A 60,948-nucleotide genomic window follows, 5' to 3' on the forward strand; every position below is an offset into this window, starting at 1 on the left:
CTTTAGAAAATGTTAGGATAATTTTTCAGCTGTTTTTCACACTATGCAATTGTGATTCGACAGAATCTTAACATATCTACAACTGTAACCAGCTCAGTTTGGAAACACGTAGAGGCGAGTAGGACAGAAGAGAAAGGGCCATCATACAGTGACTATAGAGTTGCAGAAGGGAGACAGATCGTGTATGTGGGCGTATAGACCAACGGGAAAAAACACATGGACAAGATAGTGATGTCCTCAAGCATGTCGATAATTGTCGATGTGTCTATTGAATGTAGCTTCGTGAAAAACTTACAAACCCATTCAATTTTGACAAAGAATTGATCGATTCTAACCAGATTTACAAACAGTTCGAGTTTATCTTCACTCCATGGATTGCTTTACCATCGACTGCATGCATATACGTATACTAGATAATAAACAGCGTACCTGTGGTTTAAGGGTGGAAGTGAGAATTCGCTTTCAACATGTGAGTCTTTGGAGAAAAACATCTCTCCAGAAATATAACTGATACCCGTCTCCATGGTTACCGCTAATAAATCCCTACATTAGTCATCGTTGCGTTCACATGACTTCAGTCGTACAAATTCAAAACGTTTACGTCTTTCTCTCTTCTATTTCATATCCATTCAATGCAGCTGGTGAGATAAGCCGCGAATTCCGCGAGGCACAGTGGAAGGGATTACCCTACCCGATAATATGGATTGCCGAGTATTTCGTGTTAGATGGAGAAAACATTCGTTGGGGGCGCTCCTACAGGACTGCTGGATTTTTTACCCACCTGTGCTTGTGGTATACTGTTACTTCTTGTATTTTCCAGAATTTTCCTTTTAACATATAAAAAAGGCACTTTGTTTTATCTTTTTCTTATCTCCATCAGCTGTACCCTTATTTTAAACTAGTTTCTTGTCCCACCCCTCCTATCTTGTAGAAATACGTGATGTTGTGTAATGTCCAAAGATAGTGTAGGTAAAGTGAATTTTGGTCCGGACTAGAATTCAATAGTGAACAATATCATTGTGTTAACACTACGGAAGGACCTTGTCATATTAAAATAATCTCAACGTGCAGTAAGATACTATACTTCTTGACTTATATTCGTTCTTGGCCGTACAATACATACTCCAATGTTGGCAACCGGATACTGACACCTTGTGTTAACCTTACGGAAGGGCGATGACATGTTAAAAATAATCTCAACGTGTAATAAGACACTAGATTTCTGGAATTTTCCGGAGCTTGGTAATAGATAGAAGTACTCTCAATTTTGCTGTACTGCATCTCTACTCGAAGGCAGGTGGACACATTTCGAATAGGCCATCTTATACTACAGGTAATTGCGTGTTCACGTCAAATGGTGGAAATTGTGTTTTAACTTACTCTAATGTCCACGCCCACGATAAAGTGCTTGTGTGTCTTGTCAGGATTGTATGAGACAAAAAACAACGACAATTTGGTTTTGATTCCACTTCCACTTGTGTTGCTTCTTTTCAACCAGGTTTGCCTTTCCATTATGGCTTCTCACAATTGTGCTCTTTGGAATCATCGTCAGATACGGCGCCTACTTCCTCTTCATCAATGGAACCGTGTTGTTGCTTGCCAATTTACTTTTCGCGACGCTTCGCTGGGGACCGGAGCTGACGATACCGTTCAAAGATGCCGTTATACAGTTCCAATACGGATGGTGTTTCTGGGTGACCTTGATTACAGGTAGGGCAATCTTAGAGAAGCCAAATTTCGAATTACCTGTCTTTAAGAGGCATCGATGTCGTTGACTTTTTAATTATATATTTTGTCATTCCTTGATTTTATTTTGCTTTCGAAGAGGTATGTTGGAAAAGTTGCAGTTTATGCTCGCGAATACTTGAGATAGAATCCTTCCATTTGGAAACGTTGCCGCGCCGTTCTGCCTCGTAAATGTAGGTCCATAGTATGGCCGGCTATGAAACTATCATAGACAGATACAAATAGATCACATACCGGCTGTATACTACCATGTCTTGCCTCAACTAATATCCATTCTTACCAATTTTTCGGATAAACTTTGTACGAAATCGGAAATCGTATATTACATGTAGTTGTCGCTGTTGCATATCGTTCACATACTTATGATCAGTGTGTGAACGATATGTCTGTCTGTCGTACTGCGACGCACTGTCCTATTTAGCACAAGTCCGAAACGTGAACTTATGTGTCCACAACTTTCTCCGATGCCCCAACTTTTCCCACCACTTAAAATCACCGGGGAAAGTTGTTAGCTGTGGAACTGCCGCAACGTCAGTGTAAACTTCGAGGTTGCACCGTTCGCTGTTTTCTGCTATTAAACGACTTTGCCTGCAGCCCTTAAAAACTTTCTACCGTCTCTGTATCCTATAGGCTTCCTATGCATCGTGCTCGGTGGACTGATATTGCTTTTAGATTATTACCTCCCGGCCGAAGTCGCCACATTCTTCGGTCATGACGTCATCGAGAACTATGAAGAGTGTTTTGTCGAAGAGTACAGACAGGTGAAGCCGCAAGAAGGTAAACCCCCCTCACCGTCAGAACAGAACATACCTTCAAACGAAGGCAAAGTCCGGTTCGGCATTGACCGTGGTGCACCGCCACCTGTGCCAGCACACCGAGGTCGAGGACTGAGTCACGAAACATAGAGTTAAGTGTACCAAAGAAGGCCACAAAGGGTGCCCCCAACAGGGTGCCCCCACCGCTTCCAATGCTGCCGCCACCGGGACCTGATGATGACGATATTTATGGCGATATAGAGGTGAGGAACTATTATATAGTTTAGATACAGTAGGCCCTAATGTGTCCCAAATATATTCCTCTGGAGAACTTCAAAAAACGTCGGGGTAGGGGGAGGGGGAGGGGCGACATTACCATGATGATTTGTCGAGCAATCTTCGATATTGTTCATTCTAGAAGGTTTATTATCTAAATCTGCTGTGCTTTCCTACACGATCTTCACGATCTTTATAACAGAGCTCCATAATAGTAAGTGTCCTCGTTATGTGAGCTGTTCGGTTACAAATAACCCGTTTGTACTGAGGATGAACGGAAAGCTTTGCCTTCAATTTTTATTTCATATTTTTGAGCATCCATCAAGTATACCTATAGAAATATTTGTCGCCCGTTGATAGCGCTTGAGAAATAAAAATTGACTTTTTGTAAGGAATCTCAGAACACGTCCCAAAATTATTAGTCGTTTAAAGATGTGACACACTCAATGTGCGTCTTACTATAATTCTATCATCTCACATTTGACAGTACGTACCGGCTCTACGACCCAAAGCCGGCCATCGCAATGTCCGTAAACCGAGATCAGCGCTCAAATCTTCCAAGCCTGCGAAGGCCTCCACGGGAAGGCGGGGAGTTCGCTTTCAACCATCGGTACCAGAAGATGAAGAAAACGAACAAGATGACCAGGATTTCTACGCAAACGTTCCGCTTCGAAACCCTCGTCCCCCTCCTATCCCTAAAAAGGAAAGGTGAGACAATCAACTGGCAAACCCTCCTCTGAAGTGTTATTTTACACCAACAGCAAGTATTCATATTACAATTCATGAAGCACTACCTGACTACACCTCAAAATGAAAAGACAGGGTTTAACCAGGATATATAAATTAAGTCCAAAAAGAAAACTTCATACCGGGGTTTTACATTACACAAGGTTGGCAAATAGTGAGAACACGATTGGAACTAATTTGGGAGAATCGGATCTTCATATTTTTCAAATTTCTCAAAAGTGTTGGTTGCCGTAGAGCTGAATGTTGCAATATTACAAATTACTAATAAAAACAAATTATCTCAAATTAGTTTCAATCATGTTTGAGTAAAATTGGCAGCTTTCTAGTCATCTGGCATGCTTTACGCAATGAAAGAATGGCGACATGGGTATCCACAAGTATAAATCAGTGACTTCAGAAGGGCAGATCCCTCTCGATAATTTCTACCACAGACGACTTAAAGCTTCAAAAGTCATACCGACGACTTTTAGCCCTTCTTGATAAATGATTTTTTAGTAATCGCTTGATTACAGAGACAACTGAAGTATCTCATCCGTCTTTGATGCTATGATACTGGTTACAACGGGTTGTTTGGTATATGACCCGATATCTATTCAAGGTGTTGTCTGGCATCGCATACACCAGGAATTTTCAACCAAAGCATAACTCTTCCATTTCTTGCTATGTGTCATTTGAACTGATGACATTATTTCTGCGATGTCTATAAAATCCAATTAATCCAAAATTATTGATGTTTCCACAGTGTAGTCCACCCAGTCGGAATGATCATCCGATTATATGATGTATGTACAATCTTTCAAAATCAAACAAACTTCACTAGCATTTCTTGCTGTCAAATGGGAGGACCAAACCCCAACACATTTTAATCTCTGGGCCGGTGTAGGGAGGGTCACTTTTAACTAACTGCTACTCAGTTTACTTTTTTCTTATTAATTAAGTTCTGCATTTTATACCTGGGGGTTGGGTACTGGCAATATCTTCATATGGGGTGTGGCACCCGAGTTGACAATATTTAACACAAATTTTCTAAAGATGTGACCGATTGTTGGGAATTTCTTGACAAATGAGGGGGGGGGGTTAAGGTTATTCTACTGCATGTGAAGGTTTTCCTGAAGTATAGCGGCATTTCCTTTGTTACTGACCCTCTATTCATAATTTGAGTTCTAAAAACGAATTAATTCCGAAATTTGATTCAAACTCCAATCTTTAACGTCCACATTCACACTGTATTCCAGAAGTGAGTGCTTTACTCTAATTCATAATGGATGAAAAGAGTTTACATTTTTTGGTGTGAAAAGGTAACCCATTCGGGCGGCACATACCCATGCACCTTGCTATGGGAGTACCCCCAGCTAGGGAAGGGTTACACGTACATTTGGAAAGCACAACACCTGGACTATACATTTAAATCGGCACCGGTATCTCTACGTCACAAAATATCGACCCACAAGAAAACACTGTAGGAACTTTTGATTTGTTTGGAATGTTACAGGGTACCTTATCACTCTCGGAACATAATTCACATGAATCAATATAATCTGTGTAAGCTTATGTGAGCGTTTTTGGTGAAACAACGTTGAATAATTTCCCTTTTATTCTTCCATGTCAACAGAGGGCGCTATCGAGGCGTGGACAACAAAGGTATGATGTGATGCGACTCCGTTGCCTGGATCACCGGTTCACCATCGTTCACACGATCTTTTGACTTATGCAAATCTGAACCAAACCCTCGTTGATAAAACCCAAGACAAGTTTGTTGTGTGTAATATGTCAGCAATATTTTGTCTACTGAGGATATTTTCTTCCTTGTCTTTCATTTTACCCGGAAACAAACACTGCATGAAAACACAATAATACAGATAAATCCACACTAATGAGTTGACTGTATTATAGAATAATATACGTGAATTCACATGCATCCACATGAATACAGGCTTGCTGAATACAAGCGATGGATTATTGACTGTATTCATCTGTATATGCACTCTCCAGCTAAGGGACTGGTCAGTTTCTTCGGCCTGGGGGGGGGGGGGGGGGGCGGTGGATTATTTTTTGCCGACGTCAAAAAGTGGCTGACCCCCCCTATTCCAAATTTTGAAAACAGGGTGAACCCCCTATTCCAAATTTCTAAAACAGGGTGACCCCCCCCCCCGGCGCGACAAAGGTAAAACAAAAGATGGACATAAATTATATATATATATATATATATATATATATATATATATATATATATATATATATATATTATATTTTACATTTTACATGTATTTATATTTTAAATAGTCATTCTATGTTTTAGTGAAATTGTTGACATGTCAGTTGTAAGATAGGAATTTCAAAGTGTCAATCTTAAAGTTTAAATATAGTACATTTTGAATGAGCTGTATTTTGAATGAGCTGTGAATGTATTTCACACTTTCTCTGCTTAACCAGATGTCCTGAACTGTTTGTACAGAAATGGATGTCAATCATTAATATCAAAGAGGAAAAAGCAGTGAATCAAAAACTTTGATGGGTGTTAAGACTTGCCAAGCATCCAATTAAATCTACTGAGGAGCCATAGAGAGCTTTTTTAGCCAAATCTGATGTGTACAGTGTCTGAGAGGACCTTTTCTTGTGTAACATTGAAACCATAAAAGCACAGCTAATAATGACAAAAACTGCCTTTTTTAACTGTTATTTTGTTCATAAAAAAGCATCTTTCTACAGAAAACCTATGAAACAAAGGAAAATCATTGCATCAATGAGAAGGAAAGATATCTTGTCATTTTTCTATCTCTAAAATAAGTCACTGTATCAAATATATATTGTGAAATATTTGTGCATGTTGCTTTCTCATACTGAATTCTCACAGAGAGAACAGAAAAGTATCAGGAATTTGTCATCCTTTCATATGAAATGCAGATTTCATAATGGTACACTTTCACTTAGCAAACATCAAGATATCTCTGAAAGTATGGCGCCCGAAGGGCGCGCCAAAAAATATGAAACATCCTGATATCTCTGATATATATGCCTTGTATATTAAAGTCATGCACCTGAAGGGCATGCTGAAAGATGTATGATATATTAAAGTAATGAGCTTGAAGAGCACGCTGAAAAATATTTAACATACAGATATCTCTGATGTATGTATGCTTGATATGTTAAAGTTGGGCGTGCTGAAAAATATGACTGATTATTAAAGTTACGCGCCCAAAGGGCGCGCCGAAAATACAACTGAATGATGAATTTTGTGGCTGACACTAGCATTTTAGGCAATGATGAGCCTGTGTCAAAATTCAAAAACACACTGACCCCCCCCCCTATTGGGCATTTCAAAAACATGGTGACCCCCCCATCACCAAAGTCAAAAACAGGGTGACCCCCCCCCATGAATCCACCGGCCCCCCCCCCCCAGGCTGAAGAAACTGACCAGTCCCTAAAATACAGGAAATAATCCATGCAAATACAGTAAGTATTATTGGGTTTTCATGCAGTGAAACATTTCTCCACTCGTCCTTTTAATTGTCCTTTAATTGAAGGTTTTATCTACCCTTACAGCATTAATCATGACGTTTTGCCACAGTCGTAGTTTTAAAGGTACCTAAGTTAGCTATGTTTAACCACTCCAAGTACTGAAGTATAAGCTACCTGGTGTGCCCTGGACAGGAATCACAGGAATAGATTGCTGAGTACAGTAGCAAATCCAGCTATCCAACACACAACCCTAGGCAACCTCAATTGAACTACATGTACTACACTGGAGCAAAGGAAGAGATGACAGTTACAAATGCTTGAAGATATGACCGAGTATACCAGTAGCAGAAATACGTCTGTAGATGAACTGATGTCAGGGTACAAAACCTTACAACAATGTCTACTTTATAAATGCATTCATTCATGTCCCTATGCAGATGAACATCACCAAGTTGCCATACTGTAGATTTCAGCTTGGACACGATGACCACAGTCACCTGTGTTCTTGTTACGTGCAGAGAAAACGAACAAAAGGGTGAACTCAGCAGTTAACGTTTAAACAAAATTTATTACGAAAATAAAACTAATTGCTAAGTCAGGGATAGAGTACAAGCTTTAAAAGTGTACAGACTACTTATCTCAGCTGGGACGGCAGAGCTCCAGTCTCAGAGTTGTAACAGTCAGTCGGATGAATGAACAGTCCTTTGGCTTGCAGGCTTGAAACTGCACAAAGTCCACAGTATAATCCAGCGTTGGCAGTGAAGGTCTTGAAAAGTCTTGAGAATGACTACTGCTGGAGTTTAGTAACACACAAGAGACACGATCCCAAAAGTCTGACTGGAAGCTGTGCACGTCCCTTTTATAAAGGCATATAAGAACAATCTAGAACTTTTATTGACATGCTAATTACTGTTCTAAAATTATCTCCCTTACACAACTAATCAACCTTTCCAGAACATTCCAAACATGACTAATTGAATTCAAGGTTGTTAGGTCATCAAGGGCAGTGACCTTGAGAATGTTCTAGACTAATTGAACTCAGGTCATGATGAGTGTGGGGGTAAATGACCTACATAACACACCCCCTCTTCAAAAAAAGAAAATTTTTCAAAGAAAAATCTTTCTTTTACAAATGTAATCTTGAAAAAATTTAAGTACTCAAAATTTTTTTTACTCTAAAGTAAAATTTCTTGAAAGTGAACAACAATAACTCTAAATACGAGAGAGACAGTCTGCAATTAAATTGTCTCTGCCTTTGATATGTCTAATATCAAGATTAAACTCCTGTAACATTAGACTCCATCTTAGCAATCTCTGATTTTTGCCTTTAAATTTCTGCAGAAAAACAAGAGGGTTGTGATCAATATAAACCACTATTGGCTGATTTGAAGAAGTAACATAAACTTCAAAATGCTGTAAAGCTAATATCAAAGATAAACACTCTTTTTCAATTGTAGAGTAGTTTCTCTGGGATTTGTTAAATTTGCGTGAAAAATAGCAAACAGGATGATCTACACCATGACTATCCTCTTGCAATAAAACAGCACCAGCAGCAGCCGTATCACTAGCGTCCACAGCTAATTTGAATGGCAAAGTGAAATCTGGTGCAGACAACACTGGAGCACTTTGCAGTATGGCTTTAAGTGTATCAAATGCCTGTTGGCATTGCTCTGACCAAACGAACTTTACTTTCTTTTTAAGTAAGTTAGTCAAAGGCTCAGTAATTGTGGAGAAATTTGGACAGAATTTTCTGTAGTAACCAGCCATACCGAGAAAGCGCATCAGTTGTCGTTTGCAGTTTGGTATGGAAAACTTGAAATGGCACTGATTTTGGCATCAACAGGTTTTACCTCACCCTGTCCTACAGTATGTCCGAGGTAAATCACCCTCGCCCAACCAAACTCAGATTTGGCAAGGTTGACAGTCAACATTGCTTTACTCAGTCTCTCAAAGAACTTCCGCATGAGCTTGATGTGTTCCTCCCAGGTGTCACTATACAGGACGACGTCGTCAACATAAGCTGCACACCCGTCTAGCCCGGATATGACGTCGTTGATCATCCGTTGGAACGTTGCCGGAGAGTTCTTCATTCCGAATGGCATCACCTTGTACTGGAACAATCCGTCTGGTGTAACAAAGGCGGATATTTCACGAGCACGATCCGTCAGAGGGACTTGCCAAAATCCCTTCAGTAGGTCAAATTTCGTCACATACTTGGCTTTTCCCACTCGGTCGATGCAGTCATCAATCCTTGGGATTGGGAAAGTGTCTGTCTTTGTTAAAGTGTTGACCTTCCTAAAGTCCGTGCACATACGATAACTGTGATCTGATTTGGGAACAAGTATGCACGGCGAACTCCAGTTACTTTTACTGGGTTCAATAAAGTCATTGTCCAGCAGGTATTTGACTTCTTCCTGGAGATATTTCGCTTTTGTTGGATTCAGTCTGTATGGATGTTGTTTTACAGGCTTACTGTCCCCAACATCAACGTCGTGATAGATGACGTTCGTCCTTGTTGGAACATCTTTAAACAGGTGTTTATATTCATGGAGCAGTTCTTTCACCTGTTGTTGTTGTTCTGGCTGGAGGTGTGCCAACTTTGTAGACTCCAGCTTCTCCAGGATTTCTGAGTTCTGAAGCTTGACCGAGCCCAGCTTTGAGTTTAGAGTATTTTCACTCAAGTCAGTTTCAGTATCACTATCTTCATAATGGTTTGAACTGACTGCACTGACAGGCTGAGTTATAGTAGGATTATCCCTATCCAAATATGGCTTAAGCATATTTATGTGACATAGCTGTTTTTGTTTTCGCCTGTCAGGTGTTGTTATGATGTAATTTAAATCACTCAATTTCTTATCAATTAGATATGGCCCAAAGTAACGAGCATGGAGTGGTTTGCCAGGAACCGGAAGCAGAACAAGAACTTTTTGACCTGGTTCAAACTTCCGTTTTGAGGTGTTTTTATCGTATTTGGTTTTCATTGACTGCTGAGATGACTCAAGATTTTCTCTGGCTAATTCACATGCTTTAGAGAGTTTTGTACGAAAATCTGACACATATTGCAAAATATTCAGACAATCATCATCGTCTGATAGGAATTTCTCTTTAACGAGCTTAAGTGGGCCACGGACTGTATGTCCAAATACAAGCTCAAATGGGCTAAAACCAAGAGACTCCTGAATTGACTCTCTAACAGCAAAGAGCAGAAAATGAATTCCTTCATCCCACTGCTTCTCAGTGTCAAAACAGTAGGTCCTAATCATGTTTTTCAAAGTTTGATGAAATAGCTCAAGAGCACCCTGACTTTCTGGATGATAGGCGGATGACCTATACTGTTTAATGCCTAGCTGATCCATTACTTATTGAAAAATACCAGACATAAAGTTGGAGCCTTGATCGGACTGGACACATTTAGGGAGGCCGAATAAAGTGAAAAATTTGACTAAAGCTCTCACTATAGTCTTTGTCTTTATGTTTCTCAGTGGTATGGCTTCTGGGAACCGAGTTGATGTACACATAATTGTCAACATGTACTCATTTCCTGATCTTGTTTTTGGTAGGGGCCCAACACAGTCTATTAGTATCCTACTAAATGGTTCTTGAAATGCAGGAATTGGCTGTAAAGGGGCCTTTGGAATGGTCTGATTTGGCTTTCCTACCATTTGACATGTGTGACAAGTTTTACAGAAATGTGCTACATCCTGCCTGAGATTAGGCCAATAAAAGTGACTGAGAATTTTATGATAAGTTTTCCTGACTCCTAAGTGACCAGCCCAGGGGTTTCATGGGCCAGGCGCAATATTTCAGCCTGGTAGGGCTTTGGAACCACAATTTGATGTTTTATAGCCCAATCGTCATCAACCAAAACGTCTGGAGGTCTCCATTTACGCATGAGAATACCAGATTTTGTATAATAGGAAACAGAGCTATCTGAAGTTTTACCTTCATCATCTACCCTGTCAAACAAAGACAAAACATCTGGGTCTTTGTGTTGTTCTGCAATGAGATTTGATCTAGAAAATGTCTGACTTTGGTCAGCAGAAGTTTTACTGGAAGTTTCAAATCCACGAGGGATAACGGAATGATCCGTGTCAAACACCTGACTGAGAAAGGTGTCATTTAAGTCAACATCTGTGACATTATTTTTGAGAGTATTTTGATTCTCGGAAGTTTTCTTTGACATGGCTCGAGTAATGGCACATGAAGGAAATAAATCGGGTATTTCTTGTTCAATTGGCTCTGGATCCTGATCTAAAGTAGGATTATCAGTCACAAGTGGATTAGTAATGACCTTGTCCCCAGCAAGGTCGTTTCCAAGAAGAAGGTGAATCCCTTCAAAGGCAAAAAAGGCCTAATACCTAAAGTCACAGGTCCAGAAACAAAGTCCGAAGACAAATAGACATTATGGAGAGGAACAGGAATGTAGTCATTGCAATCTACCCCCTTAATAAGAACTTTAGAACCTGAAAATGACTTTTCAGAAAACGGCAGGGTATCTGCCAACAAAAGAGACTGGGACGCCCCGGTATCTCTTAGAATTTTGACAGGGGTAGCGGAAGAAAAATCACTAGAAAGTGATATAAAACCATCATGAATAAATGGTTCGAAAATACCCATAATGCTATCTTGAGAAGAATTGACCTTGACCTCATTAATTGGAGATGAGAGGGGTTTAACCTCAGAAAATGTGTTGCACACATTATTAGACTCTAATTGAGTTGATGAAGAAATAAAGCCGGTTGGCTTAGATCCACTTTGACCACTTTGACCTTCACGTTTTCTTTTCAATTTGAAACAATCTGACATTAAATGGCCGTCTTTCTTACAATAATTACAAGAAAGTGTACCAAACTGTTTGTCAGAAGGAGATTGAGACTTGGGATCTGATGATGTGGGAGTGTTACTTGAACTGTGTGAACTGCTGTCATTTGATTTCCTACTCTCCTTTGAGAAATTCTTGGATGAAAAGGAGGAGTTAAATTTACCTGCATTGTTTCTGTATGAAAAGGACTGGGATGGTTTGCTGAGAAATGAAGATTTGTGGGTCAATGAATAATCATCGGCCAAACGTGCAGCAACCTCCAATGTATCTGCCTTTTGTTCATTGATAAATGTTTTGATGTCACTCCGGATGCACCTTTTAAATTCCTCAATCAAAACAAGCTGTCGTAATTTGTCATAATTCTGACTGACCTTTTCAGAAGAGCACCAACGGTCAAACAGTTGTTCTTTTGTTCGAGCAAATTCAACATAAGTTTGATCCTTCACCTTCTCACAATCCCTAAATTTCTGACGGTAAGCTTCAGGCACCAACTCATAGCCCTTGAGAATTAATTCCTTCACAGAATCATAATCTGAAGCCTGCTCTACTGACAACTGAATGTAAATTTCTCTGGCTTTACCCACCAAAGCACTCTGCAAAAGCATAGACCAGGACTCCTTAGGCCAATCCAGACTCTGAGCAATTTTCTCAAAATGAAGGAAATATTTATCAACATCCTTTTCTTGGAAAGGGGGAACTAACCTGAAATGCTTAGTGATGTCAAAACTGTCTGAAGGGAAGAATTTTCCTGACTTTCTAAGCTCTAAACGTCTCATTTCTAACTGCAGTCGGTGTTCTGCTAATTCTCTTTCCTTTTCTTTTTCCTCTCTTTCTTTCTCCCTTTGTCTTTCTTCCATTTGTAATTCTTTTTCTTTCATTTCCAATTCCCTCTCTTTCTGTCTTTCTCCATTTCTAATCTTTCCTGCCTATCTTTCTCTCTCTGTCTTTCTTCCATTTGTAATTGCATTTGTATTTTTTCTTTTTCTAATGCCTGTCTCTCTTTTTTCCATTTGTAATTCTAGTTTCTTGATCTCCAAATTTGTCTGCATTTCTAATTCTAATTTTCTTAGTTCAAAGGTAGACTCGGGCTCATAATCTTTCAAGGTGGATTCCTCAAATTGGCCTAAATTAACTAAATGTTTTGCAATGTGGTACTGTATTTCCCGCTTGCGCATAGATCTTTTGACATCTACTTTAAGGAAATTGGCCAGTGCAATGAGGTTGTCTTTTTTGAGGGAATCAAATGTGTCCTGATCAAGGTCATCCATAATTCGTCTGGCTTGAATTCCGCCATGATTGAATTTTGCTGAGTTCACAGTATACAGTAGTTTTGAAAAGGCAGACAAAATGTTGTCAAACGGCTCAAAATATTCGTAATCCCGGACAAGCCCCCAATTTTGTTACGTGCAGAGAAAACGAACAAAAGGGTGAACTCAGCAGTTAACGTTTAAACAAAATTTATTACGAAAATAAAACTAATTGCTAAGTCAGGGATAGAGTACAAGCTTTAAAAGTGTACAGACTACTTATCTCAGCTGGGACGGCAGAGCTCCAGTCTCAGAGTTGTAACAGTCAGTCGGATGAATGAACAGTCCTTTGGCTTGCAGGCTTGAAACTGCACAAAGTCCACAGTATAAATCCAGCGTTGGCAGTGAAGGTCTTGAAAAGTCTTGAGAATGACTACTGCTGGAGTTTAGTAACACACAAGAGACACGATCCCAAAAGTCTGACTGGAAGCTGTGCACGTCCCTTTTATAAAGGCATATAAGAACAATCTAAAACTTTTATTGACATGCTAATTACTGTTCTAAAATTATCTCCCTTACACAACTAATCAACTTTCCAGAACATTCCAAACATGACTAATTGAATTCAAGGTTGTTAGGTCATCAATGGCAGTGACCTTGAGAATGTTCTAGACTAATTGAACTCAGGTCATGATGAGTGTGGGGTAAATGACCTACATAACATTCTATTCTATTCTTCTCAGGCATATGTATGCACGTCTATGAGGCACACAGGCGCAGAGTGGAATAGACCATGGGTGACTGTGCGGATTGACCATACCGTGAGGATATGTAGTGTGTTCCACATACATGTAATCAATAATGACAGAGTAACCTCAAATATATATAATATATGCACACACATACAATCATACATGTAAAAAATATACAAACGCAGACAGACAGACAGACAGACACACACACACACACACACACAGACTTCCCTTTCACAAGCTAGCAAAATCTCACTACAATTGCAAGATTGAACCTTACTGTTATAATTGAGTACTGTGAAAGTAACTAACATCTGCATGATCAATAAACAATGGAATTGAACAACACACATTGTAGTATCGACTGTCAAGTCTTTATTGTTTATATAGTCATATACTTGTATATTATCTACAGACCCTCACTGATACATAACAAAACAAGTACAGGAAAAATCAGGACACAATAGAACCAAGACAAAACAAGCTGCAAAAAGATGAGAGTTAATTACAAGTGGAATCTGGTCCTAGCAAAAAACATGTTTAAATAAGTAAGTTTTGTTGGAATAGAGCTGGACTGAGAAATGAAATCACTTGAGGGAATGAAAGCAGAGTGGAGTATCTTGTTTATATTGTGAAAATTATTGTCATGGCAACAATATGCAAATACTGCAATATCATATTTGGGCATTGTCATATGCCTGTATGCTTGCAGCCTTCAAAGATACTACACAACTCATCTTGGCTTTTGTATGAAGCAAGACAGACATGCATCACTGCCTATGTTAGTTAAATGGCAGCTTCCTATTTTACATTCTGAGCCTGGCATGAAGGATCCTTCAACTGTTACAATGTAGATGTACTGTGAATCAATTAAACCTGGAATTTAAAAGGATCACGGTACAAAAAATAACACATGCAGAAATGTTGACAGAACTATAGTTCTATCACAGATTCTGTTGATACATATACATCATGTGTATTCCTTTACACACATATAGACACATGTGTTTGTTTGTACCGCTTACAACATAGTGTCGTCAGCATCCACTTTCCACAGAGCACCTTAGTTGTCAGAGTGCAACATTTTGTTCAGGAGTAGGCCCCCTGTGTCAGTGTTACTGTTCTGTGACACGTATGAAAGCGTTGGCCAGTAATGTTGTTTGCAAATGTAAAGTGGAGCCAAGCGTGTCACAATTTGACTTCTCAAAAGTGTTAAACAACGCAGAACAGAATTGTATGTGATTAATTTCTGCTACCACACACAGTTCATCAGGCAAAAAGAATCTCTTCAAATATTGCTTGCATAGAATTTAACTTCCAACTCAAAATTAATCATATTAATCACACTGAACACAAACATGCAGCATATGTTATGATTTGTCTGCAATTGTCTGTCTAAACCCCTGTTAAGTAGATTACAACTATGGGAAAGCGATCCATGATAAATTAAATACAGGACATACAACATTAACTGGAAAATTAATTTCACAAAATTAAAAAACAACCTCACATCACTTTTCTGTAAAAAGTATACAATAATACATTTAAATTGTCATCATTTACAAACATGCAAATATCCATATTGCTTTGGACAGACTGAAAAGGTCTTGATGTACTAACACAAAGTATTGCTGGTAAGGGCTGGCACATTGGAATGACTGGACGAGGGCAACTTCGGGCACTGTCATAATTACAATGAGGGCTTGTAAATGGTGCCCCCTAGAGTTTGTCATGAGAGAGGCTACAAAATGTACCGACTCTCAGAATTGACAGAAGCTTGCTGAACATACACTGACATCCTTGGAACAAGTGCTTACAAGCACTAATTCCTTTTCTGCTTTTATAATTACAGTAAGATACAGAGATCACAAACTAACCAACTGCAGTTACTGCAAAACAATGCACATCCAGGCATAGTCACAGAAGTTGATGTATTTCTGTATCATGCACTGCAAGTTGTTCCTACGGTTCAACACAAAATACTGACAACCTTGCATGTGACCTACAGTTTACACATGGGACTATCAATTACAAAAAAATATTTCCAAACTCTGCACCATTTTGAAAGCATAATTTTGCCAACAACTGCAGACCTGCTTCAAATCTGCTGAACACAGATACATATTTATTATAATCACAGCTGATGGATTTGCTCAAACGGTACAAAAACTATCTCTCCTTACAAAATATGAACTCTATATCCACTGATCCACAAAACAAGGAAACAATCTCTATTGTCACACTATGTTTACTCAGATGCCAAGACTGTTCTTGTTTATTTTCTTTAATAAACATTAACGTCCGCAGACTTAACTGTTCGCATATTAAAATTTCTTTCACTAGACTGACCAGCATCAACTACAATTAGAATATTGCCTATTTTTTTATCATTGCAATTTTTCTCACTGTTTCCAGATGCTAAGAAAAGACAAACTCATTGACTGCAGTGTGCCGTAGCTTACCTATCATCATCCAATGCATAAATAAGGCTTAGAATATGCACTCAATTTAAACTGTTCAGATAAACAGAGTGTACACGTTCTTTGCACATGAGCAGGATTTGTGATTGGCTTTCTTTTTGCAAGTTTTTTTTCAGATTTCAACGGATAAATACACTCGATTGCTGCATGATAATGATTATTTATTGCACACATAGTGATAATTCAACAGCGGTGATTCAATGATTGACTTCAGAATTGTAGGACATTTTTATAAAGAAAAATCAGGTTAATGTTAAAGAAAATCAACAAATTCAAGGACTCTTCTCACAACTGTAAATCTTTTGGTTCAATTGGTTTCTCTACTGTCTATGATTGGATCACATATTTTACACTTTCTATCCATCATCTGAATTCAAGTTTAATTTAGACTGAATTACATTGTACACGCTCCTTTACAGCTTAATACAAGCAAAGCGAAACTTGTTTAGACCAATGCTTTCCAAAGAGAGAGCAAAAACAGATACAAAGGCTGAATGACTTGTTCTTTGATGATAACAGGGTGATCTCAGTGATCCAAGCATTCATAGAGGATATACAGCAGTGCTCTTTTCAAGAGACAAGTACAACTCAGCAGCAGAGACCTGTCTCTATCCAAAGTTCACAGATCTAGGATATTCTACAAAAATTCCAGTTAGTATGTCACATAAATCAACCAGATCACAATGTGACTGCTGTCACAAGATGTCAAACAGCATGCAAGAACACTTTATGGAGCTTTGATTTCTAAAAACTCAGACTTTAACTGATGAATGCACATGTATTTCCATTCAGCTTTGTCTTTGATTTGTTCTGTATATTCTCACAACTGTTAGACGACCTGCCTTTCAGGTCAGTATCTGTAATAGTTCTTGCCATAGCTTACAAAATGGTATGGATTTGCCCCCCTTTTTAAGAAGTCATCACAGATAATGCAGATTACACCATACGGTTCTTAGGTGTTTGATACATGCAGACTATTTCACTGCTTTTATAGAGTTGGAGTTCATAGTCACCAGAAAATACCAGAAAGAAGTTCATTTATTGACATTATTGGACTTTCTGTAAATGAAAAAACTGAATAAATAAAATGGTTTGGTTGCACTAGTAAGTAATCAACGAATCAGTAAATTTTGATTGCGGGGACACTTGAATTGCATGATTCCTAGGATTTGCTGCGTCAAATTTTCTTCAGTTACCCCTGTAAATTAATTTCATTGATTCATTATCCTACGGAATTTCATAAAGAAATCAAACCCATTGGATATTGGACAAAAAGTGTCACATAAAAATCACAAAAACATCATGGGTAAGTTCATGCAACGCAGAGAAACGGTCACTTTCGTTATTTGTACACCAGCTCCTGATTTGTCAATGGACAGATGTTGCCATTTTTTCCAGTCCAATCACGACCATTCTGTACACAAGATTTTTTTATCCATGGGCAGGCTATCACACTACATGGCTGCTGCCTTACCTTTGATCAACACATGTACAACAAGAGACACTAACATGTCAGAGAAACACTATGAATCTACAAGCGACCTAGCGGCCGATATAGCTCCGCTGTGTTTATGTAGAGAATAACTATTTTTTACACATGTTGATTAGGAAGGTGGAAATCTTTGATAGCTCAATGCAGAGGCCAGAAAAAGTGGCTAAAATAAGCTGCAAAAATACACAATTGAAGATTTCATCATACTTTGAATATATCACATCGGATCATCCCTAAGAACATGTCAACCAAAGCTATCTGATGAGTAGTTTTTTGAGAATAAAATTTTCTGACCAAAGATGGCAACAATTGCCCCAAAAAATGAAATTGCAGATTTCATCATAATTTCAAGAGATCAAATTTAGTTCATAACTTCATCTATAGAAACCTGTATACCAAATTTCAAAGCTGTTAGACCAGTACTTTTTTTGAGAAACACATTTTTTGACCAAAAATGGGAAAAATTGCCCCAAAAATTCAAAATTACAGATTTCATCAGAAATTCATTATATATTACTGAACTCATCTGTAGAAACCTGTATACCAAATTTCAAAGCTATCAGACCACTAATTTTGAGAAAACATTTTTGACCAAAAATGGCAAAAATTGCCCCAAAAATACAAAATTGTAGATTTCATCACAATTTCAATAAATATCATGTAGTTTATCTGTAGGAACCTGTATACCAAATTTCAAAGCTATCAGATAAATAGTTTTGGAAATACACATTTTTTGACCAAAAATGACGAAAATAGCCCCAAAAATACAAAATTTCAGATTCATCAGAAATTCAATATATATTACTCAGTTCATCTATAGAAACCTGTATACCAAATTTCAAAACTATTAGACCAGTACTTTTTGAGAAATACATTTTTTGACCAAAGTGGCAAAAATTGCCTTAAAAATGCAAATTTGCATATTTCTGCACAATTTGAACAAATCTGAAATAGATCATCCCTAGGGACATATGTACCAAATATCAAAGCTATCTGACTGGTAGTTTTGAAGAAGAAGATTTTTAAAGATTTTTTTTACCAAAATGACAAAAATTGCCTTAAAAATACAAATATGCAAATTTCACCACGATTTGAACAAATCTGACTGAAGTCACCCTAAGTAAACTGCATATCAAATTTCAAAGCAATCGGACAAGCGGTTTCAGAGAAGAAGATTTTTTTACCAAAAACACCAAAAATTGCCCCAAAAATACAAATATGCAAATTTCACCACGACTTGAACAAACTTAAGTGTAGTCACCACAAGTGAACTGCATATAAAATTTCAAAGCAATTGGACTTGCAGTTTCAGAGGAGAAGGCAATTGTTGACGGACGACGACGACGACGACGGACGACGGACGACGGACGACGACGGACGACGACGGAAAATCAACCTATTTGATAAGCTCCGCGTCGCTGACAGCGGAGCTAAAAATACTACAAACAAGGCATGTCATTCTGTATGCCTTCCCATGTGTGTTATTACTGTGGCAGAAAAAAAAAATGAAAAAAATACCTGAGCTTTTATTGGTTTGGAACACAAAAAGAGCAGGACTAGCATTAACCTGTTTGCCCCGATACCCTGTAAACAGGTCCACAATCAGTATTGATAACAATGGGTTTGGGCCAAACCATTGTGGTGAAAGGGTTAACACTACCCGACATATGGCAAGATCTGTGAGGTAGGTATACATCTGACAACAGGAAAACAAAAGGAATGTTACACAATAATTCAAGAGTGTGGCATTGCTGATACAACATACAAGACATATCAGGGACTTTTTATATCATGTTTCATTTGCATTTTGGTAGAGGCAACAGTGTTGTCATAAATCAACACATTTGCACAATCATCAACATTTTCTGTCTTACAGTATCAGAAACACAACATAAATTTGATTGCATGCCCTTTTCTTGAATAAAATTCATCCAAACTAATCTACACATTAATGAAAGATACATAAGAAATATCAGCTTATTAGCAAACTTTAAAACAAAAATGGATTGCTTTGTGAGTTGAATTCCAGTGCCTGGAAAGTACCAGTTGTACATGAATGCTGTGTAATCTTCCAACTAAACTAAGAAGTAATGTATATAGTAGACTGTACTTCATGAGACTGGGACATTTCAGAGTCAAGTTTGCTGGACAAATTCACCAAAACACTGGAAGGAATGTACATAGTATCCTGACAGTTACAAAAGAGCTGACGATGCATCAGAGCTTTTTTTTCATTTCAACACTTATAGGCATCTTAGGTTTGGTCAGGCAAGTACGGTACAAGTACATGTGAAAGCATAGTAGAAAATGACATGCCCTGCATAAATATACACCAATAATCTCACTTGCATAGTAAAATATTAACAAATACACATGACGTACAGCACCTCTGCTCAATGTGGTACAAAAATAAACAATAAGTACTCCACCTGAACTTCACCCATGACCTTCAACCATGACCCTATCATGGTTTACAGTTCAGGGTGATTGCATTACAAAATACATAATTATTAAAAAATAAATACGACGGTAAATGAAATATTTGGCTAGACAACACCTGGCAAAAGCCACAGAGGTTTCAACTTAAAAAAAATTATTACCGACAGGGAATGTCCTGTAGTTCTTGTATTGCCTTCTGTTTGTATTCTATTGGATATAAATGTGTCACTTCATGAAGACACATTCACACAAACCTTTTCATGAAATCAAAATATTCAATATTGCTACCTTGGTACCCTCAACTCATGACATCATTGCTTCACCCCTATTACTTAATGTATGGTTCCAACCTCATCATTGAATGCCACAGGAGGGTTAACCAAACTGATGAGGTTAGAGGGTTAAAAAGCAACTGTCTTGTGATTAAAATTGTACAACCATTATTAATCACACTGTCACTGATATATATACTTTATATTATTTATATGACACCAAATGTATATTGTATACATCAAATCTAAGATAATCCAGTTTTGTGAAAATCTTTTCAGACTCTAGATTCAACAACCATATTCATTTATATCACATTATTTACAACTCACTGTACGGAGCTAAAACATTACACAAGTCAAACTCTCTTGTACTCAATGACATAAATAATAATGAATGCACTAGTAGCTTCATTAATTCTGTACTTCTCAATAAATGAATAGTATTTGCTAGTTACACTCTCCAGGTATGTTAATCTAATATCACAATACAATAACAAATTTGCAGACACTGAAGTGTCATGTTCAATCTACACTGTTTCAAGTCCGAGTGTCGAACAAAGGCGTCACTTCTTCCTGTCTGCTCCACCATGTTGAATGCTGCATGATGGGAACATTTCAACCTCCATGTTGAATGTTGCATGATGGGCTCACCTCCTCTTCTTCCAATCAGAGTCAGGGCCCTGGATGTGTCCCTGTAGAACCATTAACAACGTGTGACTTACATATTTACTCTATCCTTGCCAGGTAATTAGCGGGAACGTAACCTTGTTGTCCGTTTTTCTCTACCAGCCACCATTCTGGATTGCCTTCCAGGTCATTCATTGTCACCACCCTCACAGCTTCACCTTCACCAAGGCTAACCTCATTTGGCCCTGTAGCCTCAAATGCCCACTCAGCATAGTAATACTGCAAAAAATACATCAGGCAGAGTAGAGTTAGAAAGAGGCATGGAAGGCTTACAACTCAACAATGTGCTGTCAATGAAATGTTTTCCAGTGATCACTTTCGACAGGTGTTGAAGAGCGGATAAGTGACATGAACCAATTCACAGATTAAAGTAATCACATGTGTGTCCCTTGATGATATGTCACAGTCATAGAGTAGAACAACCATGAGAGTAGATGTGGAATAAAATGTAGTTTTTTGAGAACATGATATGTTTTGATGATCATCAAAATGAAGTATTATTGAACTGACAAGATATTAAGCTCTAGCTGTTTTCAACAGCACTTATCAAACACATGACTGTCCACCTGGCAGTCATACTAAACGTTATTGAAAGGTACAATGTAAATTGTGGTGAATGTACAAATATTTCTACATTATCCTCGCATCAACCTTGAGACCAGTGCAGCGATGTATCTGTGTAAACAAAGTTCTATGAATGCAGACACAACAATTAAATCCACAGACCCATTGGGTATTGACAATACACTCAACATTCATCTTGAGCATCACAATTATACCATGCCAAGATGGTGTTATTTTAGTACAAACAGAAAATAGAATCCTCTGTTTGATCATCTACCGGTAAAGCAACAGATCTGTACTTGTTTTCAATCTGTGGCACTCACAATCACACACTGTGCAATGTTTAGCAGTATGTGTAGGTATTCTAAAATCCCAAAGGATTTCATCTGATTAGTGACTTTTGAGTATAGCCTACCTGTTCTTGTCTCAGTTAGTAGGAATGAAAATTGTTATGGGTATTTACCTGGCACACAGGTTCTTGTTGCTCTGGTTGGAACTGCTGACTGAAGGAGGAGGAATCTGCCTCACTGACGTAGTCAGGCTGTGAATGGGAACTGCTACTGAGATCAGAGATGGACGCTATCGGTGCATCTTTCATCTCATCCCCGCATGCTTCCATTATACTGCTAGGTACAAAACCCTGAGATGCTGTTGTGGGAACAAGTTGTACAGAAATCTCATGTTAATCAAATTATGATATTTAAGTAATGATACAGGGAAAAGTACCAAGTGACACTGATAGGCCAAATTCTGCTACTGTAACAGTAAGTAGATAACCTGGTTTAGAAGTTTTACACAATGAGTAACAAATCCATCATCAGACAGAAATTAGAAAGTTGTGACACTTCGTGTTTTGATATTCATGCTCACTTTAATCATGATTGTCCTGACAACAGACCATGAAGACCACAGTTCAGTTCAATGGTTCCTTTAACCCTTTTCCTGCCAAGTTTATATTTCACCACCAGGTCAAGATGGTTAAAATTAATGAAACACAACATATTCCATATGGTGTATTTTAACATAATACCGTACATTTGAAGGCTGTTGAAAATGTAGATAAAGTTGATTTTTTTGGACTGAAGATGCTATAACAGACCAAGCCAAGTGGGTGAAAATATGTCCTGTTTTGGCTCAATACCGCTTTTTACCGACTTGGCTGATGGAGGAAGTGATACACTTATTACTGTCTGGCTGGAAAAGGGTAAAGGAATTCTAGAGGGCCCAATTGTGCTTCAGGTGAACTCCCTAGATTGACTGTGGTTAGAGTACTTTTTGCATTCATTTGACTCTGCTCTTGTCGCTGAAGTTGGAAAATATAATGTGCCAGCTGAAAAACTGACAAAAGGGTTCCAACAATCAAAGTCACTTCAAATTTAAGGATGTCTAAGGGCTTATTTGGCAATTTTCATAGACTTTTTGAGGCCCAAAATACCATTTTCCAGATATCATTTTTATAATATACAAATTTTACATATCAATCTCATGATATCACAACTGATTATCTTGTTATTTTTGAAAATTGTGGTTAGATTATCAATTTTCCAGGGCTTTCCAGGACTCAATTTCATTTTGAAGGACTTTTTTCAAGGTCTTTCCAGGAGGCACTAAATTTCAAGGACTTTTGAGGACTATCCAGAAGCTTACGGACCCTGTGACACAGTCATGTCAAACTCACCTCCATTATCAACATACCACTTGTCATTACCACCCATGGGATCCTGTCTTTTGATGACACCGACCAGATCTCCCTTCTTAACACTGATATCCATGGAATCCCTAGCAGTGTAATCTAACGTCACCCTGTACAGCTGATCAGTCAGATACCTGGACAGTACATACGACTTCTGGCCATCCCCTTGTGATGTGGACTGCTGGGTCAAGAGGTCAAATTAGTATCCATGGTTACAAGAACTGGCTCATTTGAAGTCGAAGATTGATTTTGACTATATTGCATGAAATATTTGGAATGATAGACATTGATTATATGCTTGTGTTTCATTGTTCATCAGTTTGTTGAGTTTACATGGACATCACATCTGACGTAAGTGATGAAGTCATAGATACAAGACAGCAATACATCTGATCATCTACAGTGCAAATCATCAACAACAAAGTTCATCAGGCAGGACGTAGCAGTCAGTTTCCAAAACCTCCCTTCCATTCATTACTGTAAGATATTCTCATTCCCTTCACAAGACCTTGGACTATGGAATGAACAACAGCTTGATTTGACTTTATTAGCAATATCAGTTGTAACTTTTCAGTCCATAAGTTCTATTTGTCCATCTTTCAAATAAAATTTCTTGTTCTACTCCCCTTGGCACGATGATAGGCTCTCGATCATGTAGGGTATTAAAAAATGCATTGCATTTCAGTGTCTACCTTTGATTCTCTTTTCATACTTTGTGATGGTCAAACTATAAAGGTATATCCAGTACAAAAGATAGGGTTGAGCTCAAGATGAATTTTAGCACACTGAGGGTGCTAGATTGAGCAAGTAAGTTTGTTACTTTAGAAAGCAGACAAAATTGGTACTATTCCTCATACCCATTGCACATCTTTGCGGACCAAGTTCAAGTATTACACTGCATGGTATCAGAGGAATGCCATGTAATCTTATATTTCACTCACATACCTGGGTTGGCATCTGTTTTGTTGGTGATGGTACCTTCTTGATTGACTTCTTTTCACCGGACTTTTTATCAAAATTTCTGGGTACAAAACTGAAGGACAAGAACTTCTCTATGGCTTGCTGGTTCCGCGTGGTGAAGTCATTCAATATATCCTCCCTTGAACTGTCTAGAATCATTGGTAGCTAATGAGAGAGTATACAAAATGAAAATACTGGTTTTGAAATACTTTTTATTATTAACATAAGCATCATCAATGCTAACTTTAGTCTGACAACTAAACATGGGGCCCAGGGGCACCGACGTCCTTTGTACCTCCTCCTGTTTATTATGTGACATGAATGTTAGGTTTGTCAGAAAGTCAAATTATTTAGTCATAAATACTGACAAGATTTCATTGAGAATTTCATACAAACTCTTGAACTGGATGAGTCATGACACAATGCAAGAGTTCGTATGAAATAGTCAATGAAATCTTGTCAGTATTGACAGATAAAAATAGTCACAAGACAGCAAACCCACTCTGCAGTGACTTTTTCCCAGCCAAACTGACACAGTATTTCACACTGCTGTTCCAAATCAAACTGATTACACGATCCCTGGATGCAAACTACAACAATGCCTTACTCTTTCCTATAAAACACTTTCTATATTTGAGCTTAACTATGGTGAGGAGCTTATAGACGGATGTGCAGCATTTTCAAAATTCCTGTAAAAGTAATGGAGGATGTTACACGTGGAGGAGTGTGGAATATCACTGAAGTAGCATTCAAATTTTGCACATAATGCTTTGGAATCCAGCAAACAAAAAAGCCAATTATGTAAATGCCAAACAAGAAAAATTTGTAACTCAGTACTGATATTGGAGATTTGGTACAATCTTTATTGACAGAGAGAAATAAACATACCTTAAGTAGTGGGTAGAGATGTTTAAGAGTGGCATCAAAATGATCCCTTTCAGCCTCTATAAATGATTGCACACACTCTTTAAGTAGAGTCACTGACATGCTGTACAGCTTGGGCATTTCATCAAGTAACTGCTTGTTCAATGCTTCATAGTTCTTCAGGGCCAGGGTTCGCTCGTCTTTGGTCTGCAAGAATGTATCACACTTAAATTAGCTACCTGATCTTCAGAAACACTCGTGGCAAATACCTCAAATGATAATGACGGCAAAGAAAAATACCTGTCCCACCCCTTGTCCACATACATGTATGAGTGATGTTTCAGTGTTTTTGCTATGGTTTACATGTAGGCCATACCATTTCTGTATAACAGGGGGATCCCAGTAACATGACAGGGGAAACTTGGTGAAATTTATCAGGGTCCTGCCACATTAGAAACACAATATGGTTCAAAGTCTTCACTGCAATTAACACATGATTCTGACCTCTCCAAATGTCAAGGTGTATGGTCATGTGGCACCATACAATATTTAAGCAAAAAGCCAACAATGGCCTATCTTATAAAGCACAAAAGAGTTCTGAATATTAGAGGGCTCTTTGAGTACCAGTATAATCACTGTACATTTGTTGAATTACGTATACCGTACATGTACACAGAAACAAACACTATTCACTTTGTATTCATTTCATGATCTCTGCACACATTTCGCAGGCTGCTTTTAAAAGCACACATTTTCATTTGATATGGTTTGACCCTTTACTCCACTAATAAATATCGAACAACATAAACCAGACAAGGTGCACTACTTGTAATAGCTAAGGGGGGTGGATTTGGCAAGAAAACTGACAACAACATTACAAGCTCTTCATATACCAGTAGAACATCAAAACGTGCTACATGAGCAACTGAGTAAAATTAGTATCCTACAATGAATCAAACATTTACAGTAGATGGAGTCATCTTTCATACTCTTCCTTGAATAGGCATAATTTAACCCTTTCACCTCCATGGTTTGAACCAATGCCATCATTTTCTATGGTAAAGTTGGACCTCTAGATAGAGGAATGGGGGTGAAAGGGTTAAGGTGGTTGGAAAGGCTATTTTTGCACCAATTCTTTTCTCAGAGTTAATGTCAAGTTTCAAGTGTTAGAATCAAGATATTTAGTTCAAATTTTCAGGATAACTCCCTTAGTTAATATTTTCTCCAAAGAATATAAAAATTGTATATTTGCAGCCATGATTTTGCAATATGACACCAGTAAATATTGAAATTTAATTTTTCATATTTTTTTTACATATTTGAATTTAATAATAATTGGATAGTATTAATATTACCAAATTAGTTATAAATATGTTGACACTATTTATTGTAAGATTTGTACGGCAGGATTTGTAAATAAAATTTGTTTTTATGATTTTACATGGGTTTATATTTCAAAAAATTATTAAAAATCCTTTCAAATTTCAAAATGTGATTTTTCAAAAAGTACTTCAAATACAGGAAAATTGTGCCGTACAAATCTTATCTGTAACCTTGTTAATAGGCTGTAAAAATTCCATGTCCATATCTCATTTCAAAGTTGGATTAAATTGGTATACAATTATGCAGGAAAACTGTTATTCTGTCAAAAATGTTGAAAACAAGCCATATTTGCACCCCTCTTTTAAAGTCATAGAGCAGTTTTTTTGGTTAATCTCACTTTTGACACCTCTTTGACACTCAAAGAATCTAAAAATGCATTTACAATAGCAGTCACGCATTCTGAATGCAAGCACTGCCTTGTCAAACTTTCCTGAAAAACAGCAAATAATGACTTTCCATTTTAAAACATTTTATTAAAAGCTAGGGGACCTCTACCATAGTTAATACACTAAGGACTCCCCAACTTCTTCTTATTTGGTCAGTTTTTCAGAAGTTTTAACAGGCTATAACTCTGCAATGCCTTTGTGCCCAAATGTCTCGTTTTTTTTATTCCACAGAGAATGTTGACTACTTTTATATTTTAATAGTTTTGTTGAAATTTATAACTGACGCTCTAGCCTTTCCAACCACCTTAAGCCCCCTTACAGAAAGAGTATTGTTTCACATCACTGAATCAAATAGAAAACAGTGACTAAAACTAATGTGAATCAGATGAGTTCACATGTGTTAACAAAAATGGACATTTGATAGTGAGAAATATGCACCTGCCAGAATACAATTTTAAGTAAATTTATAAAAATGTTGTTGTTAATAATGCAGAGCTTGCAATTGTAATATGCCACCAACAGGGAATACAATATAAAAGTTTATCTAGCCAAATCAAAATAAGATAGAAGCTATTACCATATATCATGCAAAAGGTTTAGGCACACAGGTCATGCTTGAATAACTGACATCCAACAGAAATATCCTACAACACTGAAAATCTACACAGTACAAGTGGTAGGGAAGTATGTAGCTACAGGCTAAATCATAAGAACAAACAGGGAGGTCAACCATTGCTTTCCAACCTCTTTAGATTGTTTTTCTTTATCTTTTTCTCTTATTCCTTGATACTTGGTAATCTTTGGGCTATCGCAATCTTTTTCCTCATCTAACTCCTTTTCCTTGTGTTTGGACTGCATGGAATGCACGCACAGAGAACAGAGAAATGGGAAGAGAAGACAACACATAATAATAAGAAGCAGCCGTTGTTACAAGCATACTGGCAGAGATTATTGACAGTTTACTTTCATTGCCACATGCTCTCTCAGTGATAGTTTATCACTGTTGCTGCATGCTCTCTCAGTAAGCTTGATGAATTGTTCACAATTCCTGCAACCTGGTTCAAAGATTTCAGTGTTACAATGCAACTTTACCTATCTATCTATCTATCTATCTATCTATCTATCTATCTATCTATCTATCTATCTATCTATCTATCTATCTGTCTATCTATCTATCTGTCTATCTATCTATCTATTTATCTATCTATCTATGTTCCTTTCTCTCTACCTATCAATCGATCCATCAATCAATCGATCTATTGATCTATCTATCTATCTGTTTCTATCGATCTATCTATTATCTATCTATGTTTCTTTCTCTCTACCTATCAATCAATCGATCGATGAATCAATCTGTTGATCTATCTATCTATCTATCTATGTTTCTATAGATCTATATATTTTCTATCTATCTTTCTTTCTACTTATCTATCTATCTATCTATCTATCTATTGATCTATCTATCTATCTAGCAATCTATCTATCTAGATTTTACGTTTTCAAACTGAGAAGCAAGCAAGTAATTAGGGTGGACATATTTCATCCTCTTTCAAAGTAGATCAAATCTAATAGTTGAAGTTCAAGGCAATTGGAATAGACCAAAATATTGAGGTAATTTGTTTTAATGCTTATTAAGATATGCATAAAGAGACAATACCAGAGTGTGAGTATACCATACATCATCAAAGTCATATACATACAAACAAACATTCATACAAAAAGATTCCATTCTCCAGAAAAGGTTCTTGCAACAGAAATTTTGATTTCTTTTTTTCACTGAATCTCACTCTTCCATTTCCAATACATTGTTTATAGAATAAACAGATTTCAATGTAGAACTTCACCATTGGTCAGAGCAATATTGTAATTTGCATCAGCAGTTTTTCTTTTGTGTTCCATCTTTATCAATTCAGTGACTGGACAAAAATTAAAAGATCGCACTCCTTTTTCTGCAGTATCATTTGAGCAGCCATGTCTTCATCATGATTTACAGTTCCTATCAAAGACACAGTGTCTGTTTTTTTTATATTAATTCAAATTGATGTAGTAACTCTTACTTCAACTGCATACGCACTCCATATTCCTGATCTACAAAAACATGGTAGCTATTCTCTATGACTGCAGATATCAACCTCTAACATCAGTCATATTTCAACTCCTGTTCTTTGCCTTAATTTTTGCGAATTGTGACAAAAGTTAATACCACTTTACAAGAAGCAGTTAATTGAAGGGCTAATAGGTAACCTTTGATTGTTTTTTTCACTATTTTTGTTTTGTACGTCAATCACAAATTATTCTTCTATTGCCTAAAACATCAACTATTTACTTTTCAACACAGCATCTATACACAATGTAAAATGCACTGTTATTGTTTACATAAAGAGTCTCGTCCAGACTTGAATTCTTTTGTCAACAATGTCAATGCAGTTCACACATGTGCAGTCTGAGTTGACAAACTGAATACTTCTATCTCAATATGCTTTAGGGAGTAGAACAAGAAACTGTAGTTGACATTAAAACAAAACTGAGAAAAAATCACCAAAACTTGTCACTATTGGCCCTTCAAAACTCTAAGCATGCATAATACCATGTGATTTTATTATTTTGTACAGTGTATTTACTGCTTTTAGTTAAGATGTTGATAGGAAAGCCAGTGACACTTACCTTAGTTTTTTCACTTTTGCCCTTCTCACCCTTGTGTAAGACACTATCATAGTCTAGAAGTTTATCAAATCTCTTTTGGATCAGTTTATGAGGGCCTTGAAACATGATTAGAAGCTGGTTGAGGGGTGAAACAACCCTCTGCTGTACAAACAAAGTCTGTATAATGCGTGGAGAAATATGATAAAAATAACAAAATTCAATATTATCATCCGACTTTTCAAACCTAAAAGATGGAAAAACCTCCAGGTCCTCATCCAGAATAACTTGTCAAGCTGGATCAAAACTAGAACTGGAATAGTGGGAAAACCTTACTATATACTCACTGCTACCATCTTGCTGTTATATCAACATTTTATCATTATACTGTTTGGTTTGTAAAACAGTGTTCATTTACCTAGCAACACCCTAACAATTGCAGTATGCACATATAATACACACATTCTGTCCAACATGTTGCTATTAGTCAGTAAAATACCCCACTCCTTGATTGTGAAGGAACATGTAATTTGAGGTGACGATGGTGATGAATTTACCAGTATTGATAACGTTGGTGAAAGTATTCCAACATGTGTACTTTATGAACACTCTAAAATGAACCCTCTCAAACATACAACATATTAAGCCCCAGTTCCAATTTCCATAGACGGTAATTAGAACCAAAGACTACAGCATACAGTAGCACTCCCAGAGTGAACAAGCACATACATCTACATGGCTTCCAAATAAACAAACATATCTACTCAAACTCTTCAATCATGATACTGGGCCCTCTTTGTGACACTTATACAACAAAGCATACAGACATACTTACATAATTTTTGTATAGTTTATTAGCAAGATCACGCTGTGATTTACTGTATTTTGCCACTTCATCTAAATTGGACTGGTTGGCGTAGTAGTCTGCAATATCTTCTGCTAACACAGCTTGTTCTGATGTGGCTTCCTGACAACAGATACGCAGGGAATGGAAAGATGAGGTATGTCATGGATAGACAGCACTGGAGTAATAGGTTTGTAAGTTGTGAGAAAACTACAAATGTCTGGCACTTCTCAAATTACTGATACTGTTCTGTATTTTCAACATGGAGCAACTTAGAGAGAAATAAACTGATTGGTGAAAGACTAGTAAAATCTTTTTCATCCCAAAATATGGCATGGAAGCTCCATCTTTACTGCTGAAAAGAATTAAGCTGGAACATGTGACAAAAGTTTTATGAAAAGGTAAAAGGTCAGATAAGAATCTGCTACAGTATAAAACAAAAGTTTTGCAATTGAGGTAGTGTTGGCCTTGAAACTTAAAATTTTAAATCTTCGCCCAAACTTTCCTCAGAAAAAAACAATTCTCTTTCATAATCAACATAAGGGTGTCACAGTGAAAATCAAAGAATAATGACTTAAAATGGCAACTATTCCTATCTTAACTCCACTGGAAAAATAAAACTTCAAATTTTACAAAAACAAGATGGTGAAAACTTCATTCGCTCTACAAACTTCAAGTGAGTTCACACACAGCATATCAGCAAAGTGTATATATTTGAGAGCCTGTACATATGTCACAGGGTGCCTTTGACCTATGTACAGTATTAGGAAGCTATGAAAAGTGATATTTTCATACAAAGTAACAGCACTATGGTTCAAACAGAGAAAGTCACTGCAAAGTGAACACTGATGAATGATGTGAACTGTTGAAGTTGAGGTTTCACTAAAGAGTGTGGCAAAGTACAATAATTAGTCAAATACAATGTTCATGGGAGCACATCAAAATCAAGAACTTGGGGAGGATAGATGAGGCAGCTCGATCAGTGCTGACAAACTTGATCTTTATCTATAACAAATAAAGATCAAGCTAAAGCTTAAAACCTTTCACACTGGTTTTACAAAACTTACTTGTAGTTTTTCTAGGTATGAATTGACATCTTTTACAAATATCTTGATTGTCTTTTCCAGGTCTCGGAATTTTCTCTCCTCTTCCACAAACTCTTCATCAATTGTCTGGAAATACAAATGAAATGCAGAGTCATACACTGAAAAGTCATAATCCGTTGTTTGGGTGGATGGATGGACAATTCAAAATTTATGTAGTGTGAAATAATGTATTGTGACTCAAAAGTTGGCACATGTATATATCCTGTCAACAGAACACACACCCCTGAACAGAAAGTTTTGAATTTTTTACTCAAACATTTTTAAATCATTTTCCTTTCATTTTTCATTTGTGTTCTTAGTGTATAGAATACATTATACACACTGCTACAAAATATACTAATAATGTTTTTTCCCATGTAATCAGTACACTGTCTCCTAGACTTGACCCTTTGAGTGCTGTAATTGGTCCCAACAAAATTTGTGCAGCATTTTACCAATTTTTATATTGAATTTTTCTGTATATTTTGTTTCAATTGATAATTTTGGACCAAAATTTGGATCAAAATTTTGGAAAAATCTGAAAAAAATACCTAGCCCTAAAAATGCATGAATTATATTTCATAAAGGTGACAAAATTGACTTTGGTACTCAAAGGATTAAGAAGTGTTTATGTAAATTGTTTCAGAAATAGAACTAATGATTGCTAAAGGAGAGTGCCTATATAGACTATGTAGGACTGTAAATTTTTAATTTCTCTTTATACAATAGATAAAATAACTTTACATGTGTAAAAGGTAAAAAGCTGCTCTTAATATATGGCATCTAATTATAGCGTTAACTCTGCCATATGTGTATCTGTATTGAATTGGTAGTTTTGATTGACGATATTGTTCTGCTGTACTGTAAATCTAACAATTACGCAAGCATTACAGTGCTTTCCCTGAAAAAATATTTCTGGCATTATCCTAGGTGGAGCTGAAAATGGCCATACCTGCGTAACAAGTCCTGTCACTTGTGAGAATCTCTGGTTCATTCTCTGGGATTTCTTGCGGATGGAATGTAAGTTGAGTTTGCCAAGTTTGTTGGATATTGTATCGCTGTCTGACTTCCTGTACTTCAAAACTGTAAAGACACGTTAAGAAATGAAGATGTGATGAGTCCAGGGGTCATACTCAGCTCAAGTTTGTGTGTACAAGTTTGTCCAGCAGAGACTGCACTGTTGAAATAAAAGTCTAGTCCTTAGTTGGCCATTATCATGACCCTATATGACCTCACATTTTGGTATCTTGGGTGGTATGTAGTGTTCAATATCAAACAGTAGTGCCATTAGAAATAGTGAAAGTTTTGAACAGTTATAGATTGAAGCAATTTAAGTACAGAATTCAGTAAATAATTTTTAGTTGTAAACAGTTCGATAAATCAAGCTGGTGGATTGGATTCGTAGGCAAAAAGACAAAGTGTTATAACTTATTCAACTATTACTGGCATTGACGAAAACAAATGTATGCAGAAATGGCTCTTCTCTGAGTCATCTTTTTCTATATTTCACTGAGTGGTTTATGCTGATTACAATACTACTGCAAAAGGAAAATAATATGTAGATTGAGTTTAGTACTGATAATAAACTTATTGTTTTTGATATGTGTCTGTTTTATCTTTTTTACAAGAAAACAAAACAAAACAAAATAAAAGAATACGAAAAGAAGCAAAATGAGAGAAAACATTCTCCGTTACCTAAATCTTTTCTCCTTTTGAATTCATTGATGGCAGTGGCAACATCTGTCATTGTGTTGATGGCCTTCAGTAGGTTACTCTTGTCAGCGTGATCTTCTTCTGTCACCTGGGGTGAAAGGGCAGAGGTCAAAAAGGGATACCTTGAAAGAAGACCAACGATCAGAGCATAGAAGAGTAGTTTGTGACAGGTATCAATATAGTATGTATAATTAATCTGTTCATTAATGTATGGGAGACTGGAAACTCTTCAAATTGTTCATTAAGATGACCAATAAATGCTGCCTTCTTAATGTTGGAGGATAATCAAAATGTTTGTCAGCCCAATGCATATAGTTTGTTCAAACAGTGGGTCATCTAGAGTCGAATTCACTTGTATGGAGAACGGTACAAAATATGAGTCATGACTGCTGCCCTCTAGAGGCCACTCTGGATAAAACTACATCATCTTTCAAGATTACATAGAGACTCGCAAGAAGACACTCTTCAGAGTTTCTGAACCCAGAGAATTACTTCAAGGTAAGCCTGATTAACTATATTTGTCTCGTGGCTGATTTCCTGTGATTCCAAAAATGCTTGCTGATCATGTTTAAAGACTGAGACAAATTGGGAATCTGTGTGTCTTTCAGACTTACCTTGATGAGTTCATTCAATAACAATGGATACTTGAGAATTCTCTGGACTGGTTTAATTAAGAATGATGCCAAATCCCAACAGTTGGTGCTTTGTCTGGAACAGACACAAAAGTGACACAACTTACTATGTTGAACAGTATATTCGTTTACCCTATTTTGTTTCCTTGGAAATGTTAAAATATTTCACCAGACAGTACAGGTATGTGATTTTAATACAATCTCCTATCATGAGTCTTTGGCAGAGGAGTGTGGAGAATGTGATACAAATACTTAAAACCAACTACATTAAATTCTATGATGCCGGTATTATACTTATACAAGTACCAAATACTTATTACACCAAGAATTATTGTTCTGATCGCTAGTTTAATATTTTTATTTGGTGTTTGATAATATTTCACCACAATTAATGTGATTACTTGGGCCTTTAACACATATAAATGGTTAGCTACATAACTGACCATCTTAGTTACAAATCAAATAATTGTGTGGTCAAATAGAATCTAAGAGAGAGCAGAACTGTAAAAATATACAAATACAGATCAGAAACAGTCAGAAAGATAGGCAGTTGAAGAGATAGGAAGGCAGATAATAATTGAGATTTAATCTGCTGTAATTCCGTTGTCTGTAAAGGAGACTATAATTGAACTATGGCTTTACCTTACGATGGCAAGACCATCATTGATATACTCTTGAATGTCTGGGTTGTCTTCATACTGAAACAGAGTGTACAATTATTGTAAAAAACTTGTACTGATGTGTACCCTGAGGTCACATGATGTGTCCTTTTCCTTTGAGCAACACAGCACGTCTTATGAATGAACACGTTTATTGAAGTACCCAGTGTATGCTGAATGTTGCAGGGCTTCAAAAGCCACTTCACCATGAATCCACTAAAAAGCCTGCTGCACTGTAGCAGACAGCAGAAATATTTCCATAATTCCCAAATAGTATACGATCCTTTGCCATAGCAAGTACAGTAGAATAAGTCAGTTTAACTTTATACCATAATGTGAAGAGGGCTTCTCAACTGACTGACCTTTTCCAGCAGAGCGATGGCATCGTCATGGTTCCTACAGTACTGAGAATACACTTCCTCAAGTTCCTTGGAAAAGTTGATAAAACATAAACCTAGTATACAGACAAAACATGTTAAATGCCATCAACACTGGTAAGTATAAATAAATGAATGAGTATGGTATGTACAAAATGAATTGAATGCATAGGCACATACTAACACACTCATACAGTACATACCATACATACATCCATACATACATATATACATACAAACATAAATACATACATACATATATACATATATACATACATACATACATACATAAATATATACAATATGTACATATAGACATACATATATAGTACATATGTAGATACCTGACAGTGCGAGCAATAAATACACATTTTGTAGCAATAAACAAATACAAAGAAAATGAATAAAAATAAATAAATAAATAAATAAATAAATATTTGACTACAAAAGGATACAAAAAGTTAGAGCTAGAAAAGGCAAATTAAAATTTACAATGTGTAGAATTCACCTCCTGAGAAATCTGTAAGTGCTTTTTTGCCTGTAGCAGTATACCAGCATTACATTTTGATAAATAGACACTATCATGACCTGATTTGACCTCAATTTACATGATAATAAAAGATATCAAACTTCACAAGTCATCACTGCTGTTGCCACACTTCATTCAAAAAAACATTTCAGGCAAACCACAAGGTTGAATGATGCTATGTTTCTCTCAAATAAGAGGTTAACATGTATCAAGTAAAGGAATAACCTTGGCAAACACAGTGAGGGGCATACAGAATAGATTACATATGGCATGGCAGTACCAGTTATATATGATACCCACCATGAACACCCCTCATGTGATCTACATGTAATACTTTGGTTGCATTGACATGAAACTACAGGCACATGATATACCGGTACAGTATCACTTTTGAAAACAACTTCCTTCCTCAGAAAGTACACTCTGAGGTCACAGCATTGGGATACCCGGTACTGGAGCAATTTTAACTTTCTATCACTACTGCCACCAAACAAATTATTGGAATTCCTTTCAACTTTCACACTGTGTTCAATATTCCAAACATGTCTGCCTTGCTACCGACCTGCAAGTTGTTCCTCTGGTGGTTTCCTGGTGATGTTTTCCTCCAAACTTTCCAGAAACCTTTCCGACACATCGATGACTTGCTCCACATTTCCAAAGAGGATATCAAGTTCGAGTCCCTTCATCTGTAAACAGAAACAGATGAGATGCAAATTTCCTTTTCCTTCAAAGACGATCCCAGTGGTGAATCTACAGAACAATTCATGTTGTGAAAATTCGTAGTTCTACAGACTGGCATAATTTATCAAAGCTAGCCTTGAACTTGTATGCAGCGACAGGCTTCATCTGAGATATGAAATTTGAACTGTCGCTGAACAGAATGAAATTCTACCTGCTGCATATTCATGTAGAGTCTAAAATTTTATTTTCAATTCAGTACTTTGGGAATCTACCTGAGACTGAGCTGAGTGATACTCAAAACAGGGTGTAATTTTACACTGGCTGAAATATAAATCCCTACCACCTTAGGTACAGGGTATAATTTATCTTTCTGTCTGTGGTCTGTTTTACAACAGTGTTGTAAACCACAAGAATGTTGTTACGCATACAAACAGAGTACACTATCTATGACATGAAATTGACTACTGGTCTTATCTATTCAAGAGCTGTATTAGTTGTCTTGTCTGAAAATGAATAAGTGATATATGACTAATACTTTTGTAAAAATAGACAGAAATAGAAAATTGAAGAAAGCTGCTGGAAAGGTTCTACTGAAGACCTGCCACCACTTTTTGATCTATGGCATTCATAAAAGCATGCTGCCAATTGGTAAGTTAAGTCTTTTACTTAAGAGATCTGCTGATTGGCTGACAATGGCCTGTATGTCAAATTTACTCATATATTAGCGAATGAAAAGGCCAGTAGCTGTAACTTTTGATGACTTTTTTTTTGATGACTTTTTTTGATGACTATTTTTGTTTCTAAAGTCGAGTACAGTTTCTTGTTCTACTCCCCGAAGTATGCTGAGATACACAGTATTCAGCTTGTCAACTCAGCCTGTACGTATATGGACTGCATTGGTATTGTTGACAAGTGAATTCTATTGGGACCAGAATTCAAAAGTAGACAATTACAGAGCATTTTACACACACAGACGCTGTGTTGACAAACTAAGTAGTTAGTGTTTCAACATGCTTTGGGGAGTGGAACAAAAACTTGAAATTGAAATTGAAAACAAAAACTGTGAAAAAATCATCAAAGTTTACAACATCTGACCCTTGAAAATTATCTTTTATACAAAAGACTTCAAAAGAAGGTATGGAGAGCATTTCTTGCCATGCTGTTGAAGCAGAATATAAGAAAATACAAGGATGCAATGCTTTTCATACAGAATATATTAACACAGGATTTGCCACAAAATCCTTGAAAACGAAAATTTCAACATGTTTACTGAGATATGATCCTTTAGAGAAATTATTTGAGATGCAATTTCCTACACAAGAAATGTTTTGAGATGATTTCAAAGACGAGTCAGATTGATGGGGAAGTGTTCTGTACAGATTTGTATTGCATGTTTTTTTTTTCAGATCCAATTTATCCTGTATCTTTGTAATAAGGAAATGAATATGTGAAAAAAGTGTGAACAGGTGCCTAGCCTTTAAAGTTGAACATTAGGATGACCGAGCTTGTAATAAGAAAGATTTGTGTCTGAAAGAGAAGGGGTGTGTGATAGGTGAACATTTTGGCTGTGTGGTGTAATTAAGTCAAAAGTGTTTGTATGTGTGAATCCCATCACCTGCAGGAAGAAACAGGGCTGTAGGTTAGCTGTTAGTGGTTGTATATAGGGTTAAAATGAACAGAGACTGAAGGTAAGTCATGTTATCGTGGCAGCATCTGGACAGCGTGCATGTATAAATGGAATAGGAGCATGGACAGGGTGAAGAGTGGGGCTGGGGGGTCTCAGTATGGCAGCCTTTTGACAAAATTGTAGCATGAGTTCTAGTCAAGGGTACAAAAGCTGTAAAGGAACAACATTATCAGTAAAAGATGGACATTTAGTGTTAGAAAGGAAAATGTGCACAGACGTGAATTGCAAAATAAACAGTTCAAAAAGTTAGAATACAGCAATAATAGAATAAAGGATAAAGTGAGAGTTTCTGTCATGCATTCTGGGAAAGTAAAGTAAAATAATAAGGAATCTATGTAGCAGAGGTTGTATGCTATACTCTTTGGACTTCTTATTTCATTATCATAAATCTGTCTATCTCATATTTCTGTATGGAAATTGAACATATGACCTGCATGAGACATGCAGGCACACATGTGTGCCCATATTATATTCTCCTCTGCGTACCTGTGGCTTCAGAGTGTTATCATTTTGATCATGATACATTTTAGGCGAACGTAGATTTGGCTTCCTTTTACGTTGGTAAGGAATTTGTTTTCAACTTATAAATCACACAGAAGTTTATGTAGTGACTGAATTTTGTGTTATATGCAAACTATACATGAATCAAGATTAGCAAAAATTACTGACATTTATATGAACAGGTTCAAAATTATGGCAAGAATATTTACGTCTCCATAAAATTGGGTCATGAATTTATGCAGAAAGCGAAAAAAATAAATGATAGGTAATGCTGAGGGCAAAAGCTATGATACCTATGTATCAACCACAACTCCTGCTACATAGAGATGTGTGTTAGGGATACAGTACATGCATATCAGCAGGAACTAGAAAGGGAGACAGATTTGTTCAAAATAATTTGTATTAGGGCAAGTAAGTGGGAAGTGACACTCAATGCAGAAAAGAAATATAGGAATTAGAGAAAATACAGTTATAAAAGGAGACAAATAAAAAAACAAAAACCAACGGAGGATCTGTTTTGCTTGTTCTTAGAGTCCTCTTCCTGTTGCAGGGCTTTGGCTCTGACAAGTAATGTCTGGAACTAAAACAGTAGTCACAGGTTCAAAGGTCATTTCCCCATGGAAGTCAAAATCAGGAAATAGGAATTTCAAAGCGAAACTGAGCATGATATGTCACATGTTCTGTAAAAGTTGGAGTCAATTCACGATGAGGTGATGTGCAATCACCAAGGATGAGCAAATCCTGATTCACTGCATGGCAGTCTTTGGACTGGTAATCACTGTTTACCAGCAGTCTGGCCTGCAGTCAAGATTTCTGGTCACACGTACGTTCTTTATTATACACAGGTGCATTTATCTGCACTGGCTGGTAAGCCCTGCTGAAAGACAAATTAATTGTCTTGGCTATAAAGCAAAAGATTTAGTGTTCCAAGATACGTGACCAATGGATTTGCTCACCCTTGGATAAGCAATATAACATATACACTGTGCTATATACGCTTATATAGAACACATTGGTAACAATGCAGGCATGTTGAAAGTATGGCTAGTACAAACATACTTGTGTAGAAAACATGTATTATATTTGTACACGTTGTCATGGTGCTTTGTTGAGAACTTCACAGATGATGAAAGTATCACAAGGAATGCTGTGCAATACGAGTGTCCTTAGATGATATTGCTTTGTTTGAAGTGTAGAGACTAAACCTTTTAAGAGTGCAAACAATTTTTGGACCAGGTATTCATGCGTGGTCAAAAAGATAATATCATTATGATGATGTTTAGGGTTGAAGTTTGTTCTGGAGTTTTAAATGATGAGATGTTTTAACAGAGGTGATTATTCCTAGTGCTATAACAACAGTAGCAGTAACAAAATTGAATCAAATCATAAATACGTATGTTGTTTACGTACATTTTACACAGGACTGGTCTAACTCAAGCTTTAAGGCACTTCACATTTATTTTGACATTTGAAATATTCATTCTCTACATATGAATCAACCATTCTGCAAAAGTTGACACCGGACACTCTTTTAATTACACACTCGTTTAAGTTATGGTCATGAAATCTGCTGAAGTCAATGCAATTACACAGCTATAGTAAAGAAACTTGTCTCTTACATTTACACTTCAATTGCCAATTCTGTTTGTAATCAAAAAAAATTCACTTATCCCCAGATAAAAGGATTATTTCAGACAAGCCAGCATAGGGGAATCTTTGATAATGGATCTACAATTGATACACTGGACAAAGCTATCTACAGTTGACATAGAAAACCTTGGAGTGTGCTTCTGTCCACCTTCTCACCTTTTGACCTTTGAGAGACCCGATGAAACCTTCATAGCATAACTTGATATCCTTGACGTAATCTCTCTCCGTCTGCATCAACTCGTCCACTACTTTAGTTCTCATCTGGGCATTCCTCTTCTTCAAGTCACCAACCGGATCAGGTCGGAGGTCCTTCAGTTCACCTTCACAGGATTCAGAAAAGATAAAATTTGAGCTATAGCTTCTTCAATGGAGTTATTATATTGTTTTGAATGATGTAGTTGCTGCCCATACATTTAATTTCTGTTCTATGTTTAAATCTTGTTACAGAGACAAATTTGCTGTTTGGACATTATTCTTACGATATTTTGTATTATTTTGTAAGTATGATAACATTGTTCAGTATATTTATGCTGAAATATTGGTGGACAAAACATAGCTTCAATTCTACTTACAGACATCACCTATGAAAGGAGCGATGACACATTATTTCAGGCATTAATTAGAAATATATGCTAATAAGATAACAGCTGCTACGACAAATTATAAACCATAGAATAAAGTCCACAAAGGTCATACTTTGCCTTCACCACAGCATATCATCCATCGACATTTTTCAGTAGTTTATTGATTTTAAAGACTTGAACACACGACAACTAAAAAGATTATTGATGAGAAATGTGCCATACGACTCTGTCATTTCTGGACTCTTTTAGTCAGCATGGAACTCTATGGAAATTTCTTAGCATCAGTCCTATACTAATGCTTGTAATGTATAAAACTTTTCTTCCCCAGAGTCTTGAGTCGGTGGCACATGAGTCGATATCTGCATGAAGGTTGCGTATTACTACTGTTATAATTTCCCTTTCTTCCAACGTGCATGCATACCTTTTACCCAGCTCTGCTCCTCTGTCAGTTTGTCAATTTCAGCAATGCATTCCTGCAACTGTCCTGTAATGTCCTCCCTGTTCTCATCACTCACAACTTTCAACATCTCTTCAAACTTCACTTTGGACTCCTTGATGGCCTGGAGAAATAAAATGATAAATTTATCCCACATTTATTTCTATCAGTTGATTGTTCAAGGTGTATTGGTATCTCACCTGACTGAAAACAAAATCTGGCATTTAGTGATTTAAACTGTGCTATTGTTATTCACCCATTCAGGATCTTTTCAGAAATTACCCTCACTCAGCTCCATTGTAAAATATCATATCCACCACCAAATGAGACTACATGAAGAATGAGGGCTGACAGGTACCATGGGCAAGTCTGAACCATTGTGATGAAAATATTATGGACATGTTGATACAATACTACAAAGTATAATAAATAAATGCCTGTACATTTGAGATAATTACATTTCTATCAATAGCATTAGGGCAAAGATCAATGTGTGATATTTATTTTCATCCTCTGATCACCACAATTGAGTTGTAAAGAAACTGTTCTGTGATATTATTATATCCAAATGTACAGTGTGTGAATAACAAGTGAAGACATCATTAGAAATTCACAGTACATGATATGTTACAAAATAAAACAAAATAAAACAAAGTAAATAAAATCAAATAATTAAGTAGCAACTGATTGGCACGATGATCAATCAATTAATAAATCGAATCACTGTTTGGTATTTTCTTGTATGAGTTCAGGGAATTTGTGACTAAAACCAAAGTAAAAGTTGCAGCCTTATGAAAGAAATGGCAATGGTTGAAGTTTCAGCAAGCCAGAAGTGGAATTGTTGAGATGAATGAATGTTGGATTCATGGTAATATTGCACCTAACAGGATGTAGGGTGTCTATGTTGTAGGGCAATGACCAGATAATGATGGTGTGTGTAATGACACCTGATAAACAGTGACTGCACACTGATATGACTGTGAAATTTGAATGACAATTGATTTATGTATTCTTTACATTGGATTACATGTCACAGAATACATCCGATAGACTGATAAATTTATAATGTTCTACTGTACCGTCCAAGTGGCATGACAAACAGAAAGATTATTTACTGGAAAATAAAATGCCATGAATAACATTCCTGGCATATTGAGGTAATCAGCTTTATCAATTACAGAATTTAACCTTTGACCCTGTGAGTTACTATGAAATGGTATAATATTAAAAGATTTGTGACCAACTCCTAAAACAGCTGGCATAAAACTGCCCTGGCCATTGTAGAAATGGGCTACTCATGCTTCTGTTGGCATACACTAATTATATTAACGCTTTTGTGGTACTTAATATTTTAAAGTATGTTGGTGTGATACTGTACTTGGATGAGCTTGGTGAAATTAGACCAATGCAATATCAGTGACAGTAACATGAAGAATTTAAATTACTCCTGTAGAAAATATGATTGGTTGGTAAAACAGAAATACAAGAAGACTTACATAAATTTCCACATCCAACTGATTGATTCTGGTTTCCAGTGATGCGATATATTCTTCATTCTGGTCCATAGTTCTGCCTGATAATTTATACATAGATACAATATGTGGCAATAAGCACACAGTTTCTATTAAAAGTTAAAACCTAAAAATAATACATCTGCATGTAATTTGCATGTAAACATAAAGACACTGTTATTGATGGTTCCATGATAGAGAATTATACTGATGATCAAAGATGTTCATTGTGCTGATATGTTTGGCTGAGAACTTCTGAGAATTTCTTAAAGGGACTAATATAAGTCATTCTTTTTTTAGCCTTTTCCATGAATTTTGTTTGATATGGAAAGTAGTTTCTATTGTTTGACTTCTTAAAACATGCTGAAATATTGGTTAAATGTGCACAACCTCAACTCTGCTTGCAGTTAGACAAGATTAAACATTCTGTGAAATAGTTTTTGGTCTGTACCAAAAAATCAAGTTAAAAAGGTACGACTCTCACCACGCACGGCTCAACATACACAATTACATTTCAATGAAATCTTAATCAATGGTGCTTTTCCTACAGCTAAGGATAACATCTTTCCCTTACATTGTAGCAATGTTTATCTGTCACATGAAAGCAAGTCAGAATAGGAAAATCCATTTTGCTTATACATGTAGAGGTCACAAATAAAATCATCTGTTTGCATTCAGCAAAGAGGTGAATTTTGACACTTTGACAGTAATTACAAACAGTCATCATTTTGTACACTTAGTGTCATATGTTTTCTTGATATCACACAAAGGTTAAGTCCCTTTAATTTTCACAGGTATATGTAATAATCAAAATTTAACAATGATAACCAGATATGAACTGTAAATGCTCACGTGTTTCATTATATATTGCAGTTATGTGTAAATTTGAACCTTTGCCACATGTTTGCAACTTCATTGAAAGTATTATGATCAACATAATAAACAATATTCACAACAGATTAACTCTATAGGTCATTAAGTATTCAAATATGTAATTAGCTGAAATAAAAATAATTAATTTCTTTGACTGCTATCATTGTATCACCACTTTATATAGCAAGTGTATTGCCTTTGGTCAAGTCCTCAGTTCAAACTATATATTCCAAACTTTGAAAGCTCATTAGATGTGCAAACTATAAATTAGCTGACATGAAAACTTAAGTGCGAAATGATTTCCAATATTGGTATAACCTGGTATAATCATCAATGTACATAGCATGTTATGCCAACTTTGATCAAATAAATCCAAGTATATATCCCTAATTAGGAAAGTTAATGAAATACACACATTAGGAATTGGCCGAAGCAAAAATGCTTAATGCCTTTCAATAATATTAGCCTACATAATAGTATCTTTAATGTACATGGCGAGTTTCATCAATTTTGGTCATGTAAATTCAAATATATATCCCTAATTTCAAAAATTCATTAAATATGCAAATTAGGAGCTGGATGAAGTAAAAATGCTTAATGACTTTCAATAATGTCGTATCGTAGCATCTTTAATGTACATAGCAAGTTTTGTCAACTTTGGTTTAGTCAATACAGATAAATATCCTGATTATGAAAGTTCATTAAATATGCAAATAAGGAATTGGCTAAAGTTCAAATGCTTAGTGACTTTCAATAATGTTCTATCATAGTATCTTTAATGTACATAGCCAGTTTCATCAACTTTGGTCGCGTCAATTCAGATAAATACCCCTAATTAGGAAAGTTCATATAATATGCAAATTAGAAATTATGGCTGGAGTAAAAATGCTGAATGACATTTAATAATGTTCTATCATAGTATCTTTAATGTACATAGCAAGTTTCATCAATTTTGGTCATGTAACTTCAAATATATATCCTTAATTTCAAAAATTCATTAAATATGCAAATTAGGATTTGGATGAAGTAAAAATGCTTAATGACTTTCAATAAGGTTAAATCATAGTATCTTCAATATGCATACCAAGTTTCGTCAATTTTGATCGAGTAAATTCAGATATATACTCCTAATTAGGAAATTTCATTAAACATGCAAATTAGTATTTATCTTTCACGTCACCCCTTAATATCTTTCAAAGCTGATATTTCTTAGTGTGATCAACATTTGTAGCGAATCTCATCAAATTGTGCGCAGTCGTTGTCAATATATATCAGTTTTTCTAAATCATTAATTATGCAAATGAGCAAAAAGAAAGCAAGCCACACCCACCAAAAACTAATCAGTTCTTGCCATTTGCAAACTGAATCTATGTACCAGATTTGAATCTGATCTGATGAGCCGTTTTTGAGATATTGAGTACACAGACAGACAGACAGACACACAGACAGACACACAGACATCGCTGCGACATATGCTCTCGCGTGTCAACACGTGAGCAAAAAATGATTGATGACTGTCAGATAAAATTGTGAGAACACAAGGATGACAGGTGTGGTAGCAAGAAAATTGCGATATTGTTCATCAACTTTCATCTTATTCACTGAGTGGAATATTTCAATCATGTTCTATCATTTTTTATTTTTTTTATGATATCAACTGAGTAAACCGCCTGGCTGCATATCTTAGGTTTATATTGGCAGTGATTCCAAATATCTGTATACCTGCCTACCCTGAACAGTGTAATCTAATCACTGAGTACATATCATAAATGTCACTTGTTATAAGAAATTACTTCTTCTTTTTTGAAAGAAATACTGTAAAAAATCATAAATAAAAAGACTTCAAATAGAATGTTAATAACACTGTACTACACCGGTATTTAGCCTTAAGATCTGTTTCCATATTTGGTTTGAAAAGTAAAGGGACACAGGACACAGTAACAACTTTAAACATGGCAACAAGACTATTTGTGGCTGTCATGACATGCTTTGTTTGCATGTTTTTGTTATTCTTCAAAAACCTCAACATTACATTTGTGGTCTTGGATTAATGCATATGCCACAATCATAGATTTTCCTCTGAGTGGTACACATGTAAATTGCAAATATTTAAGCTAAAAAGCACCTCTTGGACAGATATTAGTACTTTCAATATTTTACAATTCTTTTGTGGTCAACCAATTGTGGGAGATGTTTTTGAAGCTTTGAGCAAAAGTTTAAATCTTTGAATTTAGAGGCCCATACTACATTAATCCACACCTTCATTACAGAATTTCACCAAGAGGATTACAATAGTTACTATAACCTCCTTATGATCCGCTTTACAAATATACACGTGTTGTATATGGTTGTAGCATGCATGTGAAATGTTTAAATTCCATAATTGGAATATATCCCAGTTTACACTTGCAATACCTTGATCCATGATAATGTTACATTGATATAAAATAATGCTTGTGTCACTCATACCAAAGTTCTATTGATTCTGTTACTGACCTTCACTGATTAAATGATCAGCATGTCCATTAAATCTGTCTAGATATTCAACAATGTTGGCAAGGCAAATGGTGGACAAAAGTTCTCATACTTGTATGAGAGCTGGAAATGTAATGTCAAACATTCAATTTCTTCCAGAGGAGAATTTTGACAATTCTTACCAGAAAATCAGTTACTTCTGAAGAAAAAGTTTGACCTAATTTCTCAACCTGTATGATGATTCAATCATTTTACAATTATCGACAATGAAAAAGAGGATAAGGGTTTATACGCCAATAACTTTTTGATCGGCGCTGTGCGGTACAATGAAGTACTCCCAAGCATAGGCTTGCATAATCTAAGATAACAGTATTCTGTATGTCTCAGAACATTGGGTGGACTACAAACTTAAAGAAAATACCTTACCCTTGCGACGCTACCTTAGTACACTCTCTGTTTCTCAATGACTGAACATTCACTGAACCGAAAGATCTCCAGTGTTACAATGGTTTAGCCACACAACAGGTACTATAGCTGACACAATGCAAGCAAAGAATAGGCCAGTCACATAGAAGAGGTCAATGCGGTTATCTACAATGGAGTGCTTTGGTAAAGGATTGCCAATGGTACAAAGGTTATATAAGTGGAGGATGTTAACTAGTAATATTTAATGATTGCCCAGATTTGCCTACTATGTACTTGATATTGTTTGTTGGTGCAAACACAAACTGTAATGCCAGGTAACTGAATTCTATTGTGTGACATGGCAAAATGTCAATAGCAAAAGGAGAAATATTTTGCAGATGAAAAAATGCCTTGCTAGGCAGAATAGTGACAAATCTATATGTGATTCTACCACAGATGACTTTAATCAAACAAAAAAATCACACACAAAAAACCCCTGACAGTTTGTTCATTTTAGCTAGATATCAGACAAATTGACAGGTTGATTCACTGACTTTGACCTGTTATTTTACAAAAAAAATTCTCAGCCATGGAGGAAGAATTGTGCCCCTGTTCTTCCCTAGCTGCCCATGTGTAACTACATGCTGATTATTCAATCAATTGAACACTCTACAGTTATACTATATCAACCATAGATCATGTTAATTTGATGCACAAATAATCATCATGTGAGGGCGCTTTATTAAAATTCCATTGAAATATTTAGGTATAGTTGATAGTGCACAATTTAGTCCAATATTTTTTAAACACTTTACATGGGAGCCCATTTATTACAGAAATAATTGAGATGTTTTGGTAGAATATGGAATTTTTTAGAGTAACATATTCACAGCCTGGGAAAAATCATACATTGAAAGCTTTGTATTTAAGCACTCAAATATGAAAATTTGCAGCATAGGTTTGGTAAAGGTTGTTCGTGCCTCAAAATTAAAAGACTACAGCTTTTGCCCAAACTTTTCTCAAGGAAATTTTAAACCATTCCTTTTCAATATCAAGAATAAAACCAGGGGTTATCATGCAAAATTTAGTACTTGAGAAAGAATTTACCCAATATTTACCCAAATTTAAAATTCAAAATGGCAGCCATCCATGTGTAAACTCCATGGGAAAAATACAATTTTCAATTTAAAAAAATATAAGCTGGCAAAAACTTTATTTTCTCCATGATCTTCAAAATGAGTACCCACAAATGGTAGACCAAAAGATATATAAAAGTTTAAGAGTCCAAATATCTGTCCCCAAGGCGCATTTGGCATTAAGCACTCTTGGAAGATTACTTTTATAGAGCTGTTGATAAATAGGAGAGTGTCTGACACAAATGTAATTTCTGGATGGTAAAAAGGGTGGCAACTGTGATTTTGTATTGGAGCAGTACACTGCGGTATAAGTTTCGTGACTCTATTTGTCCCTCTTTTCTTTGACTCTGAATGAGTGTGATCTAAAAACATAGCTTCACATTGTGTGTCTTGTGACATTGTAGATACTGATACTGGTACTTAAGTGTGGGCCAAATCATACCTAAACACTGTAAAATATGGGAAACGGATGGTACAAAATGCCAAATTTCTTCAGATTTCCACCTGGGCCATTATGTAACTGTCTGTCTCAAAGGTCACATGTACAGATATGAGGTTTGTTTCCCACTTTTATTTAATTGTAAAAGAGCATAACAGTACTTTGGCATTTGTCTGTAGATTACTATGGTACACAGATACCGTATTATAGTGGTATAGAAGGTACATGTATGTTACTTTCATGCAGACTATGGATCATTGATGTATGTTTCAAATATAACTATAAAGCCCAGTGGCTCTAGCTTATGCTTGCTATAATGAGTAGAAAATAAAACATGGCTTTTTAAAATGAGGCCGAGAAAATTCATTTTACCTGTGGCAGTCGTCTAGGCCACAAGGAACTTGTTTCAATAGCACTTGTGAATGTCTAGGTTCATTTGGTATAAGCCAACTTGAGTCATCATTTCTGTATTTAGGGCTTAGTTTATTCATGGAAAGAACATTCATCAGAGAACTTTATTTGACCAGGTGAGGCTAGGAGAGTAGACTCAATTAACTTACAAGATGTACACCATCGGCAACTTAAAGTAACTAACAGTCCGTGTCGTACATCATCACAAAAATAAGAATGCTAGTGAAATTAGAAATAGATTGGCTAATTTCCTGATTTCGCCAATTTTGTATTTCAGTACAGAGTTGAAGCCATATTCAAACCAAGGGTTCAGAATGAGTTAATTACACCTGAAGGAAATTCCATCAAGGGCACTTAAATGATTGCATTCAACTGACAATGTACGTGGTACATCAATCCATTCTTGCTTTATAGACAAGGCTGTAACTTTGCGTCTGAATTACAGAAGTACAATTTTTGACAATGTACACTCACTCCGATAATTTTACATGACATTGTGTACAATCAAGTGCACATTTTGCTAAATGTTTAATTTTGCTAAATGTTGGATTTTCATTAAACACCAATTTATCTGCTGTTTTTCCATTCTTAAAAATAAAATCACAAATCAAAAATATTATACCTAAATATGCATGGCGTAACTTCTGGGCACAAAAAGAACGATGACAATTTATAATAATATTGATACACTGTATACAAATATTAATAATTATAAATATCTACATTTATGTAGGATGATATACCCCTCTAAAAATGCTAATAAATCGCACTTGATAAATAAATAAGGCATAAAGAAGATAAAGTGATGTATGTGCAAATGTTTTAACGAAAAATAAAAACTTCTATTAATTGAAACAAAAAATCATCCTAAATTCACAACTATAGTTCTTGTTATGTCCGTTAGAAGGTTAATATAGTTGGTTCTGGCATGAAAGGAAACAACGCATCCACCATCAAAATTTTGTGGGATTGTCATTTCAAATTTTTTTAGATGTATATATATCTGTGCATGAGTGAACGCGCATACATGTACACGCTGGTTTAGGTTCAAAGCTTTCATCAGAGATTTGTGGTCTCATATTACATCCAACTGATATGGCAAAATCAATATTTTATTTTGCATTGACGATATGAAACAATTTAATATGATTGATACAACTCACCTCCTGGTCTGAGGGGGCCCAGGATCTCATCTTCCACAATGGTCTGGGGTCTTGTCTTCGGTGGTGCTGGTCTTGGCGGTACTTTCTTGGGGGGAGGGGGCCTGGCCACTGGTGGTGCCTTGCCTGTAGAAAAGAAATCTGTAGGAAGATTAGACAACTGGCAAACAGAGAAGATACTGCATGGAAAAATTATGTGATACTTGGAAATGATGATGGGTGTTCTTCCGAAGGCATCCGTGGTGTGTGAGGTGGAAAAATGAAAGAGGGTGGATCATGACAAGTCAAACACTAAATATGATATGGTAATGAGTCAACAACTCATGAAAACCTGTTATTGACACTGTATTTTTGGTCAATGCCCTTTACTATGGTTACCAGAAGTTATCATTTACATATTTCTGTATAGCAATAAAATATCGTAAACAAATGTCCATTCAGAAACTGATATGGTTCATGTCTTTTTCTATGTGTTCTATAAAGAGAGCCTGATAAAGAGTTATGTTTCAGTGTGTGGGGAAAATATTTTGCATACATCAATTGCAATATGTATGATTGTATTTCTATTTGACCAAATTGTATGAGATGGTATATATCAGTCTTATTTTGTTTTCACTGTTCTAAAAGACATGGGATGGAATAATGAAATTTCATATAAATTTATGGTTTTATCATCAAAATCCAACACTGAATTAAATTGATGTGAAAATATGAATTTTGTATTTGCAAGGTATGTCAGTCTTTATGACATACAAAATCAAGAGAGGATACCTCCTCTTTAGACAAACTATGGAATTTAACAGTATACTGATTTCAATGGTAGATGGAAGCTACTTTGATGGAGTGAATGTATGTTTTGACAATGCACATTAAAAGCTAGACACTCAAGAAAGGTGACTGATGCAAAGAAATTGCTCAACTGATGGCAGTACTGCCTCAACCTCTGAACCCGATGTCTTACGGTTTTGACCTTTACCTCTCAAAATGAGATCTCACCGGATCATAAAGGCAAATAGGTCAGCCTTAACTGACTTTTACGATTCAGTCTGATTTTCTTCATTGACATTACATTTCATACAGCATGACCTTTCTTGTGGAACCCATGAAAGTATCTATACCGTGGTGATTTCTGCTTTTCACTTTTGTATGAAATGCTGAGGCACTGCATCAAGAGATTTTTTTCTTTTTAAAGAAACTGAAAGGCATCCTCCAGACATCTTGTCAATTCAGACGGTATGTTATCAACACAGTACACCCTCATGCTGACATTAAAAAGAGCTACATTGAAAGTGGTTTTTCGAACATTTGAAGTTCAAACTTGCTGTCGTGTTACTCAAAGGAAAACCCAGAAAACTACGCATGGATGTCTGGCATTTTCAGAATCTGTTATTTGTAATGATTTTTTCAAAGATCGCTTTGAATAACATTTGGATTTCAAACACTTTCTAATCTACAAAGCTTTGTTTTTTTGAATTTTGAATTTGAAAATTTGAATTTCAACACAGCTTGGTTTTATGAACTTTTTGAGCCTCTCGTCTTTAAAAGGTTTCATAAAATGAAATTGACAGACGTTTTTCTTGAACATAACATACCAGCTAGTATACATATTACATATTACAATTTAAAAATACTGCCATATCCTTGATAACTGCAAAATGTGAGATGAGTGAGCCACAGCTAGTTAAGAAAAGGCATCATACAACACAACAGAAATGTGGTAAATGAAAGAAATTATCAAAATCCAGTGGAGGGGACATTTGGGTAATAGTAATAGCTACTATGTTAATTAAAGAAATAAAAGATCAATGTGCATCTTGCTTTTAGGATAAGTCTCTTTCAGCTGATTCCATTTCAGCATCTCTTTATATTTCATCAACTTTTTCCAAAAAAGTACACTTGAAAATAAATCTGATGTACATAAGCTGTACTATAGCGTATTTTCCAAAAAACAATCTTAGCATTTTCCAGTATAACAAACTGGTATCTGCACAAAACTGGGCATGTCTTTTATTTCTTGACTGGCAAAATACATGAAAATAGGAAAAAGCATGCAAGCTTTTCAAGTATGATTTTAATTTGCAAGTACTATGAATATTGACAGCACCATTTAGAATAAATTTGAACAACACTCTCTATCTGTGTTCTTTACAGAATTCCCTGTGTTTCTCTGTTTACGTAACGTTCATGCCATAAACCCAAATAGTTGACATGTCAGTTGGTATATTTCCATAGCTTTATTATGGAAAATGAATTTGGGTATAGCCACATCATGTTCCTGTGAGTGTATGCAAGAGCACAGCTTAAAATTGTTAGAGACAATGGGAAGAAGAAGGGTAGGAGGTGAGGACCGGTGAATTGACACTTTTCTACACACAGCAGATCTGTGAAGCTACTTTATCTAATGCTAGAAAAACACAGACATTTGGATGAAAATCTCAAAACAAAAAAACAACAGAAAAGCCCCTACACACGAATTTGGGATGATTCAAAAATGAGAGTATGTGTGTCTTTTTACCTTCATTTTCAAAGGTGAGGGTGACATCTATATTGATAGTCCGAGATGGCGACAAGGGCTTTTCTGATTTGACTGGAGGGACTCTAAGCTCCACTGTGTGATAAAAAATTTGAAGGGGCAAAAGGGGTGTGGATGATACAGGGAGAAATCGGATGGGAGGGAGAAAAAATGAATAAAAGTAGAAAATAGCGTAGTTACACTCCTTGTATTTATAAAGATGGGTGACAAGTTTTCTTTCAAAATAGGTATTTCTGTCCAATGTAAAAACTATTTCACTGTGGTGAAAATATATGGACATTTTGACATTTTGAATACTAAAGCTGACACTGTGTGATGATACACTGCCCTGTCTTGCATATTGCATGTGGCATTTTCATTGTATATACTTATATATGTACATGTAGACCTATGAGAAAACAACCATAATTTATCCATTAAATACAGTGTAAATATACCCAGGATGTTGCAGTTTCAGTTTATACCAAAATACAGTCAACTGAATTCAGAGTACTCAAATTATCAACGTAAGTACCACTGACCACCATTATACATGTATACATGTACATATGGGTAAGTATAAGAAGCCCAATACATGTTCACATTTTGACCTGGCACAAGGAATTAACAGAAATGTGTCCAAGAGCTTGATTACTTAGTATGATCTTTTGATTATTTGAATGATGTTCAAAGTGACATCCTAGTATCGTAAGCACGGACGTGTCATGTGCTGATTTCACTGTTCAGAATGGTCACATCTGAAATGTGCGTTCCAAGTGCACATGGAACATTCACTCTTTGAAATATAAGACCAAAGACAGCTCTACTGCACTCTATACAACTACATGCTCTTACTCACACAACTAGCAACTGCAACAAAATTATTCCTTTTCCTATGCAGTTGCTGGACAAATTCCTGTCCACTTGCTACATTGTATAAGTTGGTAACACCACAGATGGCATGATCAATGACTTCAATCAAAGTTTGAATGCTCCATGTTTAATGTATGCATTGAATGCTCCGTGTACCATGTATGTATCACAAGATTTGTTTGGGCACACAAGCACTTTGGACACTTTTACCACTAAAATTCATTACCATTCATAAAAACACACTTGACTCAATAACTGTGATAAATTCAAGTAAGCATGGTACTTTTAAAAGTCAAAAACTATTATGTATACATCACAGATAGAACCGCTTCACTTCCAGAAAATACTGAAGGAATAGAGAGGTGTTCCACGCTGAATACGTGATAAAAATTTAGTAAAATGCCTGACTTTAATAGTAAAGTACACAATGATGGCAATTTCATAGAAATAACACAAAAAAATTGTTATATACTGAGCTCGAGTCTGTACAGTTTTGAACTGAATATTTTGAAAATAAAAGAAGTCTTCAGGTCACATTACAGGACACCTCATCCAAAAAAACTTGTCAATGAGTATATCACTGTGCATTATGTAAGCACTTGCTGTTTTGCTGGGTTTGACCAAATTTAACCCCAGGGTACGTGAATGCAGAGGATTAATTAAATGTGATGGAGCATTTTGCTGCAGGATATCATTACTTGCAGACTGTGTATCTGTACTACATGTTGTGTGATATCAAATTTCAGTCCCAGCGATTTTCAATTCTTTGATTTACGATAATTACGCCCCTTGCATTCTGCCTTAAATGATATGGTTAGGGGGCATGTAAAACCATTAAGAAAACGTTGCTTTGTGAATGATAATCTTTCACTATATGTATTTATTAAGTTGCGATAAGATACCCAATATAATCAAATGTACCAGTACATGTACAATATTACTCTGAGTCAGTATCTGAGAAGTTCCAGCCCCCCCTTTTCATTCAAAACTGATCAACTTTCATTATTACCTTCATTTCAACCTTTGTTTTAATTAACCTTAAAATCTACTATGGGAATGTTTGGGCCTTTGAACATTGAGTGGGGGTGAAAGGGTGCAGGTGAATTCAAGTCACAGGAAAATTGGGGGGGAGGGGGGACAGGGATCAAGGTATCAGATGAGTACCTCACCTTTTTGTGGAGCTGGAGGAGCAGGTCGGCTTGGTTTGACTGCTGAATCAGCAACGGTCGCCGTGCTGAGAGGCTGGCTATCATCAAAAGGGTCTCCTAATCCAAGAAGATCATCTACTGCAGAGTCTGATGACTGGGATACAGTTTCCGAACGCTGTGTTATGGCTGTCAATTGAAGTCACACACAAAAAAATGACACCATCCTGGGTTCAAATCCAGATTGTTGAAATATTGATGATTGAAGACAGAATTTTTATTATGTCGATGAACTTAGTAATGATGTTATTAACAAGAAAGCAACCCTTTAATCAACAAGAAGAGTGATTGAAGCTACGTGCAGCTTTATAAATATACAAGATATTAATCACAGTGATGTACAAAACTTGCCACGATTGTTTTGACAAGTCAGATGAAATATGGAGAGAAGCATAAGTCAAAGCTGTACCCAATCTACTGCTGTTGATGAAGGTTATCACAAGCCTTGCAGAAAGAATGTCCAAGTGCAGGTATCTGATGCTTTGCTAGCAAACAGTGTGAATACAGCTAAAAATGGACCACTATGACAAGAATTGCGAGAAATACACCTTGCAAAACTGTGCGTCAACGTACTGATAGCTTTTGGCAAATTTCATCCATTTTCTCTATTATTGAATTCACTGGTAGCATTACGGTAATCATCAATAACCTTATTATTATAAGTTATCATTTGGTGTCCCAGCATCAGTACTGATGTTTGTAATACTTTTGAATCTGAATGGATGGGAAACAACCCACAGGAATGACATGCTAAAATTATTACAGGTATCAATGCACATGCACAGCTCAGAGACACTATAGCCAGTTTTACAGACCCGCAGAGATGGTTAGTGAAAGAGATGAAGATTTACCTGAGACTTCAGAGTCTACATCAATGAGTAATGATGGTGGAGGATGAGATGGCGGTGGTTTACTCTCAATGGAGTCAGTGCGTTGCAACTCACCAACATTCCACTCAAAACTCTCCAGGGCTTCTGACACTTTGGCTCTGTTGTCAGGTTGCGGTTGCGTTCTTGGGTGCCCTGGAGGGGGCGTTGAAAGCTGCAAGATTCCAGAACCGCTGCTTGAAGTTGAGTCGATGCTCTTTCTTGGCTTCGGGCGCGGTACTGCTGTCTTTGGATCAAACTTTGGCGACTGTGGCCGCTCTTCCGAGTTCAGGCGCTTTGGTCTTCTGGGTGAGGACGGAGGAGGGGGAAGCTTGAAGGCTGTTCCGCCGGCCACAGGAGGAGAGTCTCCGAGAGGTTTAATGCTGAAAGTTAATCCATGGTAATACCCTGCATCGTCTGAGAACTCTGAAGCCATGCTGTCAATGCTGTAGTTCTTGGACTGCCAGCCTGGAGTGACTTCAAGTGAACTTTGTCTGGACGATCCTGTTGATGCTGTGGACGACGGTGACATTATTGCACTTTGTAGTTGCTGCTGCTGCTGTTGCTGTTGCTGTTCAACGCTAGCAGCGAAGGGATTCGGAGAAGGCTGTCTTGGTGGCAATGGAGGTGGCTGAGGTGACACTTCAGTGAACGGTACAAATGGCTGTGAGTCTACGGCCACACTTGACCCCAGGGGATCTAACACATTGTCAATGCTGTCCAGTGTACTCACTCTGGAGGTGTAGCTGTCTGCCGTTCCGAAGAACTCGTCTAGGTCATGGCTCATCTGGGATATTGATCGCAGTTTGGTTTCAAGCGTTGGCTTGGCTACTGGCGCGCTGGTTGGGACTAGAGGTGGAGCTTGTGATGCAGGTTGTTGAATGGTGCTTTCTGCCGCAAAAGGATCAAAATCTGACGTCAGAGATGGTGCTGCACTCTGTGATCCCGAAGATACAGGTCTGTGCACTGATTTAATTTCTTTGTGCCCTCCTGGAATAAATGGTGTTGGGGCAAGTAAAGGATCAAAAGCAAAACTTGAGTTGTCAACTGGTTTGCTGGTACTGTCTGCAGCTTTGCTTGGTGCGAGAATATCCCCGCCACTTTCTACAACAGGACTAGCATCCAGAAGGGTTTTTGGCACTGAGGGCGCAGCACTCTCAGAATTCGTGGTTGGTTTTACAGGTGCCATGGAATCAAACATACTCAAATCAATGGCAGGGGGACTTTGCTGAGTCACAGCATCCTGTCTGTGCAGCATATCCCCTTTCCCTGAATCCCCGCTGCTTGACGTCGACACTCCCTTTGGAGCAAAAGACACAGATTTGTAGGAGCTTCCTCCTTGCTTGTACATAGACGGCAACAAGGGGTCCTGGTTTTGAACTGAATCTCCGGCTTGAAAGTTGCCGAGTCCAATTGAGGAGTTGTCAGTGGCAGGTCCTGCTGTAAAGGCCGTATCCCCTTCCCCAAAAATGTTTTTCTGCTCTGTGCTAGGTAACGAGGTTGTCAGATCTGTAGCAGTATTGAGTGGTTGACCTGCTTGCAATGATGCTGGCTCCTGGGAGTGGTTTTCACCTGCAGATGTTATTGATCCAGAAAATATTGTGACTGATTGCTCTGTTGATGTTGCTGTTGGGAATGGCGTGACTTTTGTGGGTGATTTTTTACTGGGTGGCTTTGGAGCGGGTCTCTTTTTGGGCTTGGATTGCAAAAGTTCTACATAGTTAACAGGGCAGTAACCGACCTGGCCGCTTGCGTTTCTGGCTTCATACCAATCAGCATCCACTTTTACGATGATTGTGATAACTTCTCCTGCTTTTAGTGGCAGATCTTGAGCAGTGTCAGCGTTAAAATCAAACATGGCCTTTCCTTGTGTTCCTTTGCATTTTTCTGGTCCATTACTCTGTGTGTTTGTCCTTGTGGTCATGTTTGTTGATGCCGCAAATTCCTGGGTGGCAATCAACAACAATATTCACATAATTACATGGAAATACACCCACCCTTCCGTCGATTCTACCCTCCAGCCATTGCTCATCAATCCTCCTTGTCAAAATGATTTTTTCTCCGTCCATGAAGCTCAGTTCTCCCGGATTATCTGCACTGAACGGATATATAGATTTGGCCCAGGGTTCACTTGATTCAGATGTCGACTTTGCTGTTTTTGTATCAGCTTCGGTTGTACCCTGCAGGCTTTGTCTGAGATTGTCATTAAGTTTTGAATAGTCAACTTTCTGTGATTGATCTGTTCCTAATGAAGACTGTGATGTATCCGACGCCAACATTTCCACACAAAATGAAGGTACAAGTCCATTTTTGCCATTTAAAGTACCCCGGTACCAATCCCCGTCAACTTTCTCCGTGATAGTGATGACGTCATTCTTCTTGAAACTGAGTTCATCATGCAGCTGTCCCGTCAAGTCCTGCAGCGCCCTCGCTTTCTGTGCATCACCTCCTGCTGTCTGTGATTCTGTGAATTGAAAAATGCAGAACAATAGATTGAGCTGTTCTGAAGATCTTGTACATACGTGCAATGTCCACACAGTGAATATCCACCCAGTCTGCTAACTTTGGTGAATGTACAATTGCAACAATCCCTTGATATTTGAATTTGCACATAAACCACACACAGCTATGCCCACAAACACACACACATATTGGTACACAAACGAAAATTTTACACATTGCATGCACATGATGGTAAAAATAACGTCAAGGCTGAGTTACTTATAAATGAAACAACACATACACAGTTATCGTTTGAATTTCATTAAAACAAGTAAGAAATTCTCATATAATTGCCATTTTCTACTCTTTTGAAAGTTTTATGATAGTTACATGGACTTTTAATGAGACAGTATGTTTCCTGTTTCAAAAATCTCACTAGAGTTAATAACTTCATTTTCGATGAAGGTACTTGGAGATTAATGAGCAACTGCGATGAGATCATTTAGTTTTTTTCAAACCATTGCTGATTTATGATAAGGAAATGGATATTTACATGTGGATGACAGCTAACAGCTGCACTTTTAATTTTTTGTTGGAAATGATATATTTAACAGACTGACTGTGGAATATTGATCTCCTTATGTGAAGGAGAGAAGCAAGCACGTAGCTGCAGTGCCTAGGGATAGGGATAGTGCTGTGGTTTAATCTGACGTTCATCTCCTGGGTCTGTTGGGACTAATTACAGTGTCTGCTGTTCTGTGGAACACTTCACTTGTATTTGAAAAACACTGCTTGCATTCCAATAGAAATACACGACACCATGCTCTTGTAACATCGAGATTTCAGTGTTGTACTTTGTCTGTTTTGTTAAGATTATAGCATGCATTCTAAAATACAATACAATTTACAGTTATCACATTTACACAAATATGCTATGAGCATTGAAACAGACTTTAAATACTCTACACGCTTTGAGCATATTAGTAAAAGAAAAGCTGAAATAATTTACTGAGCTAGTATGTACAATGAAGAATATGTCCATATGGACTTGGGCAGTCACTCGTGATAAAATAACGTTTTGTTGCAGTTTTGAAATGCACCGTATACTGCCAGGGGGGTCTCACGATACCATCTTTCTAAAACTTGTAGAGCCATCGGGGCTCTCGTGGTACCAATCTGGTACTACTCATACAGCCTTGGGGCTCTCACAGTGTCAAGATAAAAGTACCATCTCGTATAGCCACATGGCTGCGGGAGAAACAGATATAAACGATAAACCCTTGTAGCAGCCACAGGATTACTATCTCATTTCACTGTACCTTGGTTATTACTTGCGTTGTATTCTTCCACATAGTTGAAAGGGAATATGCCGATATTGTCGCCAAGTTGTCCCCTCCACCAGTTATCATCAATCTTGTCAAGTAATGTGATAATGTCACCTGCACCGGACAAAGACAAAAACACTGAAGAACTTTCCCATTTTATCAATCTCTTGAAATAGGAAGACACCTGCATTTCAGCCATAAAATAATGCCATTCATGAATAAATCTCAATGCATTTGTCTTAAGCAGCTGGTACATCTGAAGAAAGAGCATTAGGTAAATTATGCCTCAGGGACATTTTTTCAGATAATATAAGTAGAACCATACTTTTCTTGTCTACTGCTTCTGTGGATTCAAATTGGAGCCTGCGGTGAAATTGAAGTTTTCACTGTCTTGTTTGTGTATACATCAATTGATAATTAAATTTATAGTAACTGTTACAATAACATGAGTATAATTTCAAATATGAGTAACTATTACAAATGTAGGTAATTTATTTCTCCAGTGTAATAAATTTGCAAAGAGACCACTAAGAGAATAATCTAAAAGTTTCCTTGTACAAAGCTTGAACAACAGATTCAAACTTTCAGTTTCAAGGCATGTATTACATTAAGTGACTGGCACAACCAAAAAAGAGAAATTAGCCTGCAAGTAGCTGTTTCTTACATGGATCCTACAGCTAGTCATAGACTTAATTTTCTTTCTGTATTGTAGATGTGCCAGCTGTCCAAAACAAATGCACTACGCTATCTAGTATCTTCCTTGATAGTTGAATACTGCAAATGATTGTAGTGATGATCAAATTACAAAATTTCAACTGTAAATCAATATGACTTTAATTTCATTTCTTTATGTCCTGCATCTTAAAAGTATCTTCTTGCAGCATCTGCATCATACAAGCAGTAAATTCCTCTCTGTAATGAAATTTAGACTTAACAAAGGGCATAAAAAATTAAATCATGGCGAGCCTCTGAACAGTAGACCTATCAATTCCATACTGCTCTCGAATTAAACACACAATAGTCAAAATTTTCAGTAGCTTTGATTGCAACTATAGTTTTGTTACTGAGAGCAGCAGTGTGCACACAGCATTTGCTTTTGCAGATAGAAATTCGGACAAATTTTGTCACTATGCATTTGTGTTTATGAATGCATCTTGTGGTCGGACCTTTTGGTATGCGATATTCTATTTAAATAGGAACATCAGTGGTCACGTAGTACAATTTCACTATTCCTGTAGGAGTATTTCCTGACAGTCTCGTCGAAACCTTTGCTCAATATTTATGGTCCAACTCTGACGTCATTCGGATGAAGCCTATTGATAGTTACTGAGAAAAGCAAATCCTTATACCTACCTTTCTGGAATGCTAGATCACCATCAGTACTTGCTGGGAATGTTTCCTTGGCGATGACCTTCTTCTGTAAGACAGAGGTGACATAACTGGATGGGAATGATCCTGTCTTACCATCCAGAGTTCCCACCAACCAATTCTCATCTATCCTCTCAACAATGTCCACAACATCGCCAGCTCGGAGGGTCAGCTCACTTGGTTCTGTGCCTTGAAAATCATAAATAGCTTTGGCTCGGCTTCCAGGCTCCATCGTAGATATTAATCTGAAATGTACAATGATAGCATCATGCTTAGGCTCAACACATATGTGTAGCTTATTTGAAAGAAAACTCAGCTCAGAAAAAAGCATCATCATTCTTGAGAATTTTTCAGTTTCTATTCCAACCAATAGATATCACTGTACAAAACACTCTGCTTCGCTATCAGGTAGAATATGCCTTTAGGACAGATATTCCGACTCTCAAAATTTTACAATTCATCAGATGTGTCACTTGTGGGGGCTCATTTATAAGTTCTTGGAGTAAAAAGTACATGTATATTCACAGTCTAACTTTTTCAAAAATTGAAAATTTTATTTTTCTCCGTAGAGTTAATACAAGGGATGGTGGCCATTTTGAATATCAGGTAAACGTTAGGTAATTTGTTTCTCTAGTACCAAAGTAATCCCTTATCTTCATTCTTGACTTCGTAAGAGATTGACAGACCATTTCATTGAAGAAAGTTCGAGCAAAAGTTTAAGTTGTACACTTTTGATGCATCTGTCAGGCAGAGCATGCGGCGATGGCCATCCTCTGCAACTGTACCCTGGTGTCGGTCCCCCGAAGATAAGGACAAGTTTTGAGTCTTGCCTCTCCCCAACGCAGCTTGCCAGGCAACATTGCACGGTGACGCACGTCACCATGTCATGCCCCCACACTCATGGA

At 36.8% G+C, this 60,948-nt stretch overlaps 3 protein-coding genes across 3 annotated transcripts in view; 1 reads left to right on the plus strand and 2 right to left on the minus strand.

Moving 5' to 3' along the window:
- The window catches only part of LOC139139593 (dual oxidase maturation factor 1-like), a 9,348-nt gene extending 3,797 nt beyond the window's left edge, over positions 1-5,551 (plus strand). Inside the window, exons 5-9 of the mRNA XM_070708479.1 lie at positions 639-792; positions 1,499-1,710; positions 2,377-2,764; positions 3,265-3,485; positions 5,137-5,551. Coding sequence (XP_070564580.1) covers positions 639-792; positions 1,499-1,710; positions 2,377-2,651 — 641 coding nt within the window. The 3' untranslated portion in view covers positions 2,652-2,764; positions 3,265-3,485; positions 5,137-5,551. The remainder of the gene's footprint in view (positions 1-638; positions 793-1,498; positions 1,711-2,376; positions 2,765-3,264; positions 3,486-5,136) is intronic.
- Positions 5,552-16,428: 10,877 nt separating this feature from the next.
- LOC139140035 (dynamin-binding protein-like) lies at positions 16,429-56,907 on the minus strand. Its single transcript, XM_070709027.1, has 24 exons — positions 54,894-56,907; positions 54,007-54,171; positions 51,968-52,060; positions 49,456-49,593; positions 42,539-42,615; positions 41,028-41,166; positions 40,179-40,342; positions 38,878-38,952; positions 36,066-36,189; positions 34,960-35,051; positions 34,581-34,636; positions 33,921-34,014; positions 33,289-33,394; positions 32,546-32,676; positions 31,576-31,680; positions 30,500-30,631; positions 29,689-29,844; positions 27,769-27,876; positions 25,280-25,462; positions 24,377-24,556; positions 23,417-23,612; positions 22,202-22,386; positions 19,217-21,393; positions 16,429-17,826 (listed from the first exon to the last, which is right to left on the minus strand). The coding sequence occupies exons 1-23, from the start codon at positions 56,830-56,832 to the stop codon at positions 21,214-21,216; spliced, it is 4,818 nt and encodes a 1,605-aa protein (XP_070565128.1). The 5' UTR covers positions 56,833-56,907; the 3' UTR covers positions 16,429-17,826; positions 19,217-21,213.
- Positions 56,908-56,982: 75 nt separating this feature from the next.
- LOC139141073 (SH3 domain-containing protein 19-like) lies at positions 56,983-60,275 on the minus strand. Its single transcript, XM_070710646.1, has 4 exons — positions 60,029-60,275; positions 58,670-58,789; positions 57,088-57,372; positions 56,983-57,005 (listed from the first exon to the last, which is right to left on the minus strand). Exons 1-4 carry the CDS (start codon positions 60,273-60,275, stop codon positions 56,983-56,985), a joined length of 675 nt encoding a protein of 224 aa, XP_070566747.1.
- Between the last annotated feature and the right edge of the window lie 673 nt (positions 60,276-60,948).

This window comes from Ptychodera flava, chromosome 9 (assembly GCF_041260155.1).
Source record: "Ptychodera flava strain L36383 chromosome 9, AS_Pfla_20210202, whole genome shotgun sequence".
In the NCBI taxonomy this organism is placed as follows: Eukaryota; Metazoa; Hemichordata; class Enteropneusta; family Ptychoderidae; genus Ptychodera; species Ptychodera flava.

Coding starts and splice junctions, on each gene's coding strand:
- LOC139140035 (XM_070709027.1), bottom strand. CDS start 56,832: ATGACCACAAGGACAAACACACAGAGTAATGGACCAGAAAAATGCAAA. Junction 40,343..41,027: donor GGAGCAGAGCTGGGTAAAAG/GTATGCATGCAC, acceptor AATCCTGTGAAG/GTGAACTGAAGGACCTCCGA. Junction 29,845..30,499: donor ATAAACTATACAAAAATTAT/GTAAGTATGTCT, acceptor CGCATTATACAG/ACTTTGTTTGTACAGCAGAG.
- LOC139141073 (XM_070710646.1), bottom strand. CDS start 60,275: ATGGAGCCTGGAAGCCGAGCCAAAGCTATTTATGATTTTCAAGGCACA. Junction 58,790..60,028: donor TGATCTAGCATTCCAGAAAG/GTAGGTATAAGG, acceptor TGTCCGGTGCAG/GTGACATTATCACATTACTT. Junction 57,373..58,669: donor CAACGCAAGTAATAACCAAG/GTACAGTGAAAT, acceptor TTCAATTCACAG/AATCACAGACAGCAGGAGGT.